At 40.0% G+C, this 72,089-nt stretch overlaps 5 protein-coding genes across 7 annotated transcripts; 2 read left to right on the forward strand and 3 right to left on the reverse strand.

Annotated features, from left to right (window-relative positions):
• Positions 1-27,669: 27,669 nt before the first annotated feature.
• Positions 27,670-29,253, reverse strand: LOC145121775 (uncharacterized). The gene has a single exon (XM_079057477.1). The coding sequence runs from the start codon at positions 29,251-29,253 to the stop codon at positions 27,670-27,672; it is 1,584 nt and encodes a 527-aa protein (XP_078913603.1).
• Positions 29,254-29,493: 240 nt separating this feature from the next.
• Positions 29,494-30,522, reverse strand: LOC145121782 (uncharacterized). Its single transcript, XM_079057483.1, has one exon. It carries the CDS (start codon positions 30,520-30,522, stop codon positions 29,494-29,496), a length of 1,029 nt encoding a protein of 342 aa, XP_078913609.1.
• Positions 30,523-51,525: 21,003 nt separating this feature from the next.
• On the forward strand, positions 51,526-53,380 carry LOC145159688 (cytochrome C oxidase assembly protein). 3 transcript variants are annotated; one of them, XM_079078718.1, is made up of 6 exons: positions 51,526-51,690; positions 51,778-51,824; positions 52,134-52,203; positions 52,533-52,758; positions 52,836-52,962; positions 53,050-53,380. In XM_079078718.1, the coding sequence occupies exons 4-6, from the start codon at positions 52,559-52,561 to the stop codon at positions 53,134-53,136; spliced, it is 414 nt and encodes a 137-aa protein (XP_078934844.1). In that variant the 5' UTR covers positions 51,526-51,690; positions 51,778-51,824; positions 52,134-52,203; positions 52,533-52,558; the 3' UTR covers positions 53,137-53,380. The 3 variants fall into 3 exon arrangements, with proteins under 3 accessions (XP_078934844.1, XP_078934838.1, XP_078934851.1); XM_079078712.1 differs by lacking the exon at positions 51,778-51,824; XM_079078725.1 differs by lacking the exon at positions 51,778-51,824 and having other exon boundaries at positions 51,529-51,690; positions 53,065-53,380.
• Positions 53,381-54,808: 1,428 nt separating this feature from the next.
• On the forward strand, positions 54,809-56,946 carry LOC145159717 (NAD(P)-binding Rossmann-fold superfamily protein). Its single transcript, XM_079078743.1, has 9 exons — positions 54,809-55,142; positions 55,347-55,459; positions 55,591-55,644; positions 55,757-55,841; positions 55,945-56,050; positions 56,168-56,254; positions 56,352-56,449; positions 56,535-56,644; positions 56,770-56,946. Exons 1-9 carry the CDS (start codon positions 54,854-54,856, stop codon positions 56,833-56,835), a joined length of 1,008 nt encoding a protein of 335 aa, XP_078934869.1. The 5' UTR covers positions 54,809-54,853; the 3' UTR covers positions 56,836-56,946.
• Positions 56,939-59,873, reverse strand: SETH2 (UDP-Glycosyltransferase superfamily protein). The gene is made up of 9 exons (XM_079078731.1): positions 59,706-59,873; positions 58,893-59,017; positions 58,249-58,821; positions 58,019-58,173; positions 57,815-57,905; positions 57,615-57,731; positions 57,445-57,548; positions 57,234-57,324; positions 56,939-57,148 (listed from the first exon to the last, which is right to left on the reverse strand). Exons 2-9 carry the CDS (start codon positions 59,013-59,015, stop codon positions 57,059-57,061), a joined length of 1,344 nt encoding a protein of 447 aa, XP_078934857.1. The 5' UTR covers positions 59,016-59,017; positions 59,706-59,873; the 3' UTR covers positions 56,939-57,058.
• Between the last annotated feature and the right edge of the window lie 12,216 nt (positions 59,874-72,089).

Consider the following 72,089-nt stretch of genomic DNA (forward strand, 5'->3'; position numbering starts at 1 on the left):
GACCATCCTGATGTTCCTGATCCAATCCATAAAGTTGGATCCATCGAAGATGACTCTCCCACAAAGGTTCATGAGAGAGAAGAAGTCGGTAGGGTTTAAGCCAGAAGCAGCATTGTTGGAAGACATCTGAAAAGAAGAAAGACAAGTTTAGATTAGATATAAAGATAGTCCTTAATAAAACACCCAAATGTAATATTAAGGCTAGGACCCAACACAATATTTTATAACTTAGAAGAGGGATGTCGTAATCCAAGCTATAAAATATTTGAAGGTAGGTGAATGACGATTCACCAATTTCCACCATGAAAAACGAAATAAATTATTAGGTTTTAATTGGTTTTGAAACTCCTAGATTCTTTGAGATTCATTGGACTTTTCAATGACATGTTTCAATCTCGAGTCTGCCCTTTAAGTTTTGTGACTGAGATGTCGAGGATCACAAAACAAGGTGTGAAGTAACCATGAAAATTACTTGGTACTCTTAATGTTTATCACTCAATCGATATGTCGGTTAACCACACGCGCTCCACCGACCTATGATAAACCTTAAGCCACCCTTTGTCTACCTTGTTAAGTCCAGGTTAGTGTGCCGGTTAACCACACACGCTCCACTAACGAATTAAGCAAAGTGCAAAGTGTAATTTCATGGGTTAGCACCTTATTCATATTTTCCTAAAGTAACTAAGATTGGGAATTTATAAAACATTTATTTACTTTACATTCATCATACTTTTAATGAGGATTAAAGTCATTGTCCTACCCATTCGGCTAACGACCCTCCCCCAGTCAAGGAAGCGGTGGGTGAGAGTGGACACCCATTAACATGGGCGAATTTAGTAAGGGCAAAGGTAGGTCCTAGGACCTACCTAAAATTTCAATTTTATTTACAATGTATATAGTAGAAAAATTAGGAACTACCTTAGAAAAAATAGAGGACCTATCTTGAATTTGTTTTTTTTAAAACGTCTTAAAAACAAGTTTAAAAAGGGGGAAAATAAGTTATTAGAGGCAATTTGTTATTTTAAATTATGATATTGATAACAAAAAATTAATCACACTTAATCGACACTTTCAAAATATCAATAAATAAATAAAATGTTCTAATAAAAAGAAGCTCATATGACAAAGACGCACACTCTCCATTCGCCGTTTTATCAATAGACTAATAATCAACTAGTTTTTCGTTAAACCGTACGGTTTTTTTCAATTATATTTCAATCGGTTTTTAAAAAAATTTAATCGGTGGCGCCTAATCGGTTTTAATTGGTTGAACCGATTGGTCCAGTTTTTTAAGGTACCCGACCCGACCCGACCCGACCCGACCCCTACAAGTGATGTTGATTTTTTGTATTGGCTTCACTTAATTTGGGAACCACGTGATTTTTTGTTCTAGATTCGCCACTGCCCATTAAGCTGCCATTTTATAGGCAACAACCTTATACCCCCCCCTTATAGACCGGCTTCGTGAATGAGGCCTACTAACGGTAAAACGACTTGTTCTTATACACACACACACATACACACACACACACACATATATATATATATATATATATATATATATATATATATATATATATATATATATATATATATATTATTAACTTATAATATTATAAAGTATAAGGGTTGAATTTTAACTTTTAAAATTCTAGGGGTTGGAACTAAAGTTTACTAAAATGTGTGAGACTTTACATGTTTCAAAACTTGAGGGCAAGTTTTGTAACTTTCAAAACTTTTCATCTTTCATAACTTATGAGTTAATGGTTTATTAAAATGAGAGACTTTTCATTTTATATAACCTATGTGTTTATTAATGGACTTTAATAGAGTGACTTTTGGTAATCCATAATTTGAGGACAAATTATGGATTCCATTAAAACACATAATGATCAAGAATTAAACTACCAAGCATGTTGCAAATAATTCCTATGATTTTCTAAACTCATAAGTGTATGAATGTTCATATCAACAATTTCAAGAATCATAAAAAGCACATATAAGACTTGAAATTTTGATAATAGCTATTGAAAATGGATTAGCATAATCATTACACCATCTAAAACAAGTTTTATAAGACCAAAACAGTTTAGGGTAATGTTTATAGTCCATTTCCAGCAGCAAAACTAAAAAAACTGCATTCTGGGCATTCTACTCGTCGAGTGCATGAACCTACTCGACGAGTAGGATGATTTTAGGCATGGACTCGGCGAGTTCCTTCAGCAGATTGCATATTTTTCGACTTTTTTCAACAATTTGCATCAAGTATCAAGAAAACAAGCCCAGGCTCTGATACCACTGAAGGGTTTTGAGCATTCTAACACTCCTAAGGTGTACATGCAACCCTAGAAACCTTGGATCTATGTTTTATTAAGATACATGAAAATTTTCTTTTCCAAGGTTCTTAACCTAACTAGCATGGCATGGGGAACTTTGAAACATAATAAGCTAGTAGAGTTACATACCTTTTTGGTAGTGGTTGATTGCTTGGAGTTTGAGAGCCTAGCACCAATAATATGGATGCCTCAAATGGAAGTCACAAATCACCACAAACCTTGGAAACTTGAGAGAATAGTAGAACACTTCTAGAAATCAGCCACCCTTAGTTCTCACACAAAAACTAGTGCAATTTCAAGTGCCAAGGACTCCTTTATATAGTGTGGTGGATTATGGTTACATCCATGTAAAACCCTAATACCCATGACCTTTCATTTCCATGAGATCCATGGGTTAAAGCTCCATGGACTATCCATGGACTTACCATGTAAGCCTAGCCCATTCTAAATAAGCATTAGCCCACAATATATAAATACAAGAGTCCATATTTAATTAGTCACACTTTTGATCACCAAATTAATTCTAAATTAGTTTTAGATCAATACTAATTAAATAATATGATTTCATATTAATATATTAGAACTTATAATATATTAATAAATCATAACTTATACTATTCTCAAAAGATTATCCATATAAATTGTTCGGGTGAAGTGCAACCCAAATGGACCATGTCGGGTCGGGTCAAGTACATCTCAAATATAGTTATGGACTTAGACACCTTATCCAACACATTATACCACCCCTTTGGTCATTTTGAGTCAGCCACCACCCCTTTTGACGTTCATGAAACCCTAGAGTGCCTTGGGTGAAGCTTGGAGCTTGAAAGAAGATTCTTTGTGGTTTGTGCAAGAGAAGAAGAAGGTGAAAGACTCAACCTCTGGAGAAGAGCTTAGAGATCCACTGTTAGCATCTCCATTTCAAGACTTTGGAGGTATAAAGTCTCTATCTTGGCTATTCATTGTATAGATCTACTTTGGGATGGTTTTTGGCCATTTTAGTCGCTTTTACTTGGTCTTGGTGAGCTATGGTCGTTTTAGGATCTCAATCTAGTAGGTATGGACATTTTAAGGGTCCCTCATTCATAAAGGTGCAAGATTTGTGGATTTTTTGAGTTCAATCATGAGTTAAGACCATCCATTAAGCTCTTTTGAGCTCTAGAGTCCTATTAAGCCATGCATGCTAGTAAAGTTGCCAACTTTACTTGAAAAGTCATCCATAGGAATCAGACTGGAGAGTTGGAGCAAGGGCTGAAGTGATTAAGTGCTTATTGGAGAAACTTGAAGTCCAGGGGAGTACGCTGGGCGTACCCACCTGGTACGCTGTGCGTAATGGCCCCAAAGGGTGTACACTTGGCGTACTAGATGAGTACGCAGGGCGTACTCGGCCTGGTTGACTCATCTTGTTTTGTTGACTTTTTGAGCTTTGGACCTTGGACCAGGAGTTGACTAGGGGTTTACCATTCAGTATTTCAGGCCTTTTTTTGATATTGGGCCTTCTCGGGATAGGTCAATGATGGATTTGGGCCTAATTGGGGTAATTTGGCCTTATCGTGCCTTGTGGTGCCATTTCAGGTTCGGACTATCTTATGGGCTTGTATTGCATCGGGTTTTGTTGGGCTAGCTATGGTTATGTGTTTTGGTTCAGAAAATTAAATGGGCTTTCGGGAAAGGCACATGTAAGGGTTTGGGCCCAATTTGGAAAATTGGGCAATTAGTGGGCTTTTATGGATTTTGTGGTTTTGGGCTTGTTTGGTTTTGGGCTTGGGCCTTAGTTGTGAGTCTTGTTGGGCCAGGGGAAAATGGTTATTTTACCCCAAGTTTGGATTATTGATCATGGTTTGGAACCCAATTGCTATTTGGGTGATATTTTGGAGTTGTTAGCTCAGGATGTTGTCAGGGCAGTGGCTAAGGATTTCTTACACTGAGCTTCAGCATTCGAGGTGAGCCTCCTCACTATTCTATGGGTCGAAGGCACCAATGCCGCCCCATTTGGTTTATGTGATGTAGGAAGACCCGGGGGTAACCCTTGGCATTTGTACGAAAGACCAGGAGGCGGCCCCTGGCAATCTGTATGCAAGACCAGAGTCTTAACTCGGGCAGTTAATTAGTTAGAAATTGTAGATTGTATGCTAGTTGTCTTTGTGATGCTTGCATGGAGGACCAGGAGTTGGCTCATGTCACTTGTTTGTAAGACCCAGGGTTGTGGCCTTCGGCCTAGCAAGGAAGACCTGATATTTAGAATAACTTTTGACATTTTAAAATAAATTACCTATATACCCCCGTTCTCCCACAATACTCCCCATTTTCACGTCGTAAATCACTGGGAAAATACTATAAATTCTTCAAGTTTACTATCTTTTGTCGGTTTTACCCTAAGTTATTTTTTTGTCCATTAATGCCTCATATTTGCACTGATTTTTTTCATTTAAACTTTTTAACTGATTTTGCTCTCAATAGCAAGTTACCAGCACAATGCTAACTATGTACTTCAAAGCACCAACAAGACTTACTTCAGTCCAGTAATACATACGAAGGTTCACCACTTGGCAGGCTATGATCTCCTAGAATACCATTAACTACTGGAATATGCTAGTAGGTGATAATATCATGATTTCTCTCAAATGTGCGTGTCCCACAACCAACTAGACAGTTGTCCGGATTAGGTATCCGCCCACTCATATCGTCTTTCCGTTTACGTCGATTTTAATTCCTCTGACAACACCACCCACCAGAATCAAAAACTCTATAACTACTACAATAGCGCATGCTCCACCGGTAATCCCATAAGCTCCTAGCCTATACAATGGCTCCTCCAACAATTAGGTTTTCGTCGTCGTTAGAATCGGTGTGTAACACTCGGTTTTGGATTTGCTTCATCGCTTGGGGCTGCGGCCCAATCATTAGTTGTCATAAGGCTTAGGGTCTTGGGAAAGGAAGGATTTGGCCCATTTCGGATATGGTTGTCATGGTATAAGTGATCCAAGCGGCCGATTGTGTTTGCGGATGCCAGGGGTATGATCGTAATTCGATATCTTGGTCTTTTATGGAGTTTGGGTTTTGTTCAGGTGGTTTTAAGGTTTGGGTGTGTTGTTAGGAGCGTAAGGATTCTCGCCACCTTTTCGTGGATATAAGTTTCGTTGGAAACAGACTTAGGATGAGGGACTTATGGTATTTTTGAAGTTTTTGGCAGATTTGGCCCCTAATGGAAATATTTGGCAGATCAGTCCCCTGCATGCAAGGATGCATGCGTGTCTTTGGCTGGGTACCCCCATCGTAAGCTGGGGTATGCCCAACGTATAAAGATAAGTGCTCGCGGGTGGTCTGTGAGTACGTCGGGCGTACTAAGGGGTACGCGGGGCGTACTCTCACTAGAGCAAAACTCTAATTTTGGGGTTCCTACCTTATATAAGCAACATTATACCATCCCTTTGGTCATTTTGAGTCAGCCACCACCCCTTTTGACATTCATGAAACCCTAGAGTGCCTTGGGTGAAGCTTGGAGCTTAAAAGAAGATTCTTTGTGGTTTGTGCAAGAGAAGAAGAAGGTGAAAGACTCAACATCTAGAGAAGAGCTTAGAGATCCGCTGTTAGCATCTCCATTTCAAGACTTTGGAGATATAAAGTCTCTATCTTGGCTATTCATTGTATAGATCTACTTTGGGATGGTTTTTGGCCATTTTAGTCGCTTATGCTTGATCTTGGTGAGCTATGGTCGTTTTAGGAGTTCAATCTAGTAGATCTGGACATTTTAAGGGTCCCTCATTCATAAAGGTGCAAGATTTGTGGAGTTTTTGAGTTCAATCATGAGTTAAGACCATCCATTAAGCTCTTTTGAGCTCTAGAGTCCTATTAAGCCATGCATGCTAGTAAAGTTGCCAACTTTACTTGAAAAGTCATCCATAGGAATCAGACTGGAGAGTTGGAGCAAGGGCTGAAGTGATTAAGTGCTTATTGGAGAAACTTGAAGTCCAGGGGAGTACGATGGGTGTACCCACCTGGTACGCTGCGCGTAATGGCCCCAAAGGGTGTACACTTGGCGTACTAGATGAGTACGCAGGGCGTACTCGGCCTGGTTGACTCATCTTGTTTTGTTGACTTTTTGAGCTTTGGACCTTGGACCAGGAGTTGACTAGGGGTTTACCATTCAGTATTTCAGGCCTTTTTTTGATATTGGGCCTTCTCGAGATAGGTCCATGATGGATTTGGGCCTAATTGGGTTAATTTGGCCTTATCGGGCCTTGTGGTGCTATTTCAGGTTCAGACTATCTTATGGGCTTGTATTGCATGGGTTTTTGTTGGGCTAGCTATGGTTATGTGTTTTGGTTCAAAAAAGTAAATGGGCTTTAGGGAAAGGCCCATGTAAAGGTTTAGGCCCAATTTGGAAAATTGGGCCATTAGTGAGCTTTTATGGATTTTGTGGTTTTGGGCTTGTTTTGTAACATCCCGTTAGTAAATAAATAAATAGATAAAGATTTATAAATTAATATTAGTCCTAAATTCCATGATATTTAGTGGGGTGTTGGTCTCGGGGAGCGAATGAATTAAATGTGGATTATTCGGGGGTTAAAATGTAATTTCAGGACTTATTTTGTAAAGATTTTTAGAAGACAGTGGGTGTTTGGTAAGTATTGGACTTATTATGAAATGATTTTGAGAACTGAGGGCTGTTGGGTAAATTACAGATTTAATTTGAAAGGGATTTCCGAATGTCAGGGTAGAAAAGGGTAAATTAAGGACTTAGTTTGAAAGAAGAAGGAGAAGGAGGCACTGGAAGTGTCATTATGGCAAAAGGTTGAAATGGGACGGGAGTATATAACCTCACCACCCGTCTAACCCTAACCCTGAAAGACGTAGCCGCCACCTTATGCTTCCCTCCCTCTAGCCGTCACCACCTCTACCGTCGCCGGACATCGGGTGTCGCCGGGAGGAACCACCGAGACCGATGTTGTTGTTGGGGAGGACCGATCGAAGGTGCTGGGTCGGGTCTCATCATTGCCATCGCCGCCATGCGGCTGTTTCACCGAGTGCTGCTGTCGCCACCTCCATTTCTACGATCTCCGGCCGCCGCCACCATCATTTCTGTCGCCGGACGTCGCACGTGACCCTCCAGCCGCCACCTGCTACTTCAGCATCGGAGCGCCACCATCACTGCCGAAGCACCATTGTCATCGCTGTTGTTGAGGCTGAGGACGAAGACCAGCGATGGGACGTCGGGAATGAAGAAGATCAAGCCACTAGTCGACGTTAACATTGGATGTAGCGTTGCTGCTGCTCCGCCGCTGCCCGATTCCGCCGACTGTTACTCGAGTCGCTGCTCCGGCCATCGCAAACTACCGCCATCGCCGCCACCAGGTGGGTGGTTGTGTTACTGTTCCGGGCAAAGCATGTTGTGTGTGTGTTTATTTCAGTGGAGAGGTGTTTGGGTGTTTTGTTGCCGAAATTCACGGGGAAAAGCCACCACCACCACCGTGAGGTGGTGGCTGCCACCATATACCACCACCGGCCACCACAAGGGTGGTTGTGTGTTTGTTTACCTTGTTGTCTGTGTTACTTTGGGTTAAAGCATTGTAAAATTGTAATTAGTGACTAGTATAATCAAGAAAACTCATAACCACCACCGTGAGGTGGTGGCTGCCGCCACCAGTCGCCGTGTTGGGTGGCGGTGTGCTTTTGCTCGTGATTAGTTTGCTTTTGTGATGCTTGGACATAATTGGACTAGAACTATAACCACCACCATGAGTTAGTGGCCGCCACCGCGAGCCGTCGTTCACCACCACTACCTGAGGTAGTAGTGGGTGGTGCCCGACTTATGAAACCCGAATGGGCCTAATGAAATCCTAATTGATCTAAAGACTTAGCTTTTGGGCCTAATTAGGTTGTGATTGAGTTGGAAACCCTAATTAGGGTTTAGAAAACCCTAATTTTGGATATATGGGTTTTGGATTGTCGGGACCCGCATTTTTAGATGACTGGATTGGGATTATGGATTAAGCCGACCACACTACATGATTGACCCAATAGATTGATGGACTTAATGGATTAAGTCCTTAATGGGTTAAGTGGGAAACACTTAACCCTAATCGTCATTTCATGTGAAAACCCTAATTGTGTTGGGTTTAGTGTAACATCCTATTTCAGATCATCCGTGATTAGGGTTCGTGGGCTACAAATCGGGCTTGAGGAGGTCTTGGGGTTGCGACGAGTTGCTAGAAGCGTAGGGCATCTCGTCACCTTTCTGTAGGTATGAGGTTCATGGGAATCGCGGTTATATCGAGGAAGTGATGGAAGTTTGAAGTTGTGACAGGATAAGTCCCTTATTTGAGAAAGGTGCATCTGAGTACGCTGGGCGTACATATGTGTACGCTTAGTGTACTCATGTGCGTGATTTTTAAGCGGAGCCACCTAGTACGCTGGGCGTACCAAAGGGTACGCTGGGCGTACTAGGCACAGAGTGGAAACCCTAACTTTGGATGTGTCCCTCTATAAAGAATGAGGTGGCCTCATTCCTGGCCACTATCCTCAGTCAATAAACCCTCTAAACCCCTAATCCTTCGTTCATGGAGCTTTTGAGTGCATTTGAGAGCCTTGAGTGATTTTGGTGTGTTCTTGGAGTAAAGAAGGAGCTTTGGAGAAGAAGGAGTGAGAATTCCAGGCCTTGGATCTGAGCATATCTGAGTTGGAAGCTTCATATAGAGGTATAAAGCTTCAAGCTTTCTCACTCTTTTGTTTTGAGCATCATATTAGAGTATTTTAGGGTTTTTGTCCCAAAAGGTGGGGACTTTATGAGATATTGAGCTCCAGAGACTATGATCAACCCCTTTGAGTGTGATTAGTAGTGTAATGTCATAAAAATCCAATCTTGGTCGTTGGAATCAAGCCATGCATGAGTTATGAGCTTTTTGAGATAAGGGAGTGGGTGTTTGTGACCTTTCCAGCCATGCAAAGGCTTAAAGTCACTGACTTTATGGAGTAAGAGCCATTAGGGAGTCCAGATCTGGGATTTGAGGTAATGTCTTAACTGATTAAGACCAAGTGAGTAGAAAGAGTGAATCTGGGGAGTACGCTGAACGTAATTCCTGTACGCCCCGCGTACTGCCCCAGTGTCCCCGATGGGCAATCTGGATTGTGAGTACACTGAGCGTACCAAGGGAGGTACGCCCCGCGTAACCTCACTGTGGACTTTGGGCTAAGTCTCATTTTGGGCCTTGAGTGTTGGGCCTGGAGTTTGGGCTTGTTGCAATAGATTATTGGACCAGAGGAATATATATATATATATATATTCGCGCTTTGGGCCCTTGAGTTGGGCTTGCCATTTAGTTTTGAGAGTGGGCCTCGGGTGAGCCCATTTATTATTGGGCCTTGGTGGGCCTAATGGGTTTTAGGTTATTGATGGGCTGGTTAGTGGTCTACCCTTAGACCTAATGAGTGAGAGTTTGGACTTAATTCCTAATTGGGTTAATTGTGGGTTTGGTTCAGAGTTAGAGGCCGGTGCGCAACAGCAGCGTTTTAGGGGTTGTTCTTCATCCGAGGTGAGTCTTCTCACTATACTTACCATGAGTGGTATCTATGAGTGACCGGAGGGTCTTATGTGTTTACTTGAGTTATGCATCTTGTCTGTGTGATATATGTATGCTACACTATATGTTACTGAGACCGGACCGGAGGGTCCAACGAGCCGTGAGATCGGAGGGTCCACACTGAGACCGGACTGGAGGGTCCAACGAGCCGTGAGACCGGAGGGCCCAAACTGAGGCCGTACCAGAGGGTCCAACGAAGTATTGCCATGAGAGACTTATTATCTGTGTATGTGGTATTTTGGGGAACTCACTAAGCTTCGTGCTTATCGTGTTATGTGTTATGTGTTTCAGGTTTTTCTTAGGATCGCGGGAAGGCACCGGCTCGATTGTACACACCAGAGAAAGAGTTATGTATTGAGGATCATGGATTATTAATCAAACAATATGGAGATGCATTTTGTAAATGAACTAAATGAGATTTTGTGAAATGCATTATGAGAATTATATGATTTTAAAAAGGAAATTTTGTTTGGAAATTTACGGTGTTACATTTAGAGTTGGGCCTTTCTGTTGGTCCTAGATGTATGGACTCTTGATGGGCCAACTATTAACAAGTAAATGGACTAGAACACTTGGATTGTGCTTAAGGATAAGGCCCATTGGAATGGTTTGGGGACCAATTTGGAAAATTGGGCCATAGATGGGCCATAAATGGGCCTTGATGATTATGAGATATTGGACCATCAGAATGTCAAATGTTGGACCAAGAATAAATGGTTGGGCCTTAAGGCAAGACCATGTAGAGGTTTGGGCCCAATTTGAAAAATTTGGCCATAGTTGGGCCTTGGTTGACTATTTTTACTTTTTAGGCTCTCAGGGTATGAGTTTGGGCCTTAATCTTGGTCCAAACTAAGTTAAGGGTAAAATGGTCCTTTTACCCTAAGTGGGGATTTTAGAGTTATGCATTATAAGCCCAAATGGTTAATTGGGTTTTGTTTTGATGTTGACAGCTTGGGGATCTGTCAGCCAGCAACCCGGGATTTATTCGCGTGACTTCAGCAAGTGCAAGGTGAGTTCTCTTCTAGTAGGAACGGGTCTAAGGCACCAAGGCCGGCCCGTTTATGTATGTTAGCAATGTCGGGGTTAGCTCAATGTAGTTATATGTTTTCGAACGTCGGTCCGATGTCGGGGCAAGCCCGAGGAATGTTTGTATGCTTGATGTCTGTGTGATTCTTGCATGTGTTTATTTATGTGTTTCGGACTTCAGTCCGATGCCAGGGCAAGCCTGAGGAAGGTTTAGTTTATATGTTATGTGTTATGTGTTCCGGACTCCGGTCGGATGTCGGGGCAATCCCGTGGAATGTTTATATGCTTATGTTATATGATTATGTGTTCTATGCTTGTTGCTATGTTATATGTATACCGGACTTCGGTCCGATGTCGGGTGGGGCCCGATGTAGTGGCCAAGGACCAATGTATGCTATTATGTGTTTATGTGTATGGTATGTGGTAGTTTGGGGAGACTCACTAAGCTTCGTGCTTACAGTTTTCAGTTTTGGTTTCAGGTACTTTCGGTGGCAAAGGAAAGAGCTCGGGATGATTGTAGTGCACACACCATTTGTTTAGCTTGGGATGTTTATACTCTGATATATTTTGACAGGTGTTATGATATTTTGAGATACACTATTTACGCTTTTTATATGATGATGATATATATGGTTTTATTAATGATTTAAAAATGAAATTTTTGGTCTGTATTTTTGGGATGTTTCATGTTTGGTTTTGGGCTTAGGTCTTAGTTGTGAGTCTTGTTGGGCCAGGGGTAAAATGGTCATTTACCCCAAGTTTGGATTATGGATCATAGTTTGGAACCCAATTGCTAATTGGGTGATATTTTGGTGTTTTTATCTCGGGAAGTTGTCACGACAACGGCTAAGGATTTCTTGCAGTGAGCTTCGCATTCGAGGTGAGTCTCCTCACTGTTTTATGGTTCAAAGGCATCAATGCCGGCCCATTTGGTTTATGTGATGTAGGAAGACCCGGGGGTGACCCTTGGCATTTGTATGAAAGAGCAGGATTCGGCCCTTGGAAATCTGTATGCAAGACCAGAGTCTGAACTCTAGCAGTTAATTAGTTAGAAATGGTAGATTGTATGCTAGGAGTCTTTGTGATGCTGGCATGGAAGACCAGGAGGTGGCTCCTGACACGTGTCTGTAAGACACATGGTTGTGGTCTACGGCCTAGCAAGGAAGACCACAAGGCGGCTCGTGGCATAATGGCAAGACTATGTGTAACGTCCGCAGATTCGGGCTAGTCAATTTAGAGATGATAAGCGTCGAAAATGACTTTTTGATAGAAGATTATTCAGAATGAATAATCTTCACCAAGTTGTAGTGGTCGTGACAAGGATTCCAGATATATATATAAAGAACGCCAAAATACGAGTTATAACGAAGAAGTTATGACCTATCGAAGATTCGCGACAGAACTGGTAGAACGTTGTATGACGTAAAAAGTGAATTTACGATAAAGTGCTTTTTAGCCTTAGCAATCTAAACGAAAGTCATAGTGTTCGTTAAACCGAGAGCGTGCATAAAAAGAACACCCAAATCTGACTTCGTATGAGGAAGTTGTGATTTTTCTAAGTTTCAGCTTAGCAGTAGACAGCTAAAAACTCGAATTTTAGATCGAGTGATTTTTAGTCGACACAACCTAAACGATAATCGAAGGTATCGTCAATAGTAGTACAACGGTAAAAAGACAGACGAAAACGGACATCGGATGAAGAGGTTTTGAATTTTTAACAGATTTTCCTGTCCCGGTCTGTTAAAAATAATAAATTAAAAATAAATCAAAATTAGCCAATGGAGTCTAAACAAAAGTTGTAGATCATAATTTCACCTACGCGTGCATATAAAGAACATCAAAAACGGAGCCCGTATGCGAAAGTTATGGATTTTAGAAGTTTGGGACACAAAAATCGAGAAAATCCCGAAATCCGAGAAAATTCGCATGGCTAGGGTTCGGCCACGTCACCTCGCATGCGAGATGCCCCGTGTCCGACGCGTGTCGCAACCACCTCGCACCGAAGGCACGGTCCTCTCCTGATCCGACGTGTGGCTAAGCGCTGGCGCCTTCCGAGGTTCGCCATCTGTCCCCACTCGCATGCGAGCCACGTGCTCGCTTCTCCTTGCTTCGGATCCGAGGCTCGCACCTATATAAATGATGCGATACCTCCCGGGTAATTTTGGAAATTTCACACTTTTTACCCCTAAATCCAATTTTCAGCTATTTCAACTTCCCCCGAAGCCCCGGGATCATTCCCAACACCCGAAACACGTCCCGAAGTGCCCGAAGAGCCCGAGAAATTTATCTTTTCGGTTTGAAGCTCAACCATCGCAAGGCCCGATTTTTTAGAAAACATCCCGATTTTATCAGAAACGATCGTTTTAAGAAACGAAGTGTTGTCCAATTATCCTTAAATCAAGTGAGTGTATAGTCACTTTCATCTTACACATAGATATGATATATTTTATATAAAATACGTGATATGTGTATATATGTTGTTTGTTTATTTGAGATGGATGTTGAATGAATGTTTTATACATGTTTAAAATGATTTAAAATGTATATATATTATATCTACAAAAATGTTGGGTAAAACATGGGTAGATGAAAGAATGTTTTATACAGATTTTAAACTCTATATGTATTTTATATCTACAAATATGTTCGGTAAAACATGGGTAGATAAAGAATGAGGGATGAAAGACGGTATAGATGTACGTCGGTAGCTATGGATTTAGTACCGTATAGATGTACATTGGTAGCTATGGATTTAGTACTGTATAGATGAACCTTAGCAGCTATGAATTTAGTGTTTGTTGTATAAATCTCGGGCAGCGATGGACTTCATGCATATTCCTTTGGTTACCTTGGCAGCTATGGACTTAGTGCATGTTGTATGAATCTCGGGCAGCGATGGACTTCGTGCTTATTCCTTACGATAATCCTTAGGAATGAATGAATGGAGGACATATGATTCTTAAGATCTTTAAGAATAAAGAAGATAATGGGGATGGGAAATTGGGTTGATTGTTTGATGTTTAAACATAATAAATAAATTTATTGTTGGTTGATGAAATTAATAAATTTATTATTTGTGGGTTGAAAACCCTATATGCTCACCAGGCTCCCAAGCCTGACCCACTCAGCTTTCTATATTATTACAGGTAGTGGAACAAGTGCATAGTTGGACGATGACGAGGGATTTTGGATTATAGGCCAGCAGTTGTAAATAACTGTTGTAAGGCTTATAATATACTGTTTATGCTTTTGGTCTGTATCGGAACATGACATCCTGAGGTTTTGTTATGAAATGGAAAATATATTTCTTTAAGAAATGATTTGATGAATTTTATCATATTTTGTTTTGGGGACAAATTCCGCAACATCTTTTAAAAGATTACTCTGATTTTATTTTAAAAGCATAAACTAAATCGGTCTTTTCTGGCCAAAAAATTTGGGGATGTCACAGTTGGTATCAGAGTATTAGTTTAAGCAAACTAGGAACTTGTAGGATTTCTAGACTTAAACTTAGAATGCTAAGTGATGATTGTGACATGAGTGTCTACTATACTTTAGACCCAGCACTAGTTTATTTTAGGAAAGATGGATAAAATGTTTTTATGTGCTAAATGCTTTATGTTATAGCTATAAAGATGCCTTATATGTTGTTATTTGTTTGCATCTATGGTCTGTTGCCGACCAGATCTGGAAACCTTATGTTTTCAGGATTCTAAGCGTATGATTACGATATTAGAACTAGAATGTAATGTTTCGGAGTGATAAGGAGAATTTAAATATCTGTCGTGGATAAAGGTTTAAATTCGCCTAATTTGGTGTATAGATCATAATGGTAAGAACCCGAAGTGGAGCTAGAAATGCAAATAGAAATCAGCAACGTCAACCCCAAGTGATTGAGCAGGTGCCTTTGGTAGAAGTTGCACCAGAGCCAGTCACAATGGTTGGGGTACAAGCCATGATTCAGACAATGATGGCTGAACAAAGGGAGGAAATGAGGCAAATATTGCTGAACAACAGGAATGAACCTTCAATGCCTGTTGAACAACCTGAACTCAATGATGATCAGTCTGAGGAAGGAAATTATAGTAGATCTGTTGATCAAACTGAACCGCTTGTGGTTAAGAGGAATAACCATTATGATGGACTGTAGAGAAATGGATGCAAGTATAAAGACTTTATGACTTGCAAGCCATCAACTTTCACTGGAAAAGAAGACCCCGTCGGAGTAATGGATTGGATCTCGGAAATGGAATTGGCTTTCATGACATGTGGTTGTCAAGGCAAGTTACAAACCATATTTGCGGTGCGTCAGTTCAGAGGTGGCGTTGTTCGCTAGTGGAACACTTTTGGGAAGACTCTAAGCCCTAATGATTTTGGGTTTCGTATACTACAACATCCTATGGTGCACATACAACCTTAGAAGCTTTGGATCTATGTTTTCACTAATTATACATGCAAATGGTTTCCAAATCTTTAAGCCTACAACTAGCATACAAATGATATAAACTACATAAAATACTAGTTAGAAGTTTACCTCTTTGTGTAGCTTGTAGAACTTGATGAATTTGGCCTTAAAGAGCTTAGCCCCAATAGTGTGGAAGCCTCAAATGAAGTCACGACACATCATGGACAAAGGTGGAACTTGAGAGAGAATTCCATGCACCCAAAAACACCCATGAACTCCAAGAACAAGCATGTAGGCGTTTTTTAGGTTAAGAGCATGTATTTATATGTTGGATTTCAAGGGTCATGGGTATAGCCCAAATTCATACCCATGGGTTTATGATCCATGGTTCATGTGGCCCAAATCTTTATGTATCCATACATAAACTTGGTCCAAGATGGATCATAAGCCCAAAACATATAAATATAACTAATTATCATAATTAGTCCCCATAGATTTAATTAGTCTCTTTTGATCACTAAATTAATTCCAAATTAATTCTTGATCAATACTAATAAAACATATGATTTCATACTAATATATTATAACTTATAATATATTAATAAATCATATATAACCTTTCTCTCAAGAGTCCATCCTAACAAATTGTCCTGATGATATACAACCCAAATGGACCATGCTACTCTCGGGTCGAGTACATACCAATAATAGTTATGGGCTTAGACATCCAATCCAACAGTCTCCCACTTGGATAAGTCTAAAACTATTATAGCAAGTACGACTCCAAAATCCCGACTAGCAATCTTAGCTCTTAAAATCCGATGTCGAACTCTGACCTAGTCAATGACATGTCCATTAGATAATGGATCATATATTCCTCCATTCTAGATATCATATGGACTGAGACATGGATTATAATCATTCTCTCTATCCATCTGTTGTTTCCCGATTTCCGATTTTTGACGAATGACTAATTGAACAAATCAAATCAGTCCAGTCCCGGCCGAGCACTTACGTTTGTCATCACTAAATCATCGAGGGGCCCACAGATATCGCTTTTATCCCTCCACGGGTAAAAGGAATGGATAAACTTCGACTAATATTCTTGTATTAACTACTTGTTGAATCATACACAAAGGCACGTTTTATAACATCAAGTTACTGATGCGTTTTCGTACAATCAACTCATATTCAACAACTCATATCTCTAGGCTTGAAGAATATAAGATATTATCGTCTCATGATCACTCGTGATAAAATCCATGAAGTGAGTCAAATGAGCGTGGGTTTATTCCAATACTCGAATCTTATTCCAGGAGCACTCATGAATATTACAACTATGTCTAAAACATCTAGACATACTACAGACCCATTCATGACAGTCTTGCCTCAATACCTACTTCCAAAGTATGATCGACTGTGGATGGTTTGAATATCCTAGTTATTCGGGATGTCAAAACATGCAAAGTGAAACACAAGAATAATACTAATCCTATATGGCCCCAATACTTGTGAGAGTAAATAAAACACCTTTTATTTAAACACCATATTGATTACTCATTATTCATTGCATAATGTTTCAAATAATCAACTTTATACTTGAATCAAAACAATAGTTGTCCCATGCTCCAAGCATACACACTATGTTTACCTATGGTCCTTTTTTTGTGGAATAGATCAACTGACAACATTTCAATGATGCTCATTTCACAATTCCAAATCTTATCGTAATTGTAAGAATACCAAATTCTTGCCACTTACCGAAATCTGTTAGATTCTAAACTTCTATGACTATGCACAAAAGTCACAAAGACTTGGCAACAGACATTACAAAGTATTCCAATGGAGAGCAATTCCATGGAAACGAAGTCTCATATTCAAAGTACATTCCTTTGAACATCCTTCTTGCATTAAGTTTTCTAATCTTACACAGATTTAACGAATAACTTCCATCTATGGAAACATTTCCATATTCCCATTTTGACTATCACTTATGAACAAGAGTTGTCTCTTTTCAGAATATGTCAATATGGTCCTTCCAAAATTTACACCATACTTCCAACTATCCATGTGTAACCAATCTTTGGTAAACCTCATATTGTCCTCGACAATTGCTTAATCATTTTAGCCATATCCAGTTCTAGTCCTTTTCCCTCTTAATGCCCTAGGCATTTGGAAAAATTAGAACGGATGAATATTACAGCATATGTAATCGATCCTATATCGGAAGCATATGGGACACGATTCATGATGTCTCACATAATGACACGATACTAGACCAGTCTTTTGCTATAATATTTCTATTTCTATTTGCCATGTTCTCATAATTAAGATTATGAAAAGGGATGTCGTAATCATAATCGAATTTTAGAACGCAAATAATGTAATCATGACTAAATTTGATTAAATACTCACAATCTAAGCTTTTAGAATTGGAATGAAGTATAATTTCCTCTCCCTTAATTATATCAAAACAACTTTCCAAACCTTGCAACTTTGCAAATTGACACTTTTGTTTTCTATAATTAACATTGTTAACTTGCAACACCTAACATAATAATCATGCTCTCACTAACATGATAATTATTATCATAACACTTATGCTCCCACTAGCGTTGACATGTATCCAGAAATCAGTTGGACTTCTAGAAATCAATACTTATTGACTTTCTTACCAAAGTTCAGATATCTGATACGAAATGCTTTGATAAGACTTTATCAAAATCATACATCTTTCCTTAGATAGCTCACATGTGTGTCTAAACACTTACGAAGAGGGATGTCGTAATCATAATGTTTAGACCTTTTTCCATTCACACTAGTCCATGTTAGTGTGCCGGTTAACCACACACACTTCACTAACGACTTTGAGAATGCAAATATCACAATTTCTATCTATTTAAAATCTACTAAGTGAAAGCGTTTCCTCACCATCATTTTCATGAATCGGAGAGAAACCTAATGACACTTATATTTTATGGTGTATGTGTTCCTATCCAAGTGAATCTGTCATAACCATAATCACAAGATAAGGTTAGCGACAAATCCAAACTCATATGGACTGAACTTGTTCAATCTTAACTTCTTGCCTCCTGTCAGCACAAGGGCCTACCATTGCTTCCAAGTAGTTATGCAAACAACTAAGAACTCATAGAACTCACATGCATAGTCAACTTTAACTGGAATGGGCACAAGAACAAGAATATATCAACATGATAGGTTATAAACCTCAAGTCGTGTGCTAGTGATAAACAATACCCTTGATTAGTTCTTGAGACTTTTCAAGATCTTTAAGACTCCCATTGACCTCTTGACATATAAGATTCTCTTGTCAAGAACCATTCCTTGAAAAATCAAATATTCAAGGGTTAGTGTGGATTCTTATCAAGGCAAACACTTCACACAGTTGGCCTTAGTTGGTCTTTGTCTTATCCAAGACATCACAACTTACCAATTTCAAAAGTAAACGAGTAGAAAACATTTTACTCTACATTTGATAAGTGTTTTAAACCTTTCTTAAGATTATGTCACTCGAGTTACAATCTTGGAGTATTACTCTAAGACTCAATTTTGGAACGAAGTATGATTCATCTTTTGATTTAACCATCTCAACAATTCACGATTCCTCTTCTTAGTCAAACAATTGCACTAAGATGTCCTTAGAGGATCGATTGTGATAAGGTTTTTGCTAATCATTAAGATGATCATAAAACATGATACTGAAGTACTCTCCCATCTTTTCAGATTGGAGAAACTTTTATCTTTCTGCTTAATTTGATTCTTTCCATTCGTCTTGAAATACATTGAAACTTTTCCAATGTTTCAGAATTATACTTAAACTTGTAAGCATAACCATATTTAATAAACTTTAGTAAATCATGACGAATAACCTTATCGTTCTTTGTGGTGGACCTGATCAACGCACAACCAAGTGTACCTGATCTCCTAGTCCTTCACTTGACTCACATATACATGTGAACAAGGAATTAGTCTTAATTTCCCAAAGATGAAAATTCTCATTCATCATACAATACAAGTTGCATGATTCCAAGTTTCTCTCCAACTAAAACTTGGGTGATGAAAATATTTCCTTATTTGGTAAATTATGACACTACCACAAACGAAAGAATCAAATCCATTTTCCAATATTGCTATCAATGGAATCATATAAACAACAAGTTTCACAAATGCCATTGTAAGGATACTTAAAATAAATAAAAACTTTTCTTTATAAAATTTGCAGAAAACTTATCCTTACAATGCAAATACAAATGAAAACTATGTTGTTATCTATTCTTAAGCAATTTATCATAACTCTTAAGCAGCAGCTCAAGAATTGACGGATGGTTAAAGGCTTAGCAATTCTCCCCAACTAAAGGTTACACCTTTCTGAGTCAGGGTGGTTAAAGGCTTAGCAATTCTGGAGAAATTCTGGATAAACCTACGATAGTAGCCAGCGAGACCCAAGAATTGACGGATTTTTGTGGGTGTCTTCGATGCTGACCAATTCTCAATCGCTTTGATCTTGGAAGGGTCCACATGTATGCCTTCCTTGCTAACCACGTGACCAAGGAAAGTTACCTTCCTGATCCAGAATTCACACTTTGAGAACTTTGCATAGAGTTTCTCTGCCCTTAGTGTTTCTAGAACTAGTCTCAAGTGTTGTTTATGATCATCTTCGCTCCGTTAATAGACAGGTATATCGTCAATGAACACGATCACGAACTTGTCTAGGAAAGGGAGACACACCCGATTCATCAGATCCATGAATATTGCTGGTGCGTTGGTTAGACCGAAGGGCATTACTACAAACTTGTAGTGTCCATATCGAGTTCGGAATACTGTCTTGGGAACGTCATTCTCGTGAACTTGTAATTGATGGTACCCTGATCTTAGGTCTATTTTCGAGAAGTAACTGGCTCCCTAAAATTGATCGAAGAGGTCGTCGATTCTGGGTAAGGGATAACGGTTCTTGATGGTAAGCTTGTTCAGTTCTCGATAATAGATGCACATCCGAAAGGATTCATCTTTCTTTTTCACGAATAAGATTGAGGCTCCCCAGGGTGAGGAACTCGGTCTTATAAATCCTTTGCTGAGCAGCACATTGAGCTGGTTGGAGAAATCTTGCATTTTTGTCGGCACTAGGCGGTATGGGGATTTAACCACAGGAGTAGCTCCGGGGATTAAGTCGATACGGAACTCGACTTGGCGCTCGGGAGGGATTCCTGGAAGATCTTCAGGGAAGACATCAGGAAAGTTGCAAACTTCGGGGATGCTCTCGAGGTCTTTAACTTTTTGTGTTTCGTCAACAACATGGGCTAGGAATGCATGGCACTCCTTTCGCAGATACTTCTGAGCTTTGATGCATGAAATGATGCAAAGATTTGAGCTGAGTTTATCGCCGTAAACTACGAGAGTTTCGCCAGAGGGAAGATTGAGACGGATGGCTTTTTCATAACAAAGGATATCGGCACGAATGGGGCTTAACCAATCCATACCAATAATGACATCAAAGCTTTTTATGGAAACTTGCATAAGGTCGATTGGGAAGGAATGATTGTTCAGGGTAAGGGTACAGCCTATGAAAATGTCGTTAGTGCTCTCTTTCTTTCCGTTATCCATCTCGACGGTAAATATTTCAGTTAAAGGTTGGGATTTACATTTGAGTAGATGTTTAAATGCATGGCTAACAAAAATCCTCTCCGCACCAGAGTCGAAAAGAATGCATGCATAAGAGTTGTCGAGGAGGAACGTACCCGTAACAACTATGGGATCAGCAATCGCCTCCTCCTGGCCCATCGCCAGCACCTTCCCTGTGTTACCGCCTGTTGTTTCCTTGGGGAAATTTCTTTTGAAGTGCCCAACCTCCCTACAGCCATAACAGGCTTGGCCCACGCCTGCTTCAGTAGTCTGGTTGGTCGGTTGAGCTGGTGTTTTGCAGAATCGTGTTGTATGCCCCTTTCTGCCACATTTGTTGCACTGCATTTCTCTACAAACTCCCAAATGATGGAAGTTGCATTTGTTGCACAGGGGTAGGTTTCCAGCATAGCGGCTGGGAGTGGTTGGAGTAGTGGGAACAGCAACAGGAGTAGTAGCAGTGTGGACTGCCACTGTTTGTTGTTTCTTGGAGGGCTCCTGCGAGGACTGGCCCTTACGCTTGTTCCAGAATTTCTTCTTCCCACCACCCTGCTTTGGTGGTTCGGGAACAGTTGTTACTGCATCCCGATCAACCCCATGATCTATCAGAGTCTGCGCCAGACACTTGGCGCTGTCAAAAGTAGTGGGCCTAGCAACCAAAACGTTTCCTTGAGTTGGGGGCGTCAATCCCCAAATGTATCTTTCTATATTTTTGCTTTCCGGGGTGACCATACCCGGACATAGAAGATCCAGATCACAGAATCTAGCGGTGTAAGCTGCAATGTCAAAACCCTTCATCTTCAGGTTCCAGAGCTCGTGCTCTAATTTTTGCATCTCGCCCCTTGGGCAGTACTCAGCCAGCATAAGTTCTTTCAGGCTCTCCCAACCCATGGCATTGGCGATCGGCAGGGTTAGGGATTTGACTCGACCATTCCACCAGGTCAACGCTCTGTCGGTACCTAGACCCTCCCATACAAGGTTAATAACCCCGGCTGTCGTAATCAAACGAAGCCACTCGACCCACTATCCTTTCGCACTTTTGGCGCTCCTCCTTCAGGCCCTCAACCTGCGCCTCCCTAATCTTCTCCAGCAGTGGAGTAATCGTTGTCATCCTCAGACAGATATCTTGGATCAGAGCCGCTACCGCCTTGCGGCTCAGGGTGTCGGCCACTACGTTGGCCTTTCCCAGGTGATAAAGGATCTCACAGTCATAATCCTTTACCATGTCTAACCACCGACACTGCCTCATGTTCAGATTCGGATGATCCATGAGGTACCTCAGACTCTTGTGATCCGTGTAAATGGTACATTAGACCCCATAGAGATAATCCCGCCAAATCTTGAGGGCGAACACAACGGCCCCCAATTCTAAATCATGCGTCGGATAGTTAGCCTCGTGAGGCTTCAACTGTCTAGAGGCATAAGCTATCACATGGCCTCGTTGCATCAATACTGATCCCATGCATGTGATCGAAGCGTCACAATAGACCACAAAATTATCTACTCCCTCTGGCAGGGTGAGAATCGGCGCCTCACACAATCGCTGCCTGAGAGTCTCGAAGGCTGCTTGCTGCTCAGGGCCCCAGCGATATACAACCGACTTCTTGGTCAGTTGAGTGAGCGGTACTGCTATCTTGGTGAAATCCTGGATGAATCTCCTGTAGTACCCTGCCAAGCCCAGGAAGCTCCGAATCTCGGATGGAGACCTCGGGACCTCCCACTGCATCACGGCCTCAATCTTGGACGGATCTACTAATATACCCTTCTGGTTGACAAGGTGCCCCAGGAACTGCACCTCGTGCAACCAGAACTCGCACTTAGAGAAATTTGCGAAAAGTCTCTCCCTCCTTAAGGTCTCAAGCACCTCCCTCAAGTGTTCCTCATGTTGCTCCTCAGTCTTGGAATAAACCAAGATATCTGATGCGACCTTGAACTGGCTCGATCGGTATCGTTCGCTAGGATTCTCGATTACCTCTGCAAGATCAAAAAAGAACAGGGTCATCAGCCGCTTTCTGGGAGGAGTTCCCGGAAGAACGCTCCGACGGTCAAGTTAGAGAGTGTTTAGGATCTTTGGGTGTGCCCTCTTAGAGAGTCCAGAGAGCTTACCTCGTAGATCTAAGAGCGTATCCTTTTATACCTAGCTCCCTTGCCTGATCCGTACCAGACAAGATCGCTTTTTTGGGGAGACAGGATCAGGGGCGCTGATTGGAGGGTCATGCGCCTTTAACCGTTAGGGCGCTCTTATTGGCTCTGACGGTAATGGTCTGATCCTTCTGCTTGTCTCCTGACCGTTTCTTTTGTCTTGGAGCTGGGAGCGTCTCTAGGCGGGCGCGAGCCTTTCGCCTGTGCGTTCCGCTCTCGAGCGCGCCAGCGAACGCTAAGCCTGTTGGGCTGGGCCCAGTTATCGTGTGCGAGCCTTTCGCTTGTGCCTTCCACTCCCGGGGGTGCCAGCGGACGCTAAGCCTGCTGGACCGGGCCCGGATGGCGTGTCTGGCTCGTGCTTCTGCCATGCTGCCCTAGGCACGTCATCAAGTCCCCCAGTCCTGTAGCCGTAGCGTTGCAGCGCTAGCTACGGCGTTCTGGACTTAGATAGCTTACGCGTGTCGGTTTTCCTTTACCCGTCGTTCCGTCTTTAATGGCGACGTGACTGCGCATGATGTCTGGCAATTACGTCACCGTGTCAGGCATTTAAATATCCCGTATCTTCCTCTTCTTTATAAGGGCCTTTGAACGGTTTCTCTTTATCTTTTTCTCCTTCCTTCTTCGTCTTCCTCTTTTCTGGCTTGTCTTCTTCTCTCTTCCTTTTTCATGGCAAACCTTCCCGGTATCCTCCCTTCCGCCACTGAGTATCGTCAACTGGAGGTCACCTATGGCTTATCTTCTTTGGAAGGCGTAGAGTTTCCCGCACCTGGTTCTAGTATCTCATCCCCTCCCCCTGGCAAGATTGGGGTTTACTTGAAAACCCTAGACGCTGGCATCCGCTTCCCCCTGACTGATTTTCAAGAGGAGGTCTTTCAGAAGGACGGTTGCAGTCTTCAGATGCTGACCCCTAATGCAGTCAACAAAGAGGTTGCATTCGAGATGATCTGCAGGGCCAACGGGTATCTTCCGGATTACTTTGTTTTCAAGTTTTTCTTCCGATTCTGCTTCACCAGAGATAAGTGCACCTTTTCAGTCCGGCGAGGGGGGCACGTCTTGGTTCCCGACGGGCGAACCCCTAAGAACTGGCAAGACAAGTGGCTATGGGTAAACCAGGAGTTGGTTGGAAGCGGCCGGTATCGTGCGAACGCTTTTGCCAATACCATCCCCAAGCTCTTCCCCCACAACCAAAGTGTGGCTGATTATCTGAAGTGTGTGCAAGTATCCCCTGAGGATTATTCTGAGGCTTTGCTTTCTGGTGTTGGGATGAGCCCTTCTTGGAGGCGTCGTGGCAAGATGGCGGTGTTTTTCTCCGTTGTCGACGGTAAGTGTTGTACCCTTCTCTTTCCCTTCTCCCCCTTGTTACTACTAGGTGACTGATATTCCTTTTTCTGATATCTCTAAGTGTCGAATCTTCTCTGTCCATGGATGAGGTGTTACGGAAGCGCTATCGGGGCAAGTTAGAGTTCTGTAAGGTGGATCTGGTTGATCGGCTTCCTCCACCTCGCCGTTTGGACCAGTTTGCCTTAACTGCTGCTCCTTCTACCCCACATGCATGCTCGTCAGCATCGGAGGAAGATCCTTTACGCGCCCGCCCAATCTCTGATGTCTTGCCCCTGGGTAGCGCTCGCTCCTCCTCCATGAAGGGCAGCGAAGACAGCAAGGAGGGGATTATCACGGATTTCCGGCGAATGCAAGCGAAGAGGAAAGCTGTCTTAGCCATGGGAGAGCCGGTTACCGGCGCACCCACCGCTGCCAAAAGAGTTCATACCCGGCGCAACTTCTCTTGTCTGCTGAGCTCTATGACTTCCACACCGGCCGGTGTGGTCGTGATCCCTGATGACGACATGCAACAGTCCGAAGGGATCGACAGGGCGATTGAACAGCCCGTTGCTCCTGCTTCCTCCTCTATTCCTGTTCCAGGTGTTTCATTGGTTTCCCCAAAGTTTTCCCCGGTTAAAGGCTCCAGCGGCCCCGGGTCAGTTTCGGTTCCTTTAGGTGGTGTTTCTGGAGACAGCTCTACTGAGTCTCATGTTTTTGTTCCTTCCTGGGATCTCCGCAACGATTCCCGACTCTCTGTTCGTAATAATGCCTTGGAGTTTTCCCGCCACGCTTTTCCTCTGGCTGCTGTTGGCGATATGGAGGCTATGGGTAATCCTGCACTTGCCCATAACATGGCTTATGCCGCTGTGCAAGCCATGTTTTACCTTGTCGCGGGTTCCCGTCGTGTTCATGCTCTTGGCGAGATGGAGGCCGCCCATGCTACTTGTAGGTCACACGTGATGGGGCTGGAACGTCGCCTTAGCGAGTTTGGCGAGGACCTCCGTCTGTCTGAGCAGAGGTGTGAATTGCTATCCTCTGAGAAGACCATCCTTGACGAGACTAGGGTTGTTTTGGAAGCTAAGGTCGATTCCTTGACTCAGGTGAATGAGGGTTTCATGATCCAGGTAGAAAGTCTTGAGCGTGATGCCGCTGATCGTGATAAGCTTATTTCGTCATTACAATCGTATTAGGGCACTTCCCGTCAGGATTTGGATTGGCTGGTGCATGTTGGTGTTGTTCGAATTGTTGATAAATTGATTGAGCATCCGGACTTTACTAACGCGATAAGTCTCATCCGGCATGCTGCTTTTATGGTCGGGGTTGAGTCTGTTCAGAAAACCTCTGCTGGTGCTGGTGGTGGAGACGTCGGTGTTGATGCCGCTTCTGTCGGTCCCGTGGTTAGTGTGAACGACGCTTTGTTATCTTTTGCCAGTATGGATCATGCATCCTTGTTGGGTCTGGGTGAATTGGATGTTGGAGGCCTCCGAGAGTTGTGCTCGTTTGCTGGTTCAGAGGGTACTTCGGAGAGTGCAATGGGTCAGGGTATTGCGCCGATGGTTGAGGTCGATGCTGGGAAGGGTACCGAGGGTGGTGATGGTGATTGTGGAGAAGGTGAAGATGGTGGTGATGGTTATTGTGGAGAAGGTGAGGTGGCTGCTGGGGGGAACGAAGTCGCGTGTGGCGAGGATGATGTTGTTGAAGATGCCCCGACATCGTGTGCTACCCCTCTTGGGGCGTGAAAATTTCTTTGCATGTTTTAGTTTCTTGTCTTGTATACTTCTTTTGATGGCCATGTGGTGCCTTTAGTTTGTATAACGTGTGGGCTTTTGAACAATATTCTCTGTTTTATGTGTGTAATCACGAACTCTAAGCGCTATTTGTTTGATGTTTGTTCTCTTATATATATATATATATATATATATATATATATATTGAAAAGAAAATAGCGCTCTGATGCACTAGGCATTCTGTCTCGCCTATGTCATTGTCGATACGCTAAGTATCGGTACTGGGTGCTCTTAGTACCCAACAACTGGATCTCTATATGTACATTTTCAATTGTTAAGAGTTAATAAGTATTAAAGATTAGCATTTGAATAATCCCATTACATTAACCATGGCTTATAAATACACTAAGTATGAAACTCATGTCACTAAGCATGGACTTGTGTACACTAAGTACTTGGGATGTGCCGCACTAAGCAGCGTGTCGATCGACTGGGATTATACTTTTCTTTGTTCAAAAGAAAAACTTTTTCAAGTTCCTGGCGTTCCATGTTCTTGGAATCTGCTGCCCTTCCATCGTTTCTAAGGCATATGCGCCATTCCATTTTGTTTCTGTGACTTTGTAAGGGCCTTCCCACGCTGGGCCTAGCTTGCCTTGGGGTTGGGCTCGACTCGCTTTGTTTTTCCTTAGGACATACTCACCCATTTTGAACGCTTTCTCCTTTACCCTTTGGTTGTAATACCTCTCTGTTGCATGTTTGTATGCAGCCTGGCGCATCTCTAATTTTTTGCGTTTTTCTTCTAGGATATCTAGGTTTATCCTCAGGTCATGTACATTGTTTTATTCATCTGTGTTGGCCGCCCTTAGCGTACTCACTGTTAATTCCATGGGGAGCATGGCTTCTGTCCCGTATGTCAAGCTGAACGGGGTTTCTTGCGTGCTTGTTCGTGGTGTGGTCCTGTATGACCATAGCACTGTTGGTATTTCCTCCGGTCAGTTCCCTTTTGCTCTGCCCAGCCTTTTCTTAATCCCATTCACAATAGTTCGATTGGACACCTCCGTCTGTCCGTTCGCCTGCGGGTGCGCTACTGACGTGAAACGTTGTTTTATCCCTTTAGTGGCGCACCACTCCTTGAATGGGTTCTCGGCAAACTGCAGGCCGTTGTTACTGATGAGTACTTTAGGCGTCCCGAACCTTGTTATAATATTCTTCCATATAAACTTTATAATGTGTCTCCCTGAGACGCACGCTAACGGCTCCGCTTCAATCCATTTTGTGAAGTAGTCCACGGCCACCACCATGTATTTCAGCTTTCCTGGTGCCTCCGGGAATGGGCCCACTATATCTATACCCCATTGATAAAACGGCCACGGACTAGATATGTTATGCAATGGTGTTGGGGGGTTTGCTTGGATTGGGGCGTATGACTGGCATTCCCTACATCTCCTGGCTATTTCTAGCGCATCTTGCTGTATTGTGGGCCAGTATACACCAATTCATAGTACTTTGCCTGTTAGGGCCCGTGCCCCCTCGTGTGCACCCACCTGGCCTACATGTGCTTCCTGTAGCATCTCTCTCCCTTTGGCTTGGTCTACACACTTCAGCCATGGCGCTGTGAACCCTTTCTTGTATAGCTCTCCATTTATTAATGCATAAGAGGGCGCTTTTATACGTATCTTATTGGCCTCGCCGTGATCGTCCGGGAGCACCCCTCTTTGTAGGTATTCCCTGTATGGTGTCATCCACGTTGGTCCAGTGGTCGTTAAGGTATTCACCTGCCTTTCGTCTATACTTCTTTCCCGGAGCACCTCTACCAGGACTTTCTTCGATAGGTGGTCGAAGCATGTGGACGCCAATTTGCTTAAGGCATTCGCCCTCTTGTTTTCGCTTCTAGGTATCTGCCTTATTGTGAACTGCTTAAATGATTCGATTAGTTGTTTCACCCTCTTCACGTACCTTCCCATTCTCTGATCTCTCACCTCGAAACTTCCATTGACCTGGTTCGCTGCTAGCCTTGAGTCTGTCAAGGTTGTTACAGCCTTTGCACCCATCTGCTTGGCTAGTCGTAGTCCTGCGAGCAAAGCCTCGTACTCCGCCTCATTGTTTGATATGTGAAAATCAAACTGGAGGGCATAGGTCACTTCTTCCCCTTCTGGGCTAGTCAGGATCAGCCCCGCCCCCGATCCTTCCCTGCTAGATGCTCCGTCCGTATATAATGTCCACGAACTTTTGTCGAGCGGGGCTTCTTCAACTGCCCACACTTTCTCCTTGGCAGGACCCCCCTCGTCTGGGATTTCTAGCAGGAAGTCGGCCAATGCTTGTCCCTTAATACTTGTTCTCGGGTGGTAACTTATATCATGTTCTCCTAATTCAATTGCCCATTTCGCTAGCCTGCCCGACGTCTCTGGTTTAAGCAGTATTTGTTTGATGGGGCAGTTTGTTAACACCTCGATCTGATGTGCCTGAAAATACCGCCTTAGTCGCCGTCCCGCGTAGATGAGTGCCAGGACTAACTTTTCCATGGTGGGGTAGTTGAGTTCTGGCCCTTGTAGTGCCCTGCTTACAAAATACATCGGCCTCTGTTCTCCTTCCCTTTCTACAATTAATACTGAGGATATTGCTTCGTTTGAGGTCGAAAGATACATTTGCAATGTCTCCCCTGGGACGGGACTGGCCAGCGTGGGTAACTTGTGTAATGCCTCCTTGATTTTCTGGAGCGCTACTTCTGCTTCGTTCGTCCATTGGAAGTTGTTCTTTTCGATGCAACCTTTTAACATGTGGAATAACGGCATGGCCTTGTCAGCGGATTTTAAGATGAACCTGCTCAAAGCTGTAAGCTTTCCGTTTAGGCCTTGCGCGTCCCTGAGGGTGCCTGGGGTTGGCGTTTCAATGAGCTCGTCCACCTTGGTTGGGCTGGGCTGGATGCCCTGTCTGGTGACATAGTACCCCAGGAACTGCCCCTCTTCCACCCCAAATGTGCACTTAGTCGGGTTTAGCTTCATTTTTACCTTCTCTAGGGTTTGGAAAGTCTCCTCGATGTATTTTAACATCTTGTCTTCGTGTGGGATTTTAATCACCATATCGTCCACATATACTTCAATGTTTCTCCCAATTTGTTTGGCAAAGATCGAGTCAACTAGGTGCTGGTATGTGGCCCCGGCATTCTTTAGACCGAAAGGCATCTTAGTGTAACAGAAACTGCCATGGTCCGTGTAAAAAGCCGTTTTTTCCTCGTCCTCTTTGCTCATCAAAATCTGGTGATACCCTTTATATGCATCTAAAAAACACTTCAGCTTGAATCCTTGCAGTGACTCTACCTTCTAGTCAATTTCTGGGAGAGGGTAGCAGTCTTTAGGGCATGCTTTGTTTAAGTCGGAAAAGTCTATGCACATTCGCCATGACCCATCTTGCTTGCGGACCATGACTGGGTTGGCGATCCACGTCGGGAATATTGCTTCCCTTACTATTCCAACTTCTGCTAGTTTGGCCACTTCGGCGTTGATTGCCCTATTGCGGTCCCCACCCTGGACCCTCTTCTTTTGCTTAACCTCCTTTGCTCCTGGTTTAATTACAAGCTTGTGCTCAATGACTTTCCTTTGTACCCCCACCATGTCCATGGGGGTCCATGCAAACACGTGTTTATACCGCTTGAGCAAGTCGACCAACGCTCCTCTTACGCGACTCGGGAGATCACATCCAATACTGACCGGCTGGTCAGGGTGTTCCACGTTGATCACCTCCTTTCCTTTTGTGGGGTCACGTTTCGGCTTCTTGGCCTCTTTAGTTATCTCTGCTGGTTTCATAATTGTAAAGCATTGCAATTCTTTCGGTGGAGTGACCAGTACCGTGGCTGCGCCCATTGGAGTGTCGAACTTCATAACTCCATGCATGGTTGATGGAACCGCTCCTAGCTTTAAGAGAGTTGTTCTCCCCAGAATAATATTGTGCTCTGCCGCATGTCGGATGACCACAAAGTCAATCAGAGTGGTTTTCTTTTGCTGCTTATCGTGGCTGGTTATGGTCAGGGGAAGATGAATTGTGCCTAGCGGCCATAGGCTATGGCCGGTGAACCCGATCAGCCTCCCCGTCGCGGGTCGTAGGTTGTCCTTCCAGCGATCTGGGAGAAGCCGGAAACAGTGCTCATAAATAATGTCCGCCGAACTTCCTGTGTCAACGTAGACCCTATGTATGATTACATCCCTGATGGAAGCTTGGATTACCAGTGGGTCGTCGCCCCTCCATCCCTCCGGGCGAGGGTCTTGAACAGAGAACGTGAGCGTGCACATCGGGGTTATGGTGGTCCCTTGTTCCGTTTGTTGCTCTCCTCTGCTTCTCTTACTCCGTATCATGAATATCTCCTTGGGCTGGGTTCCTTCGTGAGGTATGTTCTTAGCGTTTTCAGCGTCAAACTTGGCACGCAAGCTTCGTGCTATTTCCACCAGGTCCCCTTTGAGCTGCTTCTCTTCCATTTCTTTTTTTTAATACCGAACAGTTAGTTGTGTCGTGCGTCTTACTTTTGTGGTATTCACAGTACCGGTTCTTTGGCGATTTGGCTGGCTGCTGCTTCTCCGACACCGTGTACACCTCCGGGTGACGGCCGCGCCTGTCATCCCTGCTGAACGGTCGGAACCGAGCCTGTGGTCTCCTTGCTTGGCCGTAGTGCCTACTTCCCCCTCGGAAATCCGTGTGACCCGGGTTGTGGTGTCTGGTATTCATTGCACTCAAGTAGGCATGTTTTGCTACTTCTCCATCCTCCTGTCTCAAATATCGCTCCACCCTTTCCTTCAATTCGGCCTGTGTTAGAGGCTTCTTTCCCATGAGTTTTTGCGATAAAGGGCCTGGCAAAAGCCCCCACGTGAAGGCACCGACTATGAGCCCCTCATCATGCCCCAGTACGTCTAACGTGGCGTTTATGAACCTTGTGAAGTATTCCCGTACAGTTTCACCCTCCTTTTGCTTACAGCCTATGATTGAATGAGAGTCTCCCTTGTACTTTTGTAATTGCATAAAGTTGGTAAGAAAAAGATACTTAAGCTGGGCAAAATTGGAAATGTTGCCCGGCTGTAGCGTCTTGAACCACGTGTCGGCGTTGCCGTCGAGTGTGGTTGGGAAATACGTGCACCAAAACCTTTCATCAAGCTTCAACGACGTCATGGTCCATTCATATGTGTCGATGTGGCTATCCGGGTCAGTGGTGCCGTTATACGTCTTGAGCGTTGGCAGTTTGGCTGTGTTTGGTATTTCGTAGTCCAACAACTCTTTGACGAATGGTGACGTCACACTACGGGAAAAGCATTTGTGGTTGGGGGCGGTCGACGCTCTCGGCGGTGGATATTGTATGTTTAAGCCATATGGTGGCGGGTTGTGATAGCCAGGGCTTGGTCCGTAAAAGGGATACGGCTGGAATGGTAGTTGGAGGGGGTAACTGGAGGGGAAAGGGTGTATATGGTTCATTAGGCTAGCCGTTGTTGGCTGCTGCAAGTTATTGTTAGCGGTGATGGTTGGTCCGGACCATGTGCCGGCCAGCGAATAGACAGGCGGCGTTTGAGCTATCATGGTTTGTGCCAACGGTGGTACTGAAAGCATTGAACTCTGCCCGCTTGTCACCTGGTATGGCGGTGTCGCTGTAAACGACGGTGGGATGTTGAAAACGTGGCCTGATGGAACCATCGCTGAATGAACCGGTTGTGTTTGTTGCAACGGCGGCATAAAGAATGGTGGCATCTGAAGGGATGTTGTTGGAAATGGCCCCATCGGAGTTGTTCTTGGCTGGTGAACTGGCGGTTGTGGGGCACCTTCAGTGGTTACCGTTGAGCTTCCTTCGCCTGTGGCGACTCTGCTGACTGCTATAGGCGGCGGTGTTTCGTCCAACGCTGCCATGAGGCGTATGGGACTTGGCTGTTGTCCCTCACTGCCGTCGGACGCCATTCACTTGTTACTTTCGTGCTTTTAGTTTGTGTTCTTGATCTCACAAACGAATGGCGCCAAATGATGCGACCTTGAACTGGCTCGATCGGTATCGTTCGCTAGGATTCTCGATTACCTCTGCAAGATCACAAAAGAAGAGGGTCGTCAGCCGCTTTCCGGGAGGAGTTCCCGGAAGAACGCTCCGACGGTCAAGTTAGAGAGTGTTTAGGATCTTTGGGTGTGCCCTCTTAGAGAGTCCAGAGAGCTTACCTCGTAGGTCTGAGAGCGTATCCTTTTATACCTAGCTCCCTTGCCTGATCCGTACCAGACAAGATCGGTTTTTTGGGGAGACATGATCAGGGGTGCTGATTGGAGGGTCATGCGCCTTTAACCGTTAGGGCGCTCTTATTGGCTCTGACGGTAATGGTCTGATCCTTCTGCTTGTCTCCTGACCGTTTCTTTTGTCTTGGAGCTGGGAGTGTCTCTAGGCGGGCGCGAGCCTTTCGCCTATGCGTTCCGCTCCCGAGGGCGCCAGCGGACGCTAAGCCTGCTGGGCTGGGCCCAGTTATCATGCGCGAGCCTTTCGCTTGTGCCTTCCACTCCCGGGGGTGCCAGCGGAAGCTAAGCCTGCTGGATCGGGCCCAGCTGGCGTGTCCGGCTCGTGCTTCTGCCGTGCTGCCCTAGGCACGTCATCAATATCATTAATGAATACTATCACAGACCGATCCAGCATCGGTATGCACATACGGTTCATGAGGTCCATGAACGCGGCTGGAGCATTGGTGAGCCCAAACGACATCACCACGAACTCATAATGACCATAGCGGGTCCTAAAAGCGGTCTTCTGCACATCATCCTCTCTGACCCGCATCTGGTGATACCCGGACCATAGATCAATCTTGGAAAACCAAGACGCTCCCTGAAGCTGATCGAACCAATCATCTATCCTCGGAAGTGGGTAACGGTTCTTCACCGTTACCTTATGCAGCTCCCGATAATCAATGCACATACCGTGCGACCCGTCCTTCTTCTTCACAAACAGGATCGGGGCTCCCCATGGTGAACTGCTCGGCCTGATAAAACCCTTGTCTAGCAGCTCTTGCAGCTGCATAGACAACTCCTGCATCTCGGAGGAGCCAACCAATACGGTGCCTTGGCTATCGGAGCCGCACCAGGAACCAGATCAATCCGAAACTCAACCTGTCTCTCCGGAGGTATTCCAGGAAAATCCTCTGGGAATACGTTCGGGTACTCTCGCACTACTGGTACATCATCAACTATCGCCTTACCCTTTTCCCGGGTATCCATAACATAGGCGACGTATCCTGCACATCCCTGCTGGAAATAGCGCCTCGCTCTCGCTGCCGAACAAAGAATCGGTCCGCGCTGTGGCCTCTCGCCTTGAATCACTAACTCTCCCCCACTAGGAGTGCAAACCCTCACTAACTGCAGCTCACAATCAATCACTGCCCCATTGGGGCTCAGCTAATTCATACCCACTATAACCTTATTCCCTCGCAGGGGAATAGGAACCAAGTCTACTGAGAACTGCTCATCAAATAACTGTAGCGTACATCCTCTATGAACTCTCACGACCCTGACGGTCCTGTCATCGGCTATCTCAACCTCAAGTGGGCAATCCAGCTCCCCTGGAGCTCTGCTAAACCGCTTGCTAAGCGCAAGCGAGACAAATGACCGGGTAGCCCCCTTCACTAAGAACGACCTTATATACAAACACATAACCATGAAGAAAAAATCAATACTAAATATAGAGATAAGAGGAAAGTACATACCCGTCACCACATCAAGAGTCGCTCGCGCCTCCTCTGCTGTCATCTGGAACGCTCTACTCTTCGCCACTGGCGCCTCAGCCCGACCCTGACGGCCGTCTGTAATCCTCAAAGTAGCAGGGGCAGGTGTCGCCACCTTCCCTGCTGCTGCTAAGCTCGGACGCTGGGACCTCTTATGGCCCCTATGATTGCACTGAAAGCAAATCAGATCAGAAAGTGATGTGGTAGTAACGGTAGAAGTAGCAGTACAATCCCTGCTCATATGTCCTGTTCGGCGGCATTTGAAGCAGCACGAACTCCCTGCCCTGCACACCCCATCGTGCGACCTACCACACTTGTCGCAGCGGCCTCGGCCCTGTTGGGCCTTCCCTCGGGAATCTGTCTTGGGCCTTTTGCCCGAACTATCCGAACCAGACACTACCTCTGGTTTCCTCTTCCTCTCCATATCAAGATCAGTCTCCCTCTCACGAGCCCTCGCAATCATGTCATCCAGCATTTTACAGCTGCACCGGCTCACAAACTGTCTGATATCACTCCTCAACATCTCATGATACCGGGCCTTCTTCATCTCCTCGTATGTCGCGTACTGAGGAACGAGAAGAGCTCTCTCCCTGAACTTGGCGGTAATCTCCGCCACTATCTCCGTCGTCTGCTGGAGATCCTGGAACTCCCTAGAAAGCTATTGCACCTCAATAACAGGTGTGAACTCGGCCCTGAACCGGGCCACAAAATCCTTACAGGTCATAGCATCAAGAGCTGCATCATCCCCAATGACATGTCCGACCTCCTCCCACCAATCATGTGCCCTGCCCTTCAGAAGACAGGATGCAAGTCGGACCTTGTCCCCCTCGGGACATCTGCTAGTGCGGAAAGCATTCGGTAGTACGGGCCCATACTACCTTCCACATCTATCCGTACTTTCCTCAAGAACTACCTCAACTCCACCAAGTCCCTTCTACTACTACTACTGTTGATCCCATACTAAACTCTTCCTAGGCTTGCCCTAGGGTAATTTCCAACCCACTCTCCGCCATCAGCTGCAGAAGAAGTCCATGCTTTCTTTCACTAACTAGCTCGTGAATACTGTTACATATTACTCATACTAGATAATTATTCGAATGAGAGATCCTACTCTACAACGGTTGGACTCAGATAAGAGCTACGAAATATAGCTAGACTTAACCTTCTGAAATTATTTAGTCCTTGCAATATGCAACGTAACATATTCGTTTACTACTTAGTGAAAGATAACTAAGACTCCTAAAAGCACAAAGCAAGCAGCATTCGAGCATCGAGTACACATAATCAAGCATCTACTACTCTGGCTATCATACTAACTAATTTGTGCTAGCATGCAGTTCTTATAAGGCTGAACACATATAACAGGAACATAAGGCATCCTTCCTAGATCCTTAGTCCTAATCTAGCATGCTGTTCTAATAAAGCTAATAATCATAACATAGCATAAACTTGTATGGGTAATTTGGGAGTACTTACTTGAGCTCGGCTGATTGCGTGCACACACCCTTTTCTCTTTTCAAAGTTCTTTTCTATTTTAAAAATACTTTTGTAAAAATGGTTTTCTTTTGCAAGTTTCATACTACTTCCTTAGTTTGAGTTCAGACAAACCCGAAAGTGTGCCCGAATCCCTCAAACCAAGGCTCTGATACCAACTTGAAACATCCCAAAAACACAGTCTAAAAATTTCATTTTTGATTCTTTGTGAAAACCATAATATTTTATATCATAATAAAAACCATAAGTAGTATGTCTCAAAATATCATAACAAATGTCTCATATCAAATTTCGTGTCAAAGTAACATATCCAAATATCAGAGTCTAACTCCCAGGCTGAAGTTTGTGGTGTGTGCCATGCGATCATCCCGAGCCCTTTCCAGTGCTAGTGGAAGTACCTGAAACCAAAATTGAGAACCATAAGCACGAAGCTTAGTGAGTCTCCCCAATCTACCACATACCATCTACACATAGCATGCAACTAGGAGATACGGGCCTCGCCCACACTCGTGGAGATACGGGACTCGCCCACACTCCACTAACTGGGGGATACGGGCCTCGCCCACACTCCATTGTCTAGGAGATACGGGCCTCGCCCACACTCCACTAACTCTGAGGTACGGGCCTCGCCCACGCTCAGCTACTTCGAGATACGGGCCTCGCCCACACTCGGCTATGATGAGATACGGGCCTCGCCCACGCTCATCTACTAAACCCAACATACAAGTATCACACAGACAACATGTAAAGCTAATCTACTATTCATACATCATAATCAACTACTACCATGAGATACGGGCCTCGCCCACACTCCGCTAAGATAAGATACGGGCCCCGCCCACACTCAACCACTATCATATCTCACTACGGGCTGGCCTTGGTGCCGTAGACCCGTTCCTACCGAAAGAGAACTCACCTCGTATAACTGGCTACTGATATCCCGAGTGAGAAATCTTTATCTGCTGCTCCGGTGACTCCCGGCTACAATCACATAACACTCTGAATCAGCTGATGATTCCTCATGAAGTAAATGACCAATTTACCCTCCTGTCAAAGTCAAAGTCCTGGTCAGAGTCAAACTTCCAGGTTGACTCTACTCGCCGAGTCCTACTATGGACTCGTCAAGTTCCCTAACTCACAATTCCCTTACTCGCGACTCGACTCGCCGAGTCAGGGCGTAGACTCGTCGAGTCCCTCCTCTTCCATATCCTTGTCCTAACTCACCGAGTCCTCTTCCACTCGCTGATTCAACTCATAACTGTCAAATCGGGGAAATCGGAGGTTTGCGATCCGACTCGCCAAGTCCGATGAACGACTCGTCGAGTCCTATGCATGTCTTCACTATACAGTTGATTCTAATCGATTCCAGTGCATCTAATTCATAGATATGAGCTTCTAGGGCTAATATAACACGTAAAGTTGCCAACTTTACGTGCATGCATAAAGGTATGAAGCTAAAACACCCAAAATAAGCTAGAAATGGGAACCTAGGGTTTGGAACAAGGCCTTGATTGCATAAAGGTAGCTACTTTGAGCTCCTGGAGCTCAAAGATGCCCATATCTATAGTTCACTACCCTAAGGGAGCTCCAACCTTGAGTTTGGACCTTGAAATGTCCCAAAAGTGGCAAAACAAGCATGTATGAAGATCTACTAGGAAAATGAACAAGGTAGAGGCTTTGTTACCAGATGAAGTAGTAAATGGAAGCTAGCTTCTGGATCTCCTTCTTCTCCTTTGAACCTTCCCTCTTTCCTTCTCTTCTACATTTCCAAGAATACACCAAATCACTCAAACTCACCGATGGAGGGCTAGGGTTTTGAGGGGGAACGTTCTAGAGGTGCTGGAGGCTGGGATGGGGGCTATAATGACGTTTAAATAAGGTACAAACCCTAAGAATTAGGGTTTCATCCAGACTGGCAGACTCGCCGAGTCGGGAATATGGACTCGTCGAGTCTCCCCGCTAAGTCCACGTGCAACCCCGTTTCTACTCGACGAGTCGGGGCTACTGATTCGTCGAGTAACCCTTAAGAAAAGGAAATTTCAATATTTAAATTACATACCAGGAACGGGGCGTTACAAGACACATGTTGGTCATGTCTCAAATGAATATAGTTAATCAGGCTATATTGATCCCAGACATGATTACATAATTATCCAGGTTTAACTGCAGCGTCCAACATCCAAATACTTTTGTTTTGTTCTACTTATGACACTGTTTCTGGTACTCAGGTATACTTGTATACTTTTTATAAAAATACTTATGTATTTTAAAATTATACTTTTAGTTCAGAGCACTTCGGCCCCTTAGTGTTTATAGTTGTATACCATGTAAGGTTCGATATACTTAGTTCACTATAAACAAGGGCTATGATACCAATCTGTCACACCCCCAAACCGGAACGGCGGAAGCGTTCGGGGGTGGATGACGTCATGTATAGTATCACAACCATTGCATTACAGTAATCAAAGTAAACATAACCATTACATTGAATATATATGAAAAACATAATTACATCTGTTTAGTTCTTGACTTTATACAATCAAAGTATAATCAAAAAAAATATATGTGAATCTATACGCTCTGACTTCTCAAAAACTCCAGGAGGTACATGTCTACTATTTTCCTGAGAATACAAGCAGTTTGAAAGAGTATCAGCATAAAGCTGGTGAGTTCATAAGCATGCTTTTGAACTGAGAATTTGTTGATGCATTTGTAAAATGTTCGTATGTTTCCAAGAAAATCCATTATTTTCTAACATATGTATTTTGTTGCTGAATCTCATTGAATGTGTCGTGCATTGTTTGATTGAATAAGAAATATCTGTTTGCATGAAAAACCTTGATCATCACTAGTATGTATAGTACGTTCGGAAAGTTCTGAAAACTGTAATATGTATAGTAGTTCTATTACTTTATAATAAAACTAATTGAAGTTGTTACCATTCATACATTAATCGTATATTCTTAGTACCAAATTTATGAGTTGTTATAACCATACTTGACCATTGAATTTCCTGAACGACGTTCTTCAGGCATCGGAATCGAAATGACTTTGTCACCCAGGCCTGCCGGCCTAACTGTAGCTAGCAGTTATGGTGCGGGACTGTCAATCCCATATAGATCTATACACAAACTCACGTTCTCCCTCCAGGAGACTCTGGCTATAATCTCAGGGCTTTTGTTAGTACTTAGTTAAGTACGCGAAGAATGCTCACTCATAAAATGCTATACTAACGATTACATGTATAATAAAATGAATCCATTGAATTTAGTTTGTTGTCTACATAGTTTATAAACTACACTTTACATAGTTTATATGTCGGGTTGCATTGATTCTTTGTCTTGTACATTGATATGTTAATTGTTCCATAAACTATGCCTATTATAGTTTATATGTTCATTTGTGCGTTCAATTCATGTTTTACATTGAAAGTCCTATGATTATGATGAAAAACTCCCCTTATGCTCAGCGTAGTACAAAAAGGGATGAAATATATGTATGTTTTATGAAAGTATAGAAAACTGTATGGTTGTATCAATTGCATCCGTGTTAAGTTTATTGAAATCCTTTTGTATGAGTTTCACAAATCATTTATGTTTGGCTTGTATCCCCCCCCCCCTGAAAATGTTAAAAACAGTAAAGACATAGGGGTATGAACTCACCTGAAGTGAGTGGTTTGAATGAAAGATCGATATGGGATGCTGAGTGTCAAGTGAAGTCTCGAACACAAACGGATCCTATTTAGCATGTAATAACACATATATGCATCAAATTAGGGTATATTACAACTAGTTATGATAGGAAACCACCCTAGGGACTTGGAAACACTTGAAACTAAGTGTTAGAATCATAAGTGATTGAATGAGGGAGGTTTACGGCGGCCATGGGTGTACGGCCCATTAGTATACGGTCGTACACTCATGAAGAAGTGTGCATTTGAGGTGTTTTCAAGGTCCTAACTAGCATCAAGGAAGTGTTCTAGGTCTCATTCTAAGTTTTAATGCAAGTTTAAGGCCAATAATGAGCATCAAAGAGGGTTTACGGCCCTATGAGGTGTGTACGGCCGTACATCCTTCATGTTCATGCTAAGTTGGTCGATTTCAAGTTGAATATCAAGGATCTCTAGTAGGTAACAAGCATAGGAAGCAGTTACTCACGATTTGGAAGCTTGAAGAGGGTTTACAGCCACCAAGAACTAGTGTGTGTTCTTGGTGAAAGATGAAGATCTAGCCAAAGATGAGATTAATGAGATGAAAACATGGATTCACCACTAGATAAAGTAAGGTAGCAACAATTCAAGGTGGGAAACACTTACATCTTTGAAGATCTTGGTGATAAATGTGATGATAGTAGAGAGAGAAATCCGAAATCTAGGCTTGGAAGTGTAAAAAGTGTTGGAAAAAGGCTAAGTATAACTTATATAGGGATAGTGTACGGCCATGAGGGGGTATACGGCCGTACACCCATGTGTACGTCCGTACACTCCTCCTTAAGGAGTGTTTGGCCCGAAATGCAACTTTACGACTTTATTAACTCATCCCTATACCCAATCTTGATTGTACTTAAGCTTAGAACACTTAAACGGACCCTAAACAATGCTAAAAGATAGCAGAAACGAGTCTAACTTTGATTGAATTGAATAGCTTATACAAAAGAGAAATTTCGAGTTGTCACAAGAACTCACTATGTGACTTACGAAGTGATTGAAGAACCTAGTCAACAACCAACTTCCTCAAGACTTTGACACCCAACTCTCCCGGCTTTTCAATATATGACTTCATCTCCAAGATGTGAGCACACATAGACTTTCCATCTTGCCAATAGGGCTTGAGTGACCTTCAACTTTTCAAGTCTTTGAACTTGTGGGTTATGGAGAATAATTGGAGGAGGTGGAGGAAGTGAAGTATGATTTCCATTCCCATTAATGCACAACAAAGGGATTAATCTTTCACCTTGATCGCCATTTGGGATATCATCTTCATTAGAATAGCTTTATCCAAAAGGATATGGAAGACCATAGTTGTCATAACTAGACATCTATGAGGGAGAAATTCAAGTTTAGTTGATTTATGTCCTTAATATAACACCCAATATGAAATATTAAGGCTAGGACCCAACACAATATTTTATAACTTGGAAGAGGGATGTCGTAATCCAAGCTACAAAATATTTGAAGGTAGGTAAATGACGATTTACCAATTTCCACCATGAAAAACGAAAAGAAATTTTAGGTCTTAAATGGATTGAAACTCCTAGATCTTTTGAGATTCATTGAACTATTCAATGGCATTTTTAAATCTCGATTGTGCCCTTCAAGTTTGTGACCGGGATGCCGAGGATCACAAACAAGGTGTAAATAACCATGCAAAATAACTTGGTACCCTTAACTTTATCACCTAATCGATGTGCCGGTTAACCACATGTGCTCCACCGATCTATGATAAACATTAAGTTACCCTCTGCCACACTTACTAGTCCATGTTAGTGTGTCGGTTAACCACACACGCTCCACTAACGACTTGGTAAGGTACAAATTGTAATTTCATGGGTTAGCACCAAATTCACATTTTCCTAAGGAACTAAGATTGGGAATTTATAAGTGTTTAGTTACTTCGTATTTATCATTATACTTTTAATGAAAATTATAGTCCTTGTCCTACCCGTTCGGCTAACGACCCTCCACTAGTCAAGGAAGTGGTGGGTGAGAGTGGACACCCATTAAACTGTCATTTTATAGGCAGTAACCTTATACCCCCTTATAGACCGGCTTCGTGAATGAGGCCTACTAACGGTAAGACTGACTTTTTACTTATACATATAATATATTAAACTTTTAATATTATAATAGTATAAGGGTGTATTTTAGACATTTAAAATACTTGGTGGTTTAATCTATTAATTAAACTAGACTTTTAATTTAATTAAACTCAAACCATATATTTATGGATTTAATAATACTCTTTTAATTAAACGCTTTAATTAACTATTAATAAAGTCCATAATAGTTAATTTGAACTATTCAACAAAACATCATAATTCCAATTGTTAAATTCAAAATTAAAACCATTTAATTAATTGTTTAAGTTATGAACCCAAGAGTTTTAGAATTCAATTTTTTTTTTCATTAAAAACTTTTTTCAAACTCCAAAACTTGAGGGCAAGTTTTGTAACTCTTGAAAACTTTTGGATTCCATGACTTATGGAGTTAAATGATTGTTTTATGATGAAACTTTTCATGTTTCATAACTTAAGAACAAGTTATGGAATTCTTTAAAACATTAACACCAAGTTTTGTAACTCCATAAAAAACTTTGAATCGATTTTTTTTTAAAACTTTCATATCCATAACTTGAGGAGGTTTCAAAAAAAAAAAACTCTTTAGATCAAACTTTTAAAACTAATAAAATAATCATATCATTTTTTCTTTTACTAAATTTGACCTAATTCAAATCATATAGCAAATGATTCAAATTTTACAAATAATTAGTTTTTCACAAAACAAGTAATTATCTTAAAATTTGACAAACTTCATGTTTTTTTTTCTTTTTTTTTTCAACTTTGAAAATCAAACATTTGCATCAATATAACAGAAAACAACTCATGGCTCTGATACCACTGTTGGGTTTTGTATACTACAACATCCTATGGTGCACATACAGCCCTAGAACCTTTGGATCTATGTTTTCACTAATTATACATGCAAATGGTTTCCAAAGCTTTAAGCCTACAACTAGCATACAAATGATATAAACTACATAAAATACTAGTTAGAAGTTTACCTCTTTGTGTAGCTTATAGAACTTGATGAATTTGGCCTTAAAGAGCTTAGCCCCAATAGTGTGGAAGCCTCAAATGAAGTCACAACACATCATGGACAAAGGTGGAACTTGAGAGAGAATTCCATGCACCCAAAAACACCCATGAACTCCAAGAACAAGCATGTAGGCGTTTTTTAGGTTAAGAGCATGTATTTATATGTTGGATTTCAACGGTCATGGGTATAACCCAAATCCATACCCATGGGTTTATGATCCATGGTTCATGTGGCCCAACTCTTTATGTATCCATACATAAACTTGGTCCAACATGGATCATAAGCCCAACACATATAAATATAACTAATTATCATAATTAGTCCCCATAGATTTAATTAGTCTCTTTTGATCACTAAATTACTTCCAAATTAATTCTTGATCAATACTAATAAAACATATGATTTCATATTAATATATTATAACTTATAATATATTAATAAATCATATATAACCTTTCTCTCAAGAGTCCATCCTAACAAATTGTCCTGATGATATGCAACCCAAATGGACCATGCTACTCTCGGGTCGAGTACATACCAATAATAGTTATGGGCTTAGACATCTAATCCAACAAATGAGCCACTGCAACTGACTTGGGCAGAATTCTTGGTGCAATTCAAGCGCAAGTACTGCTCGGACCAAAATGTGCTTGAGCTAGAAAACCAATTTCTGACACTGAAGAAGGGAAGTATGACCATTGATGAATACACCAATAACTTCACAGAAAAAATGGAGTTTGCTTGCGTATTGTCCTAGATGAGCTGACGAAAATAGACAGGTACGCAAAGGGACTTCCATGGGAGTATGCAGTGACAGTGCGTCAAGCACTTACTTTTGAGGCATCTATCTGGGCTGTCAAGTCTGTTGAAGATATGATTAAGGGAAGAGCCGCCAACAAGATTGAAGTTGGCGAGAAAAGAAAGTTTGAAGAAACTTCAGGGTCCAACGAGAAAAGAAAGTTCTCGAATTCTGGAGGAGGAGGAGGAGGCGAAGCAAGACGGTGTGATAAGTGCAAGAAGAAGCATTGTGGGAGATGCAACGAAGAAGTGATTTGTTACAAGTGTGGGAGGATCGGTCACTATTCCAAGGATTGTACACATAATGATAAGGTATGCTACGGATGCGGAGACAAGGGGCACATGTCTAGAGACTGCCCGAAGAAAAATGAAGTAGCAAGGCCCAATGTTCCACCAAAACCAAAACCAAGGGCATTCCAAATGATCATTGACGAAGCAGATGGAAATGCAAGGGATCAGGAGTAAGGACCTTATATTCCCAAAACCAAGATATGAAGTAGCCATGCAGTTAGCAAATCTAAGAAGTAGAGAAGTTTTACCTCATTCTTAGTTTATATGTCACAGAAAAACGATTTTTGTAAAGAACTTCAATTCCTGAAACATTTATTTGTACATATAGCTGTGTAGCTTGTACATTTTACAAAACTCTTCAGGAAAAGAAAAGAGAGAAGAAGAGGTTCTTTATGGGTTCTATCCCACTTTCAGTTTATATGTTTCCAAAAAATATCATTTAGCTTATGATTTTCTTTATACAAGTTTATCCAAGTTACTTAAAAGCTTGAAGAAAGAAATAATTTAGTTATGAGCTTTCTCAAGTTGTTTGTATTTCCATCTGAATATGTGTTTTTACCATCCATTTCACTTCATATTAAAATTCATTTCAGTAATGATTGTTGGGGTACAAGTGTGTTTAAGTTGTAAACACAGTTGTGGTACTTGTATATTCCAAAGTCTATTTTATTTCAGAAACTATATTTACCATCAATATAGTTTCATCCCATCAGTAAAAAAAAGGGTGGAGAGGAGTTCTATAAGAAGAACTGATATCTGTAAAAAAGAAAAAATTCTTATGAGCTTTTTACCATCTTTTTAGATGTCATATTATAAAAAGTTAATTTTAGTAATCAATCTAAATATACAAATTTCTCTAAGTTGTGCTGTAACTAGTAAAAGTTATTTTTACTTTATAGTTTTACCATTTCATTAATGGTTATATATATAAAAAAGTGTGTATACAGAGAAAATCACATTTACAGCTCACATTCATGACAAATCACTCAAATACATCAAAAATGGTGTATGTCGTGTCTATCTACTGCCGACAATAAAAAAAAAGAGGGTAAAGGAGCACAGTGCACCAGACTAATGACAAGACAAATGACAGAGTTGTCTACAAAAGTCAGAAACAAAGTTGGACCCCATCTGGTCCAATCCCTCATGAACAGAAAAAACAAAAGAATCGGGACCCACCGGGTCAACACATCTTCCGGGCAGTCAAAGCCTTCCTCGATCCCGAATTCCCTCACCGTAATGACCCACAGACCAACCTCTGTGCCCAGTTAGCTGACCGCCAGTTCGGACGAAGCAATATGCCACATGTGCTTTGGTGTCCATAATTCCATATACACACAAAAAAATATATACAATAAGATTTGGGCTAATAATTCGCAATTTGGGTTGATTTCACAAATGGGCTATGACATGTTGGACCATTACATATTATGGGATATTTCAAAACAAGTTTGGGCTCCTAAAGATTTATCTTGTGCTGACTAATTAGAAATGGATTGCAATATCCATCTTGGGCTTCTCCTAGTTTTTATGGAACATCTCAACATTAAAATGGTCCACTTTTGCAAGATAATAATCAGCTACTCAATGTTTCACATGCTACAAATATGCCCAACAAAACCCGACTTTAGAAGATGCGTTGCGACTCGGACTCGCACGACATTTCCAAAAAAAAAAGAGGGGGAGGGAGAAGAGTAGTGCATTATTGCTACTACTATTCATGAAGCGTTTAGAAACAATCGTGACGAGCAATATGAATCGATTTATTATTTCAAGAAAAAATACTAACTATTTGATCGAGTTGTCTTTTCAGAAAATCGCTTCAGCGCCGCGACACTCAGAGTGCGCCAACAGCAAACTCGCGGAGCAAAGCTCGGCCTGTGAAATATCTACAGGGGACTTGCGAAGTGTGCACCGCTGACCAGTCACTCAAAGTTCCCATCTAGCGGGCATAGAAATATAATTCCCCACCCGGTGTTGGCTGCGGGTCTCGTCCCCCTCACCGGGGTGCGCGTGCGACGCTCAGAGCGTCTATTTCTATTAACAACTTTCAGCTGTGACTGGAATACGGGAATCATGGACCAAGTGTGTTGTATCTATTTACAGAATTCGGAGCTCGACAACGGTCTTAGAGACTGTATAGCGAGGTTATGCTTCTTAGCTACCCCGCCCTGACATTTTATCGACATCAGTGTCGCGTAACATTCTCTAGCAGCCTCGGTCCGCATGATCGCAACAATAGTTACGTTGCATCGCACCGATCGGCTCGCACTCCTCTCAATGAAGGAGTATCAAGTCATCTCAAGCTACATAAGCAATGCTTGGCTCTTCGCACAACCCCACGACCCTCGTGGGCGCGGTTCGGTCGTTCTCTCTATTATTTAAATGCTTTGGTGCTTTATCTAGTCCGATCCGATTGTCAGCAACCCAATCGCATCAGACTAGGGGGACTTGACGACGCACAGTTTATATGACTAGTTCCAGTCCGATGTCATTGGCCGCGTACCAATAACACCATACTGGGGGACTTGATGATATATGGTCCATTAGCATGGCCCAGAATGCTCTAGCGCGCCAGCCTGGCCTGGCGCGCTCCTGCCAGCCCTGCCTGGTGTTCGCTTGCCAGCCTTGCTGGGGACTCCCTTGCCAGCCTTGCTGGGGACTCTCCTGCCGGCTCGGCCTGGCGCTCCCATGCATGGCGCCCTCCTTGTCATCCCTTCCTGGTGCGCGCCCGCCAGCCCTGCCTGGGGCGCGCCTGCCAGCCCCGCCCGGCGCCTCCGGGCGGCCTTGCCCAACTCCTTGCTAGTTGGGCCTGAAATGGGCTGGCCCAAGGCCTGCCCTAATTCCCCTTGACCTAATTGTCCACTATAAATAGAATAGTGCCTCCTCCTTGAAGGAGGACTCTCTCCCAAGTGGTTCACCCACCGCTAAGACCTTTCCCCTTGGACTCTTCCCCCATGGCTCAGCCGCCACACTATACTCCGGCCGGGTGGCTCAGCCGCCACCCGCCGCCGTCAACCACCATACACCACCACTAGCACCAAGATGGTTCTCTCCAGCTATGGAGGACCATCTCAGATCTTCTAGCTGATCTAACTTGACCGTCAGAGCCCGCTCCCGGCGCACAGTCCCTGGGGCGGCTCTAACGATTTTGCACTATGATGTCCAGATCTCCGCCGCAGCAGAAGACCAGAAGAATCGTCGGAGGTCGATGTCGCAACATAGCCTATTAAAGGCATAGTATAGATTAAACATGAACATATCAAGAAGTAATATAAAACTTGGTTTTGTTATCTGATATGTTAAATGGTTATTTGATTGTCTTGTATCGTGACTTGGAAAAACTACGAGACAATACTTGGGACGAGTATGAGTAGGTGTGAATAGTAGTAGAGATCTATACTACTGGAAGCACATGACTCACACTTGGATCAGGGAAAGTCACAAGGTTACCAAGAAACTAGTAATTGATTATGTTTTATTCAAGTATGGCGTTACCATCGTTTCAGTAATGACTAAGGAGATGATTGTTAATCTGAACCTAGTGGTCATATCAAATCTTGTTCGACATAATACACGGAGCATGTGCAGGATTGAGCACTGTCTGCGGTCGAGAAGTCCAAAAGTTAGATACTCGTTTGAAGGAACAAAGAAGTCACGGTTATTACCTAGGATGAAGAGAAAATGTATGGAATCATTATCCAAGCCCTATTTTGTTGATGATTCCGGGACGTAATCATCCTAAGGGGGAGATAATTGTAACGCCCGCAGATTCGGGCTAGTCAATTTAGAGACGATAAGCATCGAAAATGAATTTTTGATAGAAGATTATTTAGAATAAATAATCTTAACCAAGTTGTAGTGGTCGTGACAAGGATTCCGGATATATAAAGAACTTTGGAATCCGAGTTATAACGAAGAAGTTATGACCTGTCGAAGTTTCGCGACAGAACCGGCACAATGCTGTATGACGTAAAAACTGAATTTATGATAAAGTGCTTTTTAGCCTTAGCAATCTAAATGAAATTCGTGGTGTTCGTTAAACCGAGAGCGTGCATAAAAAGAACACCCAAATCTGACTTTGTATGAGGAAGTTATGATTTTTCTAAGTTTCAGCTTAACAGTAGACAACTAAAAACTCGAATTTTAGATCGAGTGATTTTTAGCCGACACAACCTAAACAAGAATCGAAGGTCTCGTCAATAGTAGTACAACGGTAAAAAGACAGACGAAAACGGACATCGGATGAAGAAGTTTTGAATTTTTAACGGTTTTTCTTGTCCCGGTCTGTTAAAAATAATAATATTAAAAATAAATTCAAAATTAGCCAACGGAGTCTAAACTAAAGTTGTAGAGCATAATTTCACCTACGTGTGCATATAAAGAACATCAAAAACGGAGCCCGTATGCGAAAGTTATGGTTTTTAGAAGTTTGGGACACAAAAATCAAGAAAATCCTGAAATCCAAGAAAATTCGCATGGCTGGGGTTCGGCCACGTCACCTCGCATGCGAGATGCCCCGTGTCCTACGCGTGTCGCAGCCACCTCGCACCGAAGGCGCAGTCCTCTCCTGATCTGACGCGTGGCTAAGCGTTGGCGCCTTCCGAGCTTCGCCATTTGTCCCCCCTCGCATGCGAGCCACGTGCTCGCTTCTCCTTGCTTCGGATCCGAGGCTCGCACCTATATAAAGGGTGTGATACCTCCCGGGTAATTTTGTAAATTTCACACTTTTTACCCCTAAATCCAATTTTTAGCTATTTCAACTTCCCCCGAAGCCCCGGGATCATTCTCAACACCCAAAACACGTCTCGAAGTGCCCGAAGAGCCCGAGAAATTTATCTTTTTGGTTTGAAGCTCAACCCTCGCAAGGCCCGATTTTTGAGAAAACATCCCGATTTTATCGGAAATGATCGTTTTAAGAAACGAAGTGTTGCCCGATTATCGTTAAATCAAATGAGTGTATAGTCACTTTCATCTTACACATAGATATGAAATATTTTATATAAAATACGTGCTATGTGTATATATGTTGTTTGTTTATTTGAGATGGATGTTGAATGAATGTTTTATACATGTTTAAAATGATTTAAAATGTATATATATTATATCTACAAAAATTTTGGGTAAAACATAGGTAGAAGAAAGAATGTTTTATACAGATTTTAAACTACATATATATTTTATATCTACAAATATGTTCGGTAAAACATGGTAGATAAAGAATGAGGGATGAAAGACGGTATAGATGTACGTCGGTAGCTATGGATTTAGTACAGTATAGATGTACGTTGGTAGCTATGGATTTAGTACCGTATAGATGAACCTTGGCAGTTATGGATTTAGTGTTTGTTGTATAAATCTCGGGCAGCGATGGACTTCGCGCCTATTCCTTTGGTTACCTTGGTAGCTATGGACTTAGTGCCTGTTGTATGAATCTCGGGCAGCGATGGACTTTGTGTCTATTCCTTAGGATAATCCTTAGGAATGAATGAATGGAGGACAGATGATTCTTAAGATCTTTAAGAATAAAGAAGATAATGGGGATGGGAAATTGGGTTGATTGTTTGATGTTTAAACATAATAAATAAATTTATTGTTGGTTGATGAAATTAATAAATTTATTATTTGTGGGTTGAAAACCCTATATGCTTACCAGGCTCCCAAGCCTGACCCACTCAGCTTTCTATATTATTACATGTAGTGGAACAAGAGCATAGTTGGACGATGACGATGGATTTTGGATTATAGGCCAGTAGTTGTAAATAACTATTGTAAGGCTTATAATATACTGTTTATGCTTTTGGTCTGTATCGGAACATGACATCCCGAGGTTTTGTTATGAAATGGAAAATATATTTCTTTAAGAAATGATTTGATGAATTTTATCATATTTTGTTTTGGGGACAAATTTCGCAACATCTTTTAAAAGATTACTCTGATTTTATTTTAAAAGCATAAACTAAATCGGTCTTTTCTGGCCGAGAAATTTGGGGATGTCACAGTATGATTGGCACATAGCACTCCTATTGATTATGTTTATGTGTGATATGTATGGCTCATAATTATGTATGTTATGTAAGGCTCGTTTGATATGTCTGGTATGTGGTATTTGGGGAACTCATTAAGCTTCGTGCTTACAGTTTTGTTCATGGTTTCAAGTATTTCCGATTCGAAAAGGAAGGGTCTGGCTTAATCGCAGCGCATCCACCCGTGTTTTCCATAATATGTGATTTTGGGAATGAACTCTGATAAATGTTTTGTATTGAAATGTTTGGAAGCGATTACTCTAGTGTTTCGAATATAATAAAAATAAAAATTTTACCATTGATTTTTGGGATGTTACACGGTGTCGGTGTGGGTTTACTTATGATAGTTTCCCTTTTTGAATTTTTCGTTTGGTTCTTTAGGAGGAGGAAGATTCAAAACAACATAATCTCCCTCCACCTAAACACTTTCCTCCTAAAGTGATGATCCTAGAGCAAATCATGGTATGTTTCATCATAAGCAATTCGATTTGCGATTGAATCAGTAACTGTTTACACATATGAGGAACTACAAAATGTTATCGAAGATTTCAAGGAAGAAAATATAGTGAAAGAATCTGTTTACATAGGGGTCTTCAATGGAGATTTCGCAGCAGTGAAGATCATGAAAGGTGATGTCTCCGGTGAGATTAATACACTCAAACAAATCAATCATTCAAACATAACCCAACTTTATAGCTTCTGCTCATATCTCATTTATTAATTGGTTGAAAATGAACCACTCAGTGATTGGCTTCACTCCACGAAGAACATGAATAACATCAATGTTTCAGTTTTGGGATGGAGTTTCGAATTTTGTATTGACTTCATCTGTTTATTCATTGACTCACAGTCACAGATGAGATAGATGACTTGTATAGAATCACCATCTACATTCACATTCGATTAGTAGGGCAAATTAGATATATCTTTAGTTCATATATAACTAGTCAATATCTAATATCACATATACATGTCTTTTAAGCAGATGCATTGTATTATCTTCACAATTTCATCACTTCACCATATATTCACAAGAACTTTAAATGCAACAACGTATTACTAGACAATAACGTGAGAGCAAAGATTACAAATTTTGGCCTTGCAAGAAGTGTATATGACAATCAAGATGGAGAAATTCAACTGGCAAGACATATGGTTACATGCCTCTAGAATACATTGAAAACGTTTTGATTGCTCCTAAAATGGATGCATTTGGTTTTAGGTGTTTTGATTTTAGAGCTTTTGTTTGTGGAACGAAGGCTTAAAAAGGAGATATTTGGGGGGGGGGGGGGGGGGGTTACTGACATCCAACATGTTCATGGTAACCGCCTATTGAGAGCAAAAACGGTTAAAACATAACAGGTTTAAATGAAAAAATCAATGTAAATAAGGCAAATGACATAAAAACCCCTCATTTTATAAATTTTTGAATGATTTATCCTAAAAGCTTAACTTTTAGTTTAAACAAAACGCTGCAAATCTAAAAGTTTCTTCATGTAACCTTTAACAAAATGTTTTTTAAATCAATTTCCAAAATTGTCCTTAAAAATATATTTATAGATATATTTTTTTGAAAACAATTGTCTTTTTATGTAATTTTACATATTTTAAAAGTTTTCAACTATTTTTTCCAAACACTCATATAACAAATGAAACATACAGCTTCTAAGGGGGTGTTTGTGTTAACTTTTACATGTAAAGTCATAAAAAATAACAAAAAGTCATGTTTTTGTTATTTTCCTCTATGTAAAAGTCATTTTCAAAATGACTTTTCTATTACCCAAAAACCTTTGGTTTATTTTTTTAATTTTTAAGAAAAATTAGAAGTTAAAAGTCATTCTAAAAGTAACCCCAAACACCCCTAACTAACAACTACCTTTTCTATTTTCACTACCGACTCTATGTGGCACCTATTACCGTCGGTAAGCACCACCCCTTATCCAATATTTTCACCGGCGGTATTCACTGACGGCACAATCTCTTTATTCTATTTTTTTTTCTTTTACCCTCTATTTTCTCTGCTCCTTGTCCTTTGATACATAAATTTCACAGGCAAAGAATTAATAATCGAAGAAGAAATCCAAGTGGCATGTGGTGCCATTCACTATTTTTTTTATTTAGAAACTAATTACATAATCATTGACGTTTCTAATGTATTGCACATATATTTACAATGTTTCCAATTTATTGCACGTATATATACAAGCCCTAGTTCCCAATTACATCCCACAAAAGAACGTATATTGCTTAAAAGCAACGAAATTTTGAAACACATTTTGCCTAAAAAGGCCCACACAAAACCAATCTGGTGTTTTCTCTCATCGCCACCACTGCACCACACACTGTCGCTCATCGCCCTATACCGCCGGCGACTATGTAAGTTTCCTTCTCTTTCGGCTCTTCTCTTTCGTCTCATATATCTTCTCTCTTCTTTGATCGCTCTCCCCATTCTCGACTGTGCAGCGAGAAACGCACCGAGCCGCCGCTCATACAACCGCCCTCTCTGACCGGTAAGTGTCAAACAACGCCACCGACTAACCAACTTTCCTCTCCACTGATACCGCTCTGATCCCTCTCCGTCCGGTAAAACCACGTCATCTGTGCGAGTGTCGACCCCCTTCTCGCCGGAGAACACCAGCGGCTCTCTCTCACTCTATAATTACCACCACCACTACCTGAAACCTCTCTCCGTGTTTGCTTCTCTACTAAATAAGTCCTGAAAAACAAATCCTAAAATTCCTTTTCCAATATCCCCCCTGTTCTTCCTAATTCCTTGTTAGATAAAACTTCTAACATCACGTTTTTCTCAATTTTTGCAGGTTTTAAGACTCAAAGGAGCTCCATCTTGGATTACAACAAAATATTTTGGGCGTCAACAATCAAATCCTGGTACACATCTGACTCTAATTTTGTGCTCATGATAAAAGTCAAATTTTGACTTTTATTGAATTCTCAAATTAAGTGGATTCTGCTTCTAGTCGATGGATTTGATTGTTGTAGGGGTGTTGTTTCTTCACTATCATATGGCATGCACATACACGATCAACATTACAAACATAAACAACATCAGTAAACTAAACCTAAGTTGGTTTGATTTTCACCAAATCATGATGCATAAGCTTGTTATAAGAAATGATGACATTTGGCTGTTATCAATACAAATTTAAGTGTTTAACTGATCTGAAATTCTGCATCAATTTTACATTTTGCCACTACAGTACATGTCATTTTGTGGTGTTCAAGGATGACAACAATCGGAACAACAATGGATCAACAACCTAATACTACTAACAGACCTGAATCTAAAAATTCTACTAAAATTCAGAATTCAGCTTCAGGGTTCAAAAGATGGGGAAGAAAAGGTCCATTTATCAGATATGGGCTTCCTATGATTTCACTCACTGTGTTTGGAGCACTTGGGTTAGGTCATCTTTTACAGGGAAGGTGAGTTAACTCAGTTACTAAATCAAATAAAGACATTACCTTTTTCCATCATATTGATGTCAACTTTTGTACTTTAGCAAGGATATAGCTAAGGTGAAAGATGATCAAGAGTGGGAGATTCTTGAAACTAAAAAAGCCCTTTCAAGAACAGGGCCCATTGAAGCTTACAAGCCTAAAAACTTGTCAATAGAGGAAGAGCTAAAGGTGATATTAACATATCCAATAAACTAATCCATTGGTATAACATATAAATATAAATATAATTTTATTGAAGCTTATCAATGGGGTTAGTTATTTTGGTTGCAGGCTTTACAGCAGAGTGTTGACATAAACAACTATGAATATAAGAAAATTCCTAAGCCAAATGAAGGTACATGAGCTTGAAGGAATGAAGTCTAGTTCTTTTTCACTTTTCCCTAAATAAGCCACATATCTTTGAGCCTTTTCGTGTAATTTTGTGCCTTGGATACAGAGTTTGTAACATTTATAAGATGCATAAAAAGGAGTGGAACAAAACCCTTTTTTTTCTGTTGAATTTTGGTGATGATGATGTTATTTGGATCATTGGATATATGTTGTTATAGTTTTAAAAGCTTAGCATAATCAAAATGATGTTATTTTAGATGGTGTCCATTGATGGTTAAGTGAACCAAATCTAATTCAAAAGGTTATTCGAAACTATTGGTTTGCTAATTTGGTTTAATTATTCGCTTAACCAATTAACCGTTTATTAATTAATAAATGTATTTGAATATTAATGAACTACATAATCAATTTTCTAGGGATACATAATTGTTCCACTAGAGTATAGGAGGAATTTAATTTAAAAGTATAAAATAACATCATTAAATCGAACTAGCAAAAGTAGACAATGTTGTCATTTTGTAGTCTTTATACTTTAATAATCTTTCTAAATCGTGAAAGACATCAATTTAGATAGTTGGTTGCTCTAATACTAGATTGTTCAAGCTTATAATTCGACAACGTAATGCATTGGGTAAGGTGAGATTAAGACATTTTTAGTAATTAATGTGATGCATATAACAAAAAATATCACACATGATAAACTTATACAAATAATTAGAACTTAGAAAAATCAAACACGAGTTGGCTCCTTTGATGCGTGTTTGTATCAGCTGCAAGTGTCATCTTTTCTTGCATATGTTTTAGTGCATGATTATTCTTTAACTGATCCTTGCAAAACAAACACATAAACACAATTAATTTCCTTTTCTTTTTTAAAATATAAACTGTAAACATGAAGTAAAAACTTTCGGTTAATTGCCTATGAAAAAAAAAAAAAAAAAAACCATGAGGCTTGGCCAAACAGAAAAGCCGAAAGTTTAACCCTATTAAGAAGGTGTTTGGGATTGCTTTTAAAACAACTTTTGACTTTTAACTTTTCCAAAAAGTAAAAAAAGATACAAAAGATGTTTATTGAAAAAGATCTTTTAAAATGACTTTTTGTATAGAAGGAAAATAGAGTGTTTCAAAAGTCACAAAATCTTATCTTTTTGTGATTTTTGGGACTTTTTAACTTGAAAAGTTAACTTTTACCCTAAAAACAAATACAAACACTTTTTAAAGATTTTCTTTTGGAAAAAGTCACTAGCCAAAAAGTCCTTTTACAAAAAGCACTTTTAATCTTAAAAAGTTTTCCCAAACACCCCCTAAGTTAAATTATAAGTAAGTAAAAAAAATTTCAAAATAAACATCCGGTTTCAAATGTAAGTCAAAGAAATTGAAACCTCACATAATCTAAAGTGATTCCGCATTTCTTTTTCAATTTATGAATTGATAGTGTGTTAACTGGATAATAATATATGTGTGAGTAAAATGTTACTAACATATTATTGTTTTTTTTTTCGAATGAATGAATACATCATTTGAATAGCTGAATAGTTAGATTTAAAGGTTGATGGCTAACCGTGCAAAAAAATAAAGCCACAAAGACTGTCTGTGTCATGTTTTTAAAATTGGACTAAAACTGAAAATTTAATTAAAAAACAGGTACCGCTTCTGTAACTTACTCTTTAGTTAAAAACCAAACCATAACGCCCACCCAAAAAAGAGCTCCCATCTATCTCACTCTTCCATGGCTTCCAAGCTATCATCACTCACTCCCATTACAGACCTTACAATCCACAGAAGCCCGAAATTCCACACACAATTTCTTCAAACCAGCGTTGTTTTCCGTTCCTTTTCATCATCATCATCATCGCTTCATACAAAACTTCTTAGTTCCGAGCTCAATTCAAGGCGGAATTCATTTGTTTGTAGCAGTTCACTGAAACAGGAAACAGTTCAGAATCCGACCGAATCTCCTTCACCTCTTACTTCGTCTAATAAGCTTGTTCTTGTCACCGGAGGCACTGGAGGAGTTGGTACGATTAATTCCTTTAACCTAGTGTTCTTTAGCATCGGTGGTTGTTTAATGTGATGATGATATTAATATTGCGCAATTTGCACATGTTTGGTTGCCTCGATTCGAACTTGGGGTTGAATTTGGAGTTTTCTAGTCTGATCTCTGATTGATCGTTTTAAATCTTACAATTAGTCCCCTAATCTGTTGGTGGTGTTCTCCACAGGACAATTAGTGGTAGCGTCATTGCTAAATCGGAATGTTAGATTGCGCCTGTTACTCCGAGATCCAGAGAAAGCAAAAACTCTATTTGGAGAACATGAAGAGGAGAAATTGCAGGTATATTTTGTTTTTCGTTTTTTAATAAATGAAATGGGATACTAGTATTTATTTTGACTTTCTTCCTTTCTCATTAGTGAATCCAATTCAGGATATGAAATTTTTTTATTTAAAAAAAGGGATTTTGGTAGGTGATGAAATGTGACACTCGAAATGCAGGGGATCTTGATCCATCAATGTTTGAGGTTTATACTTTTATACTCTCATTTTTTTTTTATTTTTTTTTTACGAATATGTTATTTTTAGGTAATCATTAATTTTTATAACCTTGGCTTGATTATATGTTTTGATTCATAGGGAGTGACTCATGTTATTTGCTGCACAGGCACTACTGCCTTTCCATCAAGGCGATGGGATGGAGATAACACACCCGAAAGAGTAGGTCTGATATATGTTTGACTTTATATAAAGTTTCATAATATATCCTTTGACTAATGATTAAATGCCTGAAATACCCCTTGATTCAATCCCATTTGTGTTTAAAGATTGGGAAGGCGTGAGAAACCTTGTGTCAACACTGCCTCGATCATTATCAAGAATCATCCTCGTTTCATCGGTAGGAGTAACCAAGTCTAATGAATTACCATGGAGGTATGACATAACACTAACAGGTTTAACTGTGTTTGACATACATTAGACTGGATGCCCTTAATTGTAAGTTTGACTTTGACTTTGAGTTTGACTCGACCCTGGATTGATATGACTCAGCATCATGAATCTTTTTGGTGTTCTGAAATATAAGAAGATGGGGGAGGATTTTGTTCGTAACTCTGGCATTCCTTACACAATAATAAGGTTTATTTCTGGCTAATGGGTTTTATTTATTGTTTTAAATTTGAGGAATCTTTATAGAATATACTGATAATGTAATATTATATTTTGTTGAAACTAGACCTGGTAGGTTGACAGATGGACCTTACACATCATATGATCTAAATACTTTGCTCAAAGCTACAGCTGGAGAAAGACGAGCTGTCCTTATTGGTCAAGGTTGACTTGACTCACAACCTTAAAAAGTCAAATTTAGTCAAAATTATTTGTTTGAAAGTAGATTTATTTGGTTGTTGTTTCCCAGGAGATAAACTGGTAGGAGAGGTTAGCAGGCTGGTAGTTGCTGAAGCTTGCATACAAGCATTGGATATAGATTTTACTGAAGGTCAAATATACGAAATCAATTCAGTCCCAGTGAGTAAAATCTAAAATTCCATTAAGTTGTATTTGACATTTTTGTGGCTTTCTGTGTTAAGTCGTTCTTTTTGCATCAAGTCAAAAGGAATGAATTGTGGTTGAAGTGTTCTTATGGTTTACAGGGTGATGGACCAGGAAGCAACACAGAAAAATGGAAAGAATTGTTTAAAGCTGCTCAAATCCAATAACAAGTGTTATTTACCTTGTTTGGTTATGTTGTAATTAAGTTTTAAAATTGTATATTGGTACAAGTTATATACATATTTATAAAAAACGTAAAGAATTATTCGGTTGGTGGAGATGATTGTTTAACTTTTACATAAATGGTCCCCATGGTTTACACGAAATTGCAAGTTTTGTCAAGTTTTTGAAATCTTCACCTTTTCTTTTACAGATTATATATTTGTGAATTTAACTAGATACATTAGAGGGGTGAACTTGTGTAACACGATTGGATCTGCTTAGGTTTAAATCAGGAACCACCTCAACTTCCGTATCCGGCTACAAAAATTTACACAAATGCCATTCATTACCACAAGCAAAAAATAACCCAGGGGTAGTTTCGTAAATTGACATGAAAACATACCTGCCACACTTGTAATAATCGCCATAAGATATAATCAACAATCATAACTAAAGAAAAAAGCTTCCCTGCCCAAGCACCACATGTAAGATACCTACAACAAATTCACAATAAAATAGTGAAACTAAGTTACGCTTTATGTAAGAGCAAATTAAAACTTTGTGGCAAAAATTGAAAACATCAGCTAAACTCAGGGATTAAACATGTAATTTACCGAGAGAGTCTTTCCAAGAGGGTTTGATCCGGACATTTTAAGGCACGATCATACACAATCTCTGTTCTTTTGGCAACATCTTGCCAACTATACATTCCTTTGATCTAATAATATATAATTCAAATTATTATATTTTTCAATAAAACTTAATTTATTTTGCAAAAACTTACACGAAGATGCATTTCTTGTGGATCAATTTGAGGAAGAATCTTGATTGCTTTTTTGATTGCATGAACCATATCACTAGGATCTGGCTTAGCAAGAACTATCATATCATCTGGTAGAACCTAAAAATCAATATGATATTAAATTATTAATTGTCCATTTTTCGTCCCAATTAAAAAAATAAAAAATATTTTTGAATTCACACCTCAGGTACACCCCCAACACATGTACTCACTGTTAATAATCCACAACTAGCAGCCTCTAGTATTGCTATGCAGAATGCCTCTGTAAGAGAACTATCAAATAAAAATAGCAACATACTTTCATTCATTTGTTTACTATAGTTATAGCATCCTTCTTTCTAAATATAGAAAGATTTTCCAAAGTATAAAATTATAAACATACATACCTGTTCAAGAATATATGACCAGAGTTCAAAACAGATCTCACTTTAGCATGTGGAACAGCACCTAACATATCAACTCTATCTTGAAGAGAATGTTTTTCCCTCATTTCTTCCAATCTTACCCTTTTGGGTCCATCTCCTCCAATAATGAATCGCACCTTAACATATATTTTGTTACATCAAAACCAACACTTAATCTGGAACACAAGGGTAAAATGGTCATTTAAACTTACATTGGGGTACAAACGGCATATTTCAGGAATAACTTCAACCAATAAATCGGCACCTTTTCTATAAACCAATCTACTAATGACAACAATAACAATCGGATCCATAACAAGTCTTTCTAAAGCAGGTTTGAACATAGTTGTATCCACAGCATTTGGGATAACAAAAACCTTTTCGGGTGGAAGCCCTGATCTTAAAACTGTGTTTTCTTTACTTGTATGTGAGACACAAATGGCTTGACTCACATCTGCTAAAGTAAATTGAAGTACTTTGTTCATATGAATGCTTCCAATATCAGCAAAACCATATAATGAGTGATCAGTGAATAAAACTTTGTAGCCCATTGTTCTTGCATGCATTAAAGCTTCATGACAAAGAGTTGAAAAAGCTTGATGACCATGGATTAATGAGATGTTTTCACGAATGATAATTGTTCTCACAATTGGGAGTGTTCCATAGAAAGTTGGTAATGTGTTTTGCATTAGAAATGGTTTCCAAGGGACATAATAGACTTTTAATCCATTTGTCATGTATCTTACCCCTGAACGATTTGCATATGCATGAGTCATGACAACAACCTGAGAATTAAAGTGATTGGTTTAAGGTTTGAGCTTTAAAACAGAAGTGATAAATTCATTAGATTTGAAACCTTGTGGCCAAGTTTAAGAAGGCATTGTGATAAGAGATAGATGTGATTCTCTACACCACCGAAATTTGGGTAGAAAAAGTCTGATACCATTAAGATGCTGTGTTTTCCATGGTTGGATTCCATAGCTACAAAGAAAAAAGAATTGTTTATCATGATCAAGTTGATTCACAGATATGCAAGTCTTAACAGAGTATTAACCAAAATTAGTGAGGTTGAGCTTTGATCATTCTAGCTACTTCAAAATCGAACCAACTAACAATAATTCAATGTTTACAAATTGGACCAAGTAACGTCATATTCTATCTACATCCTATCAATAATTCCTTGTTTACAAGAAAATCTCATTCAGGCATATCAACAAACAGTTGATACGCATGTAAAATACAAAGTTTTCACATGAATCAATTTGATGCAAATGAACTGAAATTGATTGGAGTTTGATAAAAAGAAATAAAATTGATGCAACAAAGCAAAACATAAGCTCATGAACCAACAAGCCAAATTCTGCAACAATTTATCTAACATAACAATGCTCCTAACCAAAATTCTGCAATATTAATTTATCATGAGCAAAATTCTGCAACAATTTATCTAACAATCTGAAATCAATTAACTAACAATGCTCCTAAATTCTGCAAATCTTATTTCTGAGAAATCAATTAACTAACAATGCTCCTAACAATCTGAAATCTGAAATCAATTAACTAACAATTTTATGAGAAAACAGAACTGAGAACACTGATTCACATTCACTGAACAGATGAGAGAAGCGAGAAATAGGGAGAACTGAGATTCTGATTTCTGAGAACATACCTGACAGCGGTGACCTGATTGGCGATTCCAGGCTTCCGGATAGGCAAATGGCGGAGGAATAAGGATCGAGCGAGGTTTAGCACTAAGCGGGAAGGACTAACGAGGGTAGGAACTGGGCGATCGCTCACTGCAAAAGTTGAATTTTGACCAAAAACATTCGTCAAAACTCAAAACCATACGTTTTAAAACACACACACACACAAAAAAAAAATAAATAAATAAATAAAGCAAGATTTAATCCAGATAATAAACATTTAATTTATTGTATTTTGGAAGAATCATATTAAAATTTCGTAACAACAAAAATATTGAAATCTAACAGCATATTTTAAATAAGTGAAAATTTGTGAAATGACAAAAAGAGGGGCTATTTGAAGAAAATAACCAAAAATTATAAGTTTTCGGAAAATGACCACGACTTCCGCAGAGTCTATGCGGGAATCCTTTACTCTTTAGCTCTGAGGAATATGAGGAAATAATGTGGCGGGAAAAAGACAAAAAAAAAATTATAAAATTTTAGAGTAAATTACACGAATGGTCCCTATGGTTTAGGGTAATTTTCATGTTTGGTCCCTAACTTATTTTTTTAACTTGAAAGATCCCTACTGTTTGTTTTTGTTACGCGTTTGATCCCTGTCTTACCTAAAAAGACTATTTTGTCTTTGATTTTTTAACTTATTTAAATAAACACGCCTCCAACCCCATTCATTCACCTTACCTTACCTACCTCATCATTTTTCCTTATTTAAATAATAATCTTTTTAGGTAAAACAGGGACCAAACGTGTAACAAAAACAAACAGTAGGGACCAAGCGCGTAACAAAAATAAACAGTAATGACCTTCGGAGTTAAAAAAATAAGTTAGGGATCAAACGCGCAAATTATCCCAAACCATAGCGACCATTCGTGTAATTTACTCAAAATTTTAATTCTGTAGAGGATTAGCCAGTAATATGTTTTGATCTTGAAAAACAATTGCTATAAATAATTGAAAATATTTGTTTCCAAAATTACAACCATGAACACAACACGTATTAGCCTTTTATATATTAATTTATGAATAAAAAGGTTATTTTATCACACTACCAAAACAAAAAGCATTCTATAGGACGTAGATCAGATATACTGCAACCCGGTGCTCGGTAAAACTATTCACTAGGATCCTAATCCACCTCCACCTAATTACTCACCCTTTCCATATACTTTTATCCATTTATCTCTTAACTAATTTGGTAAATTGAGGCACAAATCCTAGTAGGGTTTTTTTCTTAGGGGGAGGGGGTGGGGTAGGAGTGGTGTTGTAGATAACAAAATGTAAATACGTTCACTTAATGTAGGATCTTTGAAAGCAAAGTTTTTAGAACTAGTGGAGGTCTTAAGGAAAAGGAAAGGTTACATTGCTTGTTTACACGAGACAAATTGGAAAGGGACGTCGGTTATAGATTGCAATCGGTTTAAGTTGTGGTGTGCAAGCATATAGAAGTGGATAAATGGTGTGGAGGTTTGCTATCCCCAGATGTCAAAACAACATAAAGCAATTTAGAAGATTTCTTGATAGGCTCATTTTGATCAAGGTAGTCATAGAGGAAGTAGCGATGAACGTGTGTGTGCTAGTTTGGAAGCGGTGGAAAACAAAGGTTTCAAGGAGCAGTTGGATAATATGGTTTGAAGAAAATAAGAGGACCAATGATATCTCTTGGGTAAGACTTTAATGAGTATATAGGAAGAGAGTCTAAGGGGGTACTATATGGGTGTTGCTTTTGGTACTAAAAACCAAGAAACATGCTTGCTTATTGAGTTTTCCTCTATATACGTTTTGGTGGTCTCAAACACGCTCGTCATTTATTTGGTTCTACCTTTTTCTTTCTAAGGGACCCTTCGACGAATGAATGAAGTTATGCTATGATCATACCCAGATAGAGATGATAGTTTTTCTATGATATCTCCAAGTCCTATGACGAGTAAAAACCTTGTCTTGTGTTGCCGAGCATTTCTTAAAAAAGGGATTCACATTTGATTACTTTACATAGTCAGAGGCATTTGAGTCGAATTGATTACCTCATTTAGTGAAATATACCTTTAGGTGTGTAGAGATTGTATGGTGTTTCCAAGGGAGAACTATGTTTTCCAACACAATTTTTGGCTTTTAGACGTTCACATAAGGATGATATCTTAAAGAGGAGTCAAGAAAGATATAGCAATGATTCTTTGATTTTCATTAAAAAGAGAGACATCATAGGCTTTTAGGGATAAGGTTGTTATGGAAATATGTATTTGTCATCGAGCAGTTTTGTAATAGGATGGCTTAAACCATTAGATCGGAATAGAAAAAAATATATATACACAGAGACCAACCGAGAGACAAATATAGTACAATTGCAGTGTTAGGTTGTTGAGTGAGATGGTTGTAATGGGAATGTGATCGTCATGACGACCAATAATGAGGTTACCTTGGAAGGCATTGCAAATGTAGGTTTTGTTGGATTATGGTGTATTTTTTAAGACATTTAAATGTAATGGAAGCAATTAGCACCAAAATCTATCAGGATCACAGATTCAATGATTTCTTGCAACTAAAAGAACCAGAAAGTTAAGATGAAAAAGCATACATTTCTTGTGTATAATTCTTTCCCTTTCTTCTTGTATGATTAGAGATTGTAAACCAAAGATCCTCTTTTGTAATTGCACCTAAGACCACAGTCCAATAATACTTAACAATTTCTTGCTCATTCATTTTAGCAAAATAAAACCCTAGCTCCCAAGGAGAGAGTGTTGGAAAGAGTGTCCAAGGTCATTAACTATTTGTAATATTTCTAAGACAAAATTGCAAGAATGGTCCCCATGTTATGTCAAAACTCGCAAGTTTGGTCCAAAAAGGTTTGGACTTGCACTAGTGGTCCAAACTTTTCATTTTGTTGCGAATTTGGTCCAAAATTTTCAAAACTTTTTATAAAGACAGATTTGCCCATTGTATTTTCCCTTTTCCCCTTTTTTTTAATTACTTTGCTATTTTTCTAAATAAAAAAAAGACAAAAAAAAAACCACCCACCCTCCCCATTCTCCGTCTCTCTCTCTCTCTCTCTCTCTCTCTCTCTCTCTCTCTACACAAAACACATCTCATTTGTTCTGAGAAGAGGGTTCCGTCGGCTGAGGCTTTTGGCGGAACGTCGTCATCGCTACTATCCTCCCTCCCAAATGACGATGGTTGCAAGGGTTTTCAGATCTGCTTCATCAATGTCTCATCGTGGCGGTAAGATTAGGGTTTCGTTGGTTCGTACGTCTTTTCCTATGACTGATACAGTAGCGGCTAGATTAGGTTTTAGGGTAGTGGTTGTATTAGGGTTCTAATACCCAAGTTCTTGCAAAGCCTAAGGTGTAACTGCCACTGCCACCTCCATACAGGCGCTACGATTTCGTGTTCATGGCGACTCTGGCTCCAACGACGTTTCAGGTGACTCCAGCGACGTTGAAGCCGAAACAAAAACAAGAAGGGTTTCTTGGAGGTACACCTCCGCTGAAACAAGAGGACATTGCTAGGGTTTCTTGGGTTGTGAAGTTGCAGATCAAGAAAAATGTAATGTTTTATTTTTCAGATCTGAAAAATATATGTTTGAATTCATCAGACGGTGGTTGTAGTTCTTGAGTTTCAATTTGAAATTGTAAATATGGAATTATATGATAGTGGTAGAAAAAATATGTTTGAATTCAGCAGATGGTGTTAGTGGTGACCGGCAGTAGCGGTGGCGGTGTAAGTGTTGGTTGTTGTTGACCAACAGTGGTGGTAGCTGTGGCGCTCGTGACTGACGTTGATAGTGATAGCATAACCGATAGTTGTATGCTAGAGAGGGGGGAGGGTGGGGTAGGGATAGGGGTAGTATTTTTTTGTTTAAATATGTCAATTATAATATGTATTTAAATAAATAAAAAAAAACTGAAAAAACAAAAAGTAAGGGCAAAATCGTCATTATAAAAAGACTAAACTGCACAAATTGTCCATGTGGTTTGCTCAAAATTGCCACTTTGGTCCAAAAAATTTTGGACTAGCACCAGAGGTCCAAACTTTTCTTTTTGTTGCGAGTTTTGTCCAATTTGCTATGAACTTTTTCATAATGACGAATTTGCCATTGTTTTTTTCTTTTTCAGTTTTTTTATTATTTAAAGATATTTTCTGATTAAAAGAAAAATAAAAAAGAAAATTTTTCTTTTTTATTTTATTTTTATAATTTTTTATAACAGAAAAAAATACAAACTCTCTCTCTCTCTCTCTCTCTCTCTACCCAAAAAAATTAACCCATCCAGCTTATCTTCTTCCTCCCACTCTTGTTCTCTATACCATTTCATACTACCAAACACCCACCATTGCCACCTGCTTGATGCAAAACTCCATCCAATAACCTTCATTCTCGTTTTCGCCAACCCATCGCCTCCTCTTCCACTGTTGTGAACCACCATTAATGGGACCCTAGCCATCGTCCATCCATTACAGTCGCTATCTCTTACTTCCACCGCCGAAACCAGATCTGCAGTACTGTCGGAGAAGGATAGAGATGAAGGTCGAGGTCGCCTGAGCCACAAAAAACCATGGGGTCACGACCATCTTCAGGTCTGGAAAGACGAATCTTTATAGTGTTGTTATTAGGGTTCTAACGCAACTGAGTTGTTGAGACGGTTAATGAGTTTCAAATCGGCATATAAGAGGGTAATATGTTATCGTCGGTGGTCAGTTTAAGATGGGTGACAACGGTCCTGATATGATGGGCGGCGTCGACTGAGTTTTGCACGTTTGGGGTTATTCAGAGATGACAAAAAGAGAAAGAGATGGACACGATGGGGAGGTGGTTGATTTCCTACCATTTAGAGCTCCAAGTATTCAAATCCAGTGGTGGTGGTGGAGGATGCAAATTTATTTCATGGTGTGCAGGTTTCTTTTGTCACACCCCCAAACAGGAACTGCGGAAACGTTTGGGGGCGGAGGACGTCATATGTGGTATCACAACACATGCATCATAGTAATCAAAGTAACAAACAACCATTGCATTAATATTAAAGTGTTTACAAAGTGCGTGATCCACAAAAGGCTGACTCCAAAAGGTAAATAACAAAACAAGACATGAAGCTACTATACTCCATCTTCTGAATCCCAGTGCGCGTACCTGTCTACTAGTTCCCTGAGAATACAAGTTATTTTGAAAGAGTAGATCAGCATTTAAGCTGGTGAGTTCATAAGTATTTTGGTTATGAAAAGTAAACTGTAAGTTCTTTAGAAAAGTTCACCTGTTCCTCCAGAAAATGCTATATTTTCTGATATGATAAAACATAAGTAAAAATGACTCTACAATTCCTTCTATGAGTACTAAATGGATACAAGTTATATACAATTTAGAGTAAACAGAAAATCGATTGTGTGAATCTGCCCTAAGCCCACAACCAAACAAGGAACAGGATGTGACAACCATCAAATTTCGGTCAAGTCAAAGTCAAACAAAGTCAACAAGTTAAACCGGTTAACTCCATTAACCCTTGTATGTTAGGGTTTACGTTATGTAATCACTGTACAATTCGCTATTTTAATGAGAAAACATCATTTGGAAAGTTTATGTGTTTGATATTCCTTAGCCTTAACAGTGCTAAACAACGAACCAAAGCGATAAAACACTATTGCACAATCATCGGGATTGTGTAGGACACTAAATCATGGCTTAACGGGGTCTATGGACCTTGCGTTGCGAAGCCGGACACTAAAAAAGATCACAAACGAAACCTCTCTCAATCTCATTCAAACCCTACTCAAGATTACTTGACGCTAATAGGATCAAAACTCATACACTACGATATAAATTGACGTTAATAGCAGCATAGTATAGTACAACGTTATAACTATAATCAAATTAAATTATGATACCATATTAAAATCAAATCAAAGTATAATGCTCTAATTAAATTTAAAAGAATCAAACTTGAATGCTATAATTAAACTTCAAATAAAAGTAGATTGTTATAATCAAATAACAACTCATCTTTTATAAAACTCCATTTTTATAAACTTTACATTAAATTTTATAAAACTCTATTTTTATAAACTTTACATTAAATTTTATAAAACTCTTATATTAATTATGTAAAAGATGCTTGTGTTAGTGGGAAATTATGAAGACCACCAAAAGCAAAAAGATTATTCCCATGGTCTCCCACTCACACCTCCCATCCACTTTCCTTTCCTTTTTCTCCCAACATATTATTCTCTTCACCACTTAAACCTTCTCTATTCTTTCTCTCACTCTCAATCTCGAAATTCATCCAAGAAATACTCATATTCCAGCCAAGAACAATCTATTATACTCAAATCTTCATCCCTCTTGAAGCATTCATCAAGGTATGTTGTTAAAAGTTTCAAATTCATACAAGAAACAAATTAAATCCACCAAAATATCTAAAACTCATTTTATGCATAAACCTGATTTTTCTCAGAATCCAATCAATAAAATAAGAAGTTCTGGAAATTTTCAGAAAATAACTTATTTTTATTGAATTACTATAATTATTGCAATAAAGTAGGGCAATAATTCACATAAAATACTTTTTGCATTCAATAAATTTTGAGAAAATTCTGGGATGACCAATATATTGATTAAACATAATTTATGAAGTTTCATGCATTTATATTACTGTTTACTATTATTTATGATTTTATTGATTAATTAATAATGAAATATATAAAAAATACTTCCCATAGTCACAAATATCCGAAACTTATACACTGGGCTCTATATCATGTTATAAAACTATGGTTAATTTTACAGAATTTTTGGGAATCATTTATTATTTTTCCCGAATTTTGTTGTTGTTTAATCATTAAAGTATTAAATAAATACTAAAACAGTTCAGAAAAATATAAAAATTTTACAGTAATTAATATTGTATGAAATAATGATTTCCTAATAATTTCATAATTTTTCAATACTGTGTACTATTTAAAACCATTTTCCTAAGTATTTAAGCATGTAAAAATGCATTTTAATGATTATTTCATATAAATAATTGTTAAAATCTGTAAATAATTATAATTGGGCAAGTTATTATTTTAATAAGAAATTATTAAAATCTGGCCTAAATTGAAAATATAAATTAATTATGCAAAGTAATTAATTCAATTTAAAATTCATTTAACAAATGAATACCTTAATATTATAATCAAAATGAATTATTGTTAATTCATCTAATATAAGAATATGTGTCTAATTATTTGTATTAGTACTCTATTCTCGTTTAGCAGTTCCTAAACCAAAACTATTAATTATATTAGGTTCTACGCCATTTTGACCCGAACCGTCTATCGTACGACACACGCATTTCGTTTTGGGACTAATGTGAGTAATCTACCCCATATTTTATAATTTTCAATACTTTTGGGGTGTATCATGTGGTTCTAATATGTTCCAACTTCATTTTATTGTTTTATCACAATTGAGACATTGTTGGGACATTTATACGTGAGTCATTAATTGTATAACTATAGTTTGTTTACGCTACATGTACTTGTAGTGCATTACCATTTTTAGTCTAATCTCCATGACTATGCCCGTATTCTTGAGGTACGTTATGGACAATAATAGCGCTATTGGGTTGACCACCCCACCTTGGGACGCTAAGGTGATTGATCGCACGTGGTTGAGTGTGTATGATGATTAGATGCTCCATCCTATATATATATATATATATATATATATATATATATATATATATATATATATATATATATATATATATATATATATATATATATATAGGATGAGGACTTATTGTTGTTGTTATCATTTGTTAATCAATTTTTGATTTATAAACCGTTATCTCAAATACAATTGTTTGCCGACTTCAAAAGAAAACAAATTTCCAATTATAAAGGTTTCAACTTCACAATTTTCTCTACTAAAATTAGATTACTCACCAACTCTCGTAGTTGACCTGTTTTTACCCATGATGCAGATTTGAAGAATGAAGTTGATGAAAAATAGGTTGTGCCTTAGAAATCCACAAGACTATTTAAATTTGATGTAATAAATGTTGTTCGTATTTGGATTTGTATTTGTATGTTGTGGATCTTGTTTGCATACTTAGTACTTAATTGAATCTAATCATATTATAACATAGTTGTCATGAGACTTTGAACAATATATCACGCCTCGATCGATTCCGACAAGGATCGGGGTGTGACAGATTGGTATCAGAGCCTTGACTATAAGGAATTAGGTTAATTGCCTTGACCTAGTCTATAGCCTCTAGGGTCCTCTCGTATGCTAGTTTATAAAATGCACACACAACTCCATGCAATTCACACTTAGAAAATCCTAGGAATACCTTTGTGTGTTAATTGCTCCCTTAGGTGCATACGTATTACTCCTGACACTTATATGTGTGCATACACTGGTGAATATTCTCCTCTTTCTCTGAAAATCACACACATATTCAAGTGGTTTAAAAAAAATGTATATACATATATATTCCTTAGAGCTCATAGGAAATTCAAAGTCATCCACTCTAGTTGGGTAGGATCATAGTAATGGACGCGTAGTAACTGGAAGGGGGAGGTGCCGGTAGCCCGAAAGTCCTGACTAGGCAAGCATTCGTATACATCCCAATCAACCGAGGGACCAGTTTGCTTATCTGGGGACCAAAGGCGAGAGTTCCCAAACCTATAGGCCAAAGCGCGTCATTCACATTACTCTTGAGCCATCAAAATACCCGACCTTATTAAACGTATCCGAAAGGATACACTCCAAAATGGCCAACTCATTGGACTATTAAGTTCCCTAATGGGCCTAGAAGTGGGAAAGACATGTGAAAACTTAGTTTTGTGGGGGCCCACGCAAGTGCTACATGTTTCACATTTAGTAACCATGGAAAGCCCAAAAGGTGCCCAACACTCCTAACCATGGCCCAACAAGTGTTTTACAATTATTTTACCCAACAATGTCTAAAAACTTTATTTCCATAATCAATTTACAAATAACTCACAAGTCCATATGCGTGTTTCTCGTAGTTGACTTGTTCCTTGTTTGGTTGTGGACCTAGGGTAGACTCATTAGGATCAACAGTCTAATAAAATTTTAATTACACGTAACTGGGGGCATGTCGAGTGAATCTTAGGAGTGGATCAGACATGGAACAAATCACAAGATTATAATCAAGTTATTCCTACTAAATTCATAAGTCTATTTATATAGACCTCTAGTATAGAGTCGTCGGCGTAGTCGTGTCGGCAATCTAGAATATGGCTAAATACATAATACAAACTATAATACCCAAATTATACAAAATTTTCTGCATAAAAAATCAATAGACAAACAAACACAATGAAACTAAAAAGGGTATCAAACTATCAAGAGAAAAACACATACAATGTAGATTAAAATCCACTAATTATAACAAAATGGCTAAAAGAAAAGGTAAGGACTAAGGATTGTTAAGTCCTCTCTTCTTATAAATAGCTTTGAAGCAAGCTTGCCTAAGCTTCTTTGTTCTTTCTGTCAATTCCATACCTGGCAATTTCTCCATCATCTTCTTGTGCCCTGCTAACGTCTCTATCTCCTCCTTTAATCCCAACTCCTAGTTTTTTTTTTAAAAGGTAGATGCAATATATTTTTCGTGTGAGTTCACAAAATTTACAATGAGTTAAGTTTATATAAATATAAATCAGGAAATCGTAGTAAATCAATTGATTTGATGTGGCATATGCCTAGGGCCATTGTTTATGTTATAAAGAAACTAATATTTAAAATTTTAGAAAATACCAAAACTACTTTGGTTACCAAGTGCATGCATATATGCATGAGTAATGTATAGAAGGTTATTATCATAGTTTACCTTGGCATTTTGAATGAGGGATTGAAGGCTCTTAAGTTTTCTATGAGGCCATCTGTTTATGTTTAGCTCTCTGCATCTTTTCTTCAACAATGTTAACCCTATCCCTAATTCCTTTGCTGCCATGATTATCGGCATCTCAAAGTACTTCGCTATCTCTTCAAACTCCAATGGTCTCAATCTCTTTGCCACCTTCCGGCCACCGTGATCAGTGGTGGCAGCACTAGAACTACATGTAGCCTCACCACCGGATTTACAGTCTTCACTGAAACTAACCAATGGTAAATTACCATCCTCCCAACAATCCCATAAGCTTATATCTTCAAGGGGATCCAAATCGTGAAACTCATTTCTAGAAATGATGTTTTGATCTTTGTTAAGTACTGTGGAAACGTTCTGATCGAGCACTTCATGCAATTTTTCCGACAACTCGTAATCATGATGGTCGAGCCTGTCACCACTGCAAAAATCCAAAAACTCAAGATAATCAAATCCAACACGATGGAAGACTCTTTTTGATCACTACAAATCCAAACCATGTTTTGATCAATATAGACAAAATCACTTTTTTGTGCGAAAGATGGGGTAATGAGTGACGTTTATATATACCTGAAAAGATCTTGATGATCAAAGTACTGAAACCAATCGAGGTCATATATGGGGTTTTGATGATCTGCAGGTGGATCCATTTGTGAGGGAGAAGTTAAAAATTGCGGTAAGAATGTGATGATTTATATAAGTGAAGTGGGAGAAGTAATTAATAACAAATAAAGAGGAAATGAATATATATGGTCTATGAGTCGTAACCTTCTTCTTCAATTCACACACATATACGTATATGTTGCTGTAAATTATGACTTATGTGCCTCATGCATTTAATGCATCACATGCCTACTGCATATTCTTGACTTTGAAGCTACGTACCAGTTTCGAATTTCCCCAGTAGCACACTTTTCATTAGAAAGTACTCCAAGTCTTCACACATGAACCAGTTAGAAAGTACTCCAAGTCTTCACACATGAACCAATTAGAAAGTACTCCAAGTCTTCACACATGCAAATTATGACTGGTGTGTCGCTATAGGTAACTAATAAAACTTTTTTTTTAACCCCTTAAATATCAGTACAAGCTTCTAACATCGACGTTTAAATTCTAAATTTCTTTTTATTACTAAAACTAGCATCGATTCAAGTATATAAACCATGAATCTTGAGAACACGGCAAAACCCAAATAGGTCTTATCATCTATGTAAAAACTCAGGGTTTTTACTAGTGAATCTATCAGTGGCGGAGCTTGAACAATTAACTTGGGGGGGGGGGGGGGGGGGCGAAAATATTATAAACTGAAATTAACAAAAAATAATAATAATAATAATAACAGATTGTTTTCAACAAATAAACACCAAAAACACCTAGAAAAAGAATTACAACTCAGCCCGACGGCCTTTAATGTCTTTAAAACAGATTATGAATGATATATTAGTAAGCAGACAACAATTTCTCTTTCAATGTTTTCATCTTTCCCATGATTATATCTAGAAAAATCAAAATGAAGGAACAATTGATTCAATCAAAAAAATCAAAAATCAAAAATTGAACAATAACAAATAACTCATTTAACAATAACCAAATCAATCTTTGTTTTCACTTTTCGGTTTTGTTTGAAGCTGCCTAGCTGTTAAGCATAACCAAATCAATAACAAAATCTAAAAATAAAAAAAAAATCAAACTGAAAACAGCAGCAACAGTACAATACCCAACACCAACAATAACCAAATCTATAAGTTCATAACTTATAAATCAAATTGGCAAATCGCCAAATCGCAAATGACAGCCAAATTAAAAAGAAACTCAGTAAGACAGTAGTAACGCATAAATAGGCAACAGATTGACAGAAAACAACAGCAGCAGTGCAATACGCAAACACCAACAATCAACAATCTTACAATCAGAAAAGAAAGAACAGCTGAACAGGATTTGGGTCTCGGGATTACATACCTGATTTCTGTGAAGTGAGAATGGGGACTTGGGCACTTGGCGATGGCGATTGGCGAGAGTGAGACCAGGCGACTGACTTGGCGAGACAGCGACAAACGAACAGCAGGCGAGATAGGCAGCGAATTGGGCAAATGGGGATGAATCGATTTTGATTTCTTGATACCGCTTGGTCGCTTGGAGAATTTGGAGTATTGGACAATTCTGATTAGGAATCGGGAGGGGCCAAAGCCCAAGTTTGAAGATAGCAGGCTTATAACTATTTTATTTTGAACTACAATTCCTACTTCTAGCCCAAAAATCAGGAGGGGGCCACTGCCCCTCCTGGCCCCAATAATACTACGCCCCTGGAATCTATGATGGCTAGTGTAAACATTATGGTCATATATCATTAAGATTCTATGGACTTAGAATGTGTGATTCCGCCTCATTCCCTGTTCCTTGTTTGGTTTTGGGCTTAAGGCGGGGTCACCCATCCGAATGCCCTTGCAATCTTAATGATATACGACTAGTTTACGCCAAGCTACTATA

Source organism: Lactuca virosa, chromosome 1, assembly GCF_052849685.1.
Source record: "Lactuca virosa cultivar CGN04683 chromosome 1, Lactuca_virosa_CGN04683_v6, whole genome shotgun sequence".
In the NCBI taxonomy this organism is placed as follows: Eukaryota; Viridiplantae; Streptophyta; class Magnoliopsida; order Asterales; family Asteraceae; genus Lactuca; species Lactuca virosa.

Excerpts from the sequence above, each read along its gene's own strand:
- SETH2 (XM_079078731.1), bottom strand. The coding sequence starts at position 59,015 with ATGGAATCCAACCATGGAAAACACAGCATCTTAATGGTATCAGACTTT. Across the intron at positions 58,822-58,892 it reads TTCTTAAACTTGGCCACAAG|GTTGTTGTCATGACTCATGC; the intron begins GTTTCAAATCTA and ends TTTAATTCTCAG. Across the intron at positions 58,174-58,248 it reads TATGCCGTTTGTACCCCAAT|GTGCGATTCATTATTGGAGG; the intron begins GTAAGTTTAAAT and ends ATATATGTTAAG.
- LOC145121782 (XM_079057483.1), bottom strand. The coding sequence starts at position 30,522 with ATGATACGGAGTAAGAGAAGCAGAGGAGAGCAACAAACGGAACAAGGG.
- LOC145121775 (XM_079057477.1), bottom strand. The coding sequence starts at position 29,253 with ATGGTGATTAAAATCCCACACGAAGACAAGATGTTAAAATACATCGAG.
- LOC145159717 (XM_079078743.1), top strand. The coding sequence starts at position 54,854 with ATGGCTTCCAAGCTATCATCACTCACTCCCATTACAGACCTTACAATC. Across the intron at positions 55,143-55,346 it reads CGGAGGCACTGGAGGAGTTG|GACAATTAGTGGTAGCGTCA; the intron begins GTACGATTAATT and ends TGTTCTCCACAG. Across the intron at positions 55,645-55,756 it reads TTGATCCATCAATGTTTGAG|GGAGTGACTCATGTTATTTG; the intron begins GTTTATACTTTT and ends TTTGATTCATAG.
- LOC145159688 (XM_079078718.1), top strand. The coding sequence starts at position 52,559 with ATGACAACAATCGGAACAACAATGGATCAACAACCTAATACTACTAAC. Across the intron at positions 52,759-52,835 it reads GGTCATCTTTTACAGGGAAG|CAAGGATATAGCTAAGGTGA; the intron begins GTGAGTTAACTC and ends TTTGTACTTTAG. Across the intron at positions 52,963-53,049 it reads CAATAGAGGAAGAGCTAAAG|TTATTTTGGTTGCAGGCTTT; the intron begins GTGATATTAACA and ends CAATGGGGTTAG.